This window comes from Aythya fuligula, chromosome 8 (genome assembly GCF_009819795.1).
Source record: "Aythya fuligula isolate bAytFul2 chromosome 8, bAytFul2.pri, whole genome shotgun sequence".
Lineage (NCBI taxonomy): Eukaryota > Metazoa > Chordata > Aves > Anseriformes > Anatidae > Aythya > Aythya fuligula.
In genome coordinates, this window is record NC_045566.1 from 6,684,651 (window position 1) to 6,756,739 (window position 72,089).

General features: G+C 43.0%; 2 protein-coding genes across 2 annotated transcripts in view; both read right to left on the minus strand.

The window, feature by feature from the left end:
- Window positions 1-303: 303 nt before the first annotated feature.
- On the minus strand, window positions 304-32,750 carry RNF11 (ring finger protein 11). The gene is made up of 3 exons (XM_032192082.1): window positions 32,588-32,750; window positions 4,327-4,496; window positions 304-3,771 (listed from the first exon to the last, which is right to left on the minus strand). Exons 1-3 carry the CDS (start codon window positions 32,708-32,710, stop codon window positions 3,600-3,602), a joined length of 465 nt encoding a protein of 154 aa, XP_032047973.1. The 5' UTR covers window positions 32,711-32,750; the 3' UTR covers window positions 304-3,599.
- Window positions 32,751-71,736: 38,986 nt separating this feature from the next.
- The window catches only part of CDKN2C (cyclin dependent kinase inhibitor 2C), a 4,594-nt gene continuing 4,241 nt past the window's right edge, over window positions 71,737-72,089 (minus strand). The window contains exon 3 of the mRNA XM_032192469.1: window positions 71,737-72,089. This exon is cut by the window's right edge and continues 110 nt beyond it. Within this exon, the coding sequence (XP_032048360.1) occupies window positions 71,828-72,089 (262 nt within the window). The 3' untranslated portion in view covers window positions 71,737-71,827.

Consider the following 72,089-nt stretch of genomic DNA (forward strand, 5'->3'; position numbering starts at 1 on the left):
TGTTTTTTATTTAACTGCCAGTCCAACGCAGAAGTACTTTCATCTTTACCACCATTGCACAAGGACAGGAAATGTCGAAGTCTTGAAACTGTGGCAACTTAAGTTCAGGTATTTCATAATGCTTTAGCCTGGAAGTGTACACTTCTACCACTGCAAAGAGAGGCCTGTCAGATTTCCAAACACATAATTGCTTTCAGTCTTGTGAAGTTGCAAGGTAGTAGGAACTTTGAAAATTTTATGTGGTTAGAGCCTTTCCACAACTCCACCTCTTCACCAAGAAATTCCCTGCACTTTTTTTTTTTTGTCTGGGTACAAACTTTCTGTTTGTCTCTCTGATTTACCTCATGAACTGGCAGAAGGTAGTCAGTATTACCCTGTCTTTAGACATAAAATGATTAAAACGATAATTCCAGTAGCATGCAAGAACTTCTAAGCATAAAGGTCTTTATGAAATGGAGTATCTTTTGCCTCAGATTTGTGAGGATTTTGTTTTCTTTCCTACTGTAAGCTGTAAATATAGCCCAATGATTTCCCTGCTGTGCATGCACCTCGGATGGTGGCCATGCCCTTTATCCCCACCTGCTCCATCTCTGTGACAGGTCATGGTCCTTGACTGGGACTGCGGGTCGCAGCAAGGCTGCGGTGTCTGGCAATGACAACAGGTGGATGGGTTTTCCAGGTCTGTGTCTCTTGCATTGTTGCCTGAGATTGCAGGGGCTTCACCTTGCTGATGCACGCAGGTATTCCTTGGGCTGTGCCAGGGTTGTTCTGCCAGGTACTGGTCTAAAGTATGGCCACTTTTCACTGCAGTGCACACCTCCAATAGGGTGCTTTAAAGCAACATTTTTCTAGTTCACTTTATGCAACTACAGTCTCGATTACTTGAACATAGGGGCTAGGAGAGTATTTTTTTTCTTGACATTGTTTTGCAAACATTTAGCTCTGGGCCTGTCCACCTTGAAACATGCAGCACTGTCAGAGGAGTGGCTGCAGGCAAACAGGGCCAGAAGAGCAAGAGCCAGCCCAGGGCTGCAGCAGACTCTGCATAGGAAGCAGCAGTGCTGCAAATGAACTAATATGTTTAAAGTTCAAGTAATTTATTGGACACCTCTGGGACAGGAGGCAAATATTAATTCCACCATCTGTAAGATGAGGATAAGACACAGATCTGGTTTCATAACTGTAGCTAAAATTCAATTTACATGTTATTTTGCATTGAATTCAGATAAATTACTTCGAATTAAGAATCATCCAGAACAGCATTGCACCTAACAACTTGAAAAAAATCATTTGATTTATTTGTTATATTTACACATTTGTTTTTAAGCTAAGATTTGATGTGTTGGTTTTTTTTGGAATGTTCTTGTGTAATCAACTCTAGTTTTAGCCCTTCACACCTTTTCATTATTTAACAAACATTTTAATAAAAGTAATTTTTTCCCTTAGCCCAGTAAGTATATCAGTGCTAAAAGTTCAAACTATACAAAGTGCCTAAAAAAGCATTCAGGTCAGTAACCAGTCAATATTTCTTTCAAATCTTCCTTAATCAAGTCTAGTAATAAATAAAGACTAATACCCATGTGACAATGATGCTTTTTAAAATTGTTCATTTGCCAGTTTTAACAAGATAAAAGAAACTAATACGTAATGTGGACATTGTTTTACGCTGAAAAAAAAAATTGAAACCCCAAAACAAAAACAAACACCCCAAAACAGACAAAAGACACAACAGAACACACATGGAATGATGAAAAGGAACAATTATTTCGCACTGAAAAATATTGCACAACTTCAGGTCTGTCTGCCCAGATTTTGCTCCACGTAATTAGGTATGTATGAATTAAGCACAAAATTGTGTCCAGATAGATCTATAGCAATTTGAGTGAATCTAGAACTGTAGATTGCTTTGACTTGCTTCTGACTGCAACTTGGAATTCTTCTCTACGTGAGCAGGTTGCTGTCAGCTACAGGTTTGATAAATAAATCAACGTGTTGATTCTATATTTTGCTGACCAACCCTTCAAAAGTTATTGGTGACATGCACAATTCTTCTATATGGTAAATACACAAAGTCATCAAAGTACTTGGGTCTTTAAACACAACTTGTTATATCGAGTCCTCAAACCATGTATGAAAAACAATCAAGAACATTCCCCGATTTGTTGTGGTTAACTTGAGACTGCATCTCATTTTGCAAGACCAAGACTTCTCAATGTTATCAGTGTTGCGTTTGAAGGTATAAACGTCACTGCAGGGTACAGTAAGGAAAAAAAAACAAACATGCTAAGTGAATAAAAGGCCTTTACAGCTACAATCTTTGCTAGCCCATCTCTTAACAAGCACATACTTTTTGCTGCAGAAATAAGCTAATGGTGTCATTCTGGCTATAGCAGTACTATTTTCCCCCTCAACTGCTACTACGACAGTCTGTGTTTATATAAACTTTGCGCTATATGCAGAGCAAGTTTTTTCTCATATCTGATTCTTATCTGCTTGGTGGACTGATGTGTCAGCCAGCAGGGCTTAAAAGATACATTTAATACAGGAGACTGAGATACAGTATGTTTATTCTTAACTTCTGATAACCTAAGAACTACAATAACAAGAGATGCAGTATCCATTTCCCGTGATTAAAAACAACCATTTTTAGGGAGAAAAAAGTAGAGTAAGTGATCAATGCTAGTGCTACATTAGTTCCAAATATCTTTTTCCAATTATGGTAGCTTAACTATTTATTGTCCATCCGTCCCCACTTTTAACTTGATCAAGTTAAAAAGTAGACATGCAAGTGTAAGGACTGTTTCATCGAAACCGAAGCAAGTTATAAAAACCATAATAGCATAATTTAATTTGTAGGACCAGTTTTGTATCTTCATATCCAGCATCACTTGCAGAAAAGGGATAATGCATCTCAGTTTGCTTACAAGCTAGGAGATCACTTTGAAGTCTGCATATTCCTAACTGCAAACAAAATATAGCACTTTTAACAGGTTATAAATAAACTGGTTTTCAAGCATAGAGCCAGCCCAACAATAACAATACACTATTAAAAAGACCTAAGGCAATGAATTCCATCTCCAATGGAAAGAAAAAAAAAAGAAAAAAGAAGAACTGTGCAAACAAGCTTAAAACTATTTCTTTGTGCCAGTGTTATAAAATGTAGATTTTAATAAAGCCTTGACCCAAATGCCAGGACTTGTGAAAAGAATCAAAACAAAAAAAAAGTTACTTTATTTAGGAAAAAAAAATACTCTTATCTTACTGCTAATAAAATTGGATACACGCAGTTTAAACATTTACATTGCTGTAACACTTTACAATTCCTATATATGGGTGTAAGAACAAACATTAAAAGACAATGGTGGGTCAAGGCTTTACATTAAAAATAACAACCTACTTTTTCTATAGTCTCTAAAATACTATGTTTTTTTTCCCAATATTTGCAGCCATTCAGGAATATTTTTAATGTATTTATTAGGAAATGTATATTTTGTGCATGATCTTAATTCCTAATTCCTGGCTCTTTGGGCTGAATGACAAAAGGATCAAACCCATTAAAGTGGATGGCCTCCTCGAAGGTTCAGTGGAGAAACCCTGGCTCAGTTAGTCTCATAGGATGAAAGCAGTGCTGCATCCACTGGCTCCATGCAGGATGGGCAGGTAAAGGATCTCATCAACCAGTCATCTATACAGTCCAGGTGGTAAATGTGCATGCACGGCAGAAATCGGATAGGGTCCCCATAAACAAAGTCCATCATACAAATGACACATCTGGGGAAACAAAAATTGTTAACACATTTAAGCTGCTGTTGCCGTACCACGTTGGGAGGAAAAGCAGTGTAAGATCTACTGGGTATGTCTACGTGAAACAAGCTTTGACTACTTGTAGATACAGCGAGGATTTCTTAGTTACGTCAGTGCTGGCTCCACCAAGCGCTGCGTCTCTTGGTGTTCTCTTTGCACAGCGTGCCCACGACTGCAGTGTTAGCAGAAGGCAGGAAGCCTGCAGGCATGGAGGGGACAGCTCAGCAGACTGCGTAAAATTAGTAATGGGAAAAGGGAGTCACAAAGGTGAGGAAGAAGCAACGTGGAACTACTTCCCAATGAAGAGAGGATAAAGGGGATGGTGAAAAAGACATGCATTGTATGGACGAGAGAAAGTAGATTTAATTCGTAGCAGGAAAGCAAAGAAGGATGAAGCAAAGAGGCTTCTGCATGGCCCTTTTTTCAGAAAGCTGTGTCAAATTACACCCAGATCAGGTTTCCTATGGCAATATCATAAACCAATGCAACACCCAAATTATTTGTTAGTTTTCTGTAACTTACTCTCTGATCTTCTTCTCGGAGCCGTCTCTCCCAGGATCATAGACTCCTTTAGGTAGATGCTGAATAAGGCCTATCCTCTGCGCTATTCTGATTTGTTCTTCTTCTGTCAGCTGTGTTGCTAGCCGAGTCTGGCTAGGGGTCGGATGATAAACAGGAACAGGGACTTGCTCCTAAAATTAAAATAGTTCAATTAAAAAAAGGCTTTCCTGGTATTTCCTAGCACACAGACAATGTACTTAACTTTTCTTCTCAGTCCTACAAGTGATTCTGTGATCTCCCACTCCTACTTTACAATTTTGGGGCTATAATTATAGACATAATGGGATGAAGGATTGAGGCCAGCATCTTGGGCAAGCAGCTGTTTGTGGTTGTTCTCTGCAGAAGCTTTTTGTCTCCGTGAGTCATTCACAGATGAAATATGTGCACAAACTCCACCTGAGAGCAGGCACATAAATCTTACAGGCACCTGGTGAACTGGCAGCTACTGAATCAAACAGCATAATGGCTTTAAGTTGCAAGTGGAAGAAGCCCCGATACTTGTACCAAAAAGTAGTTTTGCTGTTACATTTAGGAAGAATTATTTGCAAAGAAGAGGACAGCCGAGTCCGAGAGCTTCAGAGAGGAATGCTTTATGACTTCTGTGATAACAAAAATAACGTGAGCTATTCTAGGCCACCCAAACTCCAATCCAGAACTGCAGACTTGAATTCTTGCACGTTTAAAAAATGTTACCTGGACAATAAAAATAATTGCTTAAGTAAATAATTGATGTTCTACATTTTCTCTTATATGTTTATATAATTTTACAAGTTCTCCCAAACTGGACTTCAGCTGATGTATGTTCAGAACACTCCTTTCCCAAGCAAAAACTACGCGGTGTGCAGGTATTCTGCATTCCTTCCTCTGCCACGGTCTCAGAAGCTTCTTTGATCATGAAGGAGCTTTACAGCAGACATTTTCACATTTACATTAACACCTTGCCTCGCTTTTAAAGCATTTTTTGAAAGTAAATACTAGTTCTGAACAGGACATACTCCTAGGATAATACTGACCAGTAACCATAAGCCTACTGTTAAGAGAGACAACTTCTTGCAATAAGTCTATTTAACGGTGCTTCTTAAACAGCAGAAAAAAATCGACTTATAAACAGAGGAGCTGGACGGGCTGTCCCCTCGTGCTGCCCCTGCACCTGGCTGCTGCCAAAGGTGTGACATGGGACACGTGGACACAGCACCCAGATGGATTCCTCCAGCACACAGCCAGCTTAGAGGGACACCAGCACCAACCTGCTGGCACCACCACCTGCCTGCTCCTGAGCTAAGGTGACTTCTGCTGCTGCAAATCGTGGCGAGCAGGAGCGCAGCTGGGGGCAAGGCTCCAGGATGGCTGCAGGAGGCTCAGAGCCGCTTGCTGGCCAGAGCCGGCGATGCCTGGCAGTAGAAGCCCTCACTTAGAAGAAACACCAGAAATAAAAGTTTCCCTGGCAATGCTTTTAACACAGTGCCTACTGCTTGCAGCTCACCGATGGGGTAGAATTCAGCCCTCTCCTAATTCAACTACACCAGGGTTTCCCCCCTGTGATCTCCTCACAGAGGGCTTCCGAGAAGGTTTGGAGAGTGCTGATAGAGCCACGCTTCCAAAGAAAAAACGCCAGTGGTTCACAAAGTTTGATTAATTTCCTGACTGCTCTAGACTGCATTTCACAGAATCACAGATTTCTTTCAGAGCAGCTGCCTTCTAATGGTTTAAATTATCTGAAGTATTCTCTAATCACTGCTTGGCTAGAGAAAATCACCAGCTGAAGCTAAGGATGACCTGTCAGATATAACAGTACCCACGAAATGGCTCTGCAGCCTGTGACGCCAAGGAAATGAAGCAGTTTTTCTCCTTCCCAAATGCTGCACACCCTCTGCACTGAAGACAACAGCCTGAGGCAGGGCCCTGTCCTGGTCTTACACTGCAAGACCCCACAAACTATCAATAACTTTTTATTTTCAAGGCGCTGCTATACCTCTATGGAAGCACGATAATTAAATCAATAGGAGAGGAGGACATTACTGCTGGCTCCTTCATTTGTCACGGAGGAAGATGCATGAAACGCTTCACACCGGGAGACGGAGGCACCCCCCTCCCTGTCTGCAGAACAAGAGCAGAATAACAAGCACCACGCGCTGCCCAGGGCCGTGCAGGGGCAGACAAGGGGAAGGTTGGGGTAACGCAGCTCCCCTCAGTATGGCCACAGCTGCAGGTTTTTTTCACAGAAACGTAAGGAAGGCAAAAACAGGAGAAGGAAAAGAGATCAGGAAACTCAAAAACATCTGACAGCAGCAGGAACACCGACCTGCAGGTGAATGGTCCTTCAGGGCAGCAAACCCACCAGCTCAGCATGACACATGCAGCACAAGGAAATCGCAGCTAAACGAGGATCTGTCACAAGGTAAAAGCCGTCACATCTGGGACAGCTCTGAAATGAGCAATCAGGCCTAACAGGCGGCTGGTGGCTGCTTCAGGTTAAGTTTTGGGCAGCGAATGAGTGTAAAAGGCAGAAAATGAGCATGACTTTAAGCACAGGAAGGCCAATCAAGGCAGAGACGCCTTTCCCTTGCTCGGGTCAGTTACAGGCGCTCGCTGTCAGCAGGCCCCTCACCTGGGGGCCTCTCGGGCACCACTTCAGGGCCCCTCTCCCCGGGTGACTTCTGCCCACAGAGAGGAGCAGAGCACGGGGCTGGCAGTGCACAGACCCCTGTTCCCTCCAGATGCCAAACCCACAAACGCTCTCCCCAGTTCTGGCACTGTTTGCAGTGCCCGTCCCTTGGGCCTCCTGGTTCAGGCTCCCTCGGAGCAGAGCTGCTGCCTGCCCCATGTCTGATAGCCACGTCTCACACACCCAGGGGAGGCAGGAATTTATTATGGTTGTCAGCTGTGAGCCCCTGCAAGTTCACACAGCAGACAGGAATCTCTTGTCAGATGGGTGAGGCTGGGTGCAAACCATGCTGTCTTCCAGCACGAAGCCTTCCTACTTGGGAATGTGAGAACCCGGGAGGCGGAGGGCTGCCGAGCTGCTGTGAAAATGCATAAATCGTGGTGCTGTAAATAAAAACGAGTGACCGCTCAACACCCGTGATCCCCTGCACTTCCTTAACGTCTGACGGCACTCTCATCTCCTCTGGTTGCTGCAAAAAGCCTGGAGGAAAGACACCACAGAGATGTAAGAGCACGGCCCCGCAGAGGGAACACAGCAATGACCGCTTCACGCCTGGCCTCTCCCCGCGACAGACACAGACGAGGCGTGCCTGTACCTGCCTTGTTCTGAGAGCACCCCAGACTGTTTATTCACAGCAATACTCGCCCTTGGCAAATCTCCTGCGGTTTTTATCAGCCCAGGTCAGCACGAGGTCCCGCGCAACCCAGCGGGGATGTTCCGGGGTAATGAGCTGGGGATTTAAGGCTTCGCTCAATCAAATTACATTTGTGGCTACAGGCCCTCTGACATGCATATACACAGAAAAGATCGTATTACCCATGTAATTATTATTACAGTCCAAAGACGAGCAGGGATTTATTGCTCTTCTGTCTCACTTTTCCCTTATCTCCCGTGGAAAATGTTTTTGCAGACAAAATTATGAAACACTGGCTTTCTAGCCAAAGTCTCTGTTATTTATCATCGGATAAAGACGTCAGGCGTTTCGAAGGGAGATGAAATTTCAATCTAACTATTCCTCTTTGAGAAAAAAGAAAAAAAAGGAATGATAAAGAAGGCCAAAACAATCAAATCTACATGTTAGTGTCAGCCAAAGAAGTAAAAATCACTCCCTGGCACTCACCAATGACTACATCCATACGGGGAAAATAATGATGAAACACCTCAGATGGCCACGGTCCCAGGGATGCACCCGCTGCTTCTGCCTTGTTCAAAGGCAGATGCTGTCAGCACACCTCCCCCTGGCTTCCTGTGCATACAAAACCTAATTCCTGATCGTCCCTCGTGTTTATTTGGCCCTCAGATGACAGCATAAATTCAGACTCAGGACTACAGTGGTGTTTGTATCTCCACTCCACCCTGGCTCCTCCTCCCCCAGGGGTAAGGGGGGCCGTACAGGGCATCTGGAGGTCTGCGTGTTTCACTTCTCATGAAAATAAACGATTCCACACTTTGCTTGAAAGGCCCAGACACTGTTCCTGCATGTGGATTCCCAAGCGTGCTTTGGTTCTTGCATAGAAAATGAGGTTTCATTCAGCACAATTTTTTGTTTGAGGTCTTCTCATCTATGCAACTTATCCTGGTTATTTATGCTGCTGTAAAACAGCTTTTATTTTGTTTTACAGCACTCTCATCTTGTTCTTGCCAGTGTAATGAATCTGTAATACTCTGAAAGCAGGTCAGTGGTAGATCAGAAACTCTTAATCCCTGGATAAAGATTATTTTAAGATCCCTCTACGCCACATATCAGCAGTGTGCTATCACGGCTTTTGTTTGTTTGTTGTTTTTAATAATTGCACCAACATGCACGACTCACCCTTTCAGGAAGGGCAAAGGTGAGACAAATAATTGCTCACATTTCATAGCTCCAGAAGTTAAAGCCTCACTGCCGTCCCTGACAGCCTGCCCACTGCCACCCGTTTTCCACGACTGACCAGTTTGCTTCATTTCCATCTTTATATTTTCTTCCTCCAATGCTCTCGGTGTGTGTCACCCTGAAGTGCTTATTTGCACTTTTACACCAGCACATCTGTTCAGCACAGGAGACAAACTTCCTCCTACCTACGCTTATCTGAAGTCTTTTTTACACTTCCCCAATACCGGTAGGTGCAGCACTCACGCTCCTTGTGGCTGCTGCTAATTAATTAACACAAGTCTAGCAGTTCAAATTGAATTTCCCCAATCGCTCCCACAGCTCCTTTTTGAAATCCCTTCACTGTGCAAACGCCTGTCTCGAATCGTGGTGTCTGAAGGCAGCTGCTTCGCGTTACGGCTGCACCAGGGCCACGTCTGTTCCACTGCTCATGTCCTCGGCCACCGACGGCGAAGCCATGCGGCAGCTCTGTGCCCGCTGCGCTCACCTGCTGCGTGTCCCACCCTGGACGTGAGATGCAGAGAGCCTGAACAACCCAACCTAGGCATAAACAGCTGCAGTTTACAGATGTAAAGGCAGGAGGTGAGAAAAAATAAATAAATCTTGGTTTTTCTGTCGCTCGCAAAATCCCCAGTGAATTTCATGAAACGTTCTCCTCCTGCTACTTTATTACTCATAAGAAACTAACTGGGATAATGGTCCAGAGGCCTTTTCTGGAAATGCCATTCTGATCTGGGTGAAAAGACTCAAACTCCATCTGTATGTTAATACACACTCTGAAATAATATCCTCCCCCAAGACATATTACTGTAAAACCACTCGCCGCTATAATGTGCATTATACTGCAGCTACAGCTTACTTTAATAATCCTTCGAATATTACGAGCAGGCTGCCAACTATAAAAGCCTTTTTCTGCCATACAGAAGAGAACAGTTCATTTATAAAGCTAAATACCAGCTGCTATAAAACATCATGTAATGAAATCGTTACCCAATCTTTTATATTCCTGCTTCCAGGTAGCCAGTCAGTATAAATAACTGCGATAGCTGAGCACTTACTCTAAAAAGTCCTTTTTGAAGCAGAATTCCCTCGTCACACCTCTGCCATTTGGAAGAGGCAGCTGGGACAGACAACCAGACCCAACACATGAGCACCCCAGAGCCGCCCTGGCTCCAGCTGGAACCTGAGCATGGGTTTGCCCAGCAGACCCGCTGCATGTAACAGTAACACAGCCAGAAAAGAGATCAGAAACGACATTAACACCATATTAAGCAGAACTGTAATTGAGGCTTTACCAAATTTGCAAAGGAGCCAAAGAGTGGTTCCCTTTGTTCGTGGGAGATGCGTGAAGATCCACGTAGCTCCCCCCTGCCAATGGCACCTCGCAAATGGGTTCATTGCCTGGTCTCCTAAACACACATCTGCCTTGGAAATAGTTACAATTTCTTGCATTTCTCCACAATTGCATCTCTTACAATTTCCCAAATTCCTTCCTAAAGAGATTAATTACACAATTTAAGTTTAAAAGTAAATTTGATTCATCTGGAACTTTAAGGCCAATAAAAGTCTATTTAATTTTAAAGAATTATTAAGGTATCTATCACTGCTTGCTAGAGAAAGTTTACTTTAACTGTTCGTGACCATTTTAAACAAAACCACCTTACTTTTATTTCCCTTTGTTTGATATGTTCCTTGGTAAAAACTGAGAGCACTGAAGGACAAAAGAAGACCACAATATAAAATGTTTCACATCTTAGTTTTGCGTTTATAGTTCAAGTAACACAATTATCACTGAAATATTAACTTAAACCACAGAATTGTCATGCAGAGCGAAACGTGCACTTGCCCATAGCAAGTAGGCGAGCAAAGCACAAAAGAAGAGCAAAACCCCTGGCATCTGGGATGTGCTCAGGTTTGTGCACGCTTCCCATCAGGGTGCTCCTGAGGAAGATGAATGAGTTGAATTCTGAACTGGGTGTTGTACACATGGGTGGTCATTGCTGTAGCAGACTAAGAAACTAGTCTGCAACAGAGGAAGGGAACAAAGTCCCTGTGTTGTTTCTCCAGCTAGGAAGCAGCACCTGGTTTAAGCCATTTCCTTCCAGAGTTCTTGGTGTAAGCCCTGGTGGTTCTGCAGCAATGAAGTAGCCTTACTTAAACTACTACTGCTAAAACTGCAAAAACAGCCCTCTGCCTTTTTTCCACAATTAACCCGCTGAAATGTCTGGGAAGTGCACCTGGGGAGTTCCAGCAGGCAAGCACCAGCAGTGGGTCCTGGCTGCTGGCTCTTCCACCCCGTCCTACCTCGAAGATGGAAATCGCCTGCTGCTCTGTAGTCACCTCGCCTGGAATCTGATTATCATCAATGCAAACCTAAATACAAGAGATTAGCAAGAAGGGGTGGTAGGGGAAAAGCAGTAATTAAAAAGCAGTAATTAATCCCTGGAAGCACAATCTCCTGACACAACCAGACAATTTTTACATTTCCAGGCTGTGCAGCAGGTTTCTCTGGCTCCAGGGCTGTATCCTTGGGCACGTTTCCACTGAACAAGTCTGCTCATCAGCTCCATGTCGGCTTCAGCTGTCCTTGCTCCCTTCTCCACTGACCCCACCAAGCTTCGGGGTGTGGATTTCTGCAGGCTAACACACACACCAGCACATCCTTACTAGTCTCAAGCCATTGAATTGCCCAAGAGAACTGACTCCATCTCCAGAAAGAGCTCCCAACAGCTCTGCTTGTGCCATCAGGCCACAACTAACGAGATAACAAAGTCCTCTCACTACAGCTCCCGGCGTGTTTATTTTAACAGGTTATTTTTATATGGGGAGGGGAAAGATCCACAAACAATTTACAAAGCTTCACGCATTTCTGTCAAGCTGTTGCAATGAGAGGAGCCAGGGAAGAACAGTTGTCCCCAAACGTTAAATTAGGGGCGCTCACAGACAGAACAGCCTCCTCGCACGCCCCAGGGGTGACACAGCAAGGCAGACAGCTGGGTAAGGAGAACACGGAGCAGACAGGGCCAGCAGTCATCCCTGCAGCTGGTGGTAAGAGAAGAGCACATGTACGCGAGTCATCCTACCCCATGAGCAAACCACAACATCTGCATTATTGGCACATGTTCTCTCCCACTTGCACCAAGTGGTTATCTCTGCAGAAACCCCTTCTTAGGTCTGGCAAGCAGAGACAGTTATTATAGCACCACCGCTGCCCTGTACACAGCACTTATGGTTCGAGCAAGATGGTTGCTGGAGAACTGAAGGGCAGGTTCAACAACAACAAAGCAACTGAAGTTTGGGGAAGAAGAAAAAACAGAGAAGCTTGGTCCTAGACAGCGGTGGGGAAAACACCTAAATCTCAGTGAGACCGACTCCTCTGCTTGAAGGGTCCAGAGTGAAGCTGCTGTGTCCTGCTGACTGCTGGGGAACCACCGTGACACGTCCCAGACACCGTGTCCCACGCACACCTACCCGAGCCACCCAGGGCTGTGACTCACTCGGGCTGCAGCAGACGAAAAAGCCCAAGCTCACGCGCCTCTGAGACGTGATCCTGGCCCAATCCCACCATCCTGTAGCCCCGAGGCACTGCTGTGCTCAGATGCTGTACACAAACCAGTATCACTGACTGCACCATCACTGGAGCGCCCGAAAAAGCTGGAAACCAGCAGCCCAGAGGAAAATGCACAAGTCTCCCTTTTAGGGACTCAGGCCAATTGTGAAATATTGACTCCAAACACTTAAGAAATAGCAAGAGCACTAAAATGTCTAAAATGTATCTTTGGCACAAATTGGTTAGGTCAGTTTGAAGGCAATTCTAAGAACAGAACTGGTATTTGGAGTACTTGAGGAACAAGGTAGCAAAATTACAGAAATCAGCCCTAATTAGCTGAGAGGGATGGCTGGGGAAAAAGACGGAAATAGAGAGTAAACAAAAATGCACATAAGTGAGAGACAAGCCATCCATCAGGGGAGGGCTGCTCAAGTGTAAACATATACAGGCTGCGCTTCTGTGTATAAATACAAGATGTGTGTGTATGTGTATATATATATATATATATATATATATATAATGTATATAAGTGCATAGTACAAGAGCCCTTCAAAACTAATAAACACATAATAACAGAAAAATATGAGTAAGATTGATATGTAGAAGTAGGAATGCATTTTAGCAGGAGTACAGGGTGCGCAGAACATCAGAGGCTCAGCGACATGCTGGGACGAAGGATCTCATCTCTGGGATCAGCATTATCACCCCCATGACACAGCAAGCATCTTCCCAGGGCAAAGAGGGCCACCCAGAAGACAAGTTAATGGCCTTGTCTAAAACAAGTTTCAACATACACCCAAACCATAGCATCAGATGCAAGTCCTCACACACCAGGCTCCTACAACAGGCCCGACAGACACAACAGCCGGAGCTGGGACAAGATCACCCTGCGTACAGCTGTCCCGGGGGTGCCAGTTCAGCTGATAAGAGGTTACACGGATGACGAAAACAAACAGATCAACAGCAGCTATCTCCGATCAGCTGCCTCCTGATGTATTATCCTACGCAATGACACTAAATACTTCCCTGTAGCTACCCAGTTACAAGCAAGTATCAAAAAGGAGGTCTGAAAGGGGGACACAGTAGATCTTTCTATAGATAAACACTCTGCTCCCCACCTTCCCAGTACAAAACAGGCAACGCAGCAGACTGCTTTTGGCAAACCCTGGCCGAGACCTTATCCTTACTCAGGGAACAGGCAAGAGCACAGCACCCAAGCTGCCCTAGTCCAGTAAAGTGGGGAGCGAACAAGACAAGATAAGCAAAACCAAAACTGTTGGAGACTTTTCCATTGGGCCTTGCAGCAAGCAAGAGTCCAGGACAGCAGGACTCTGTCACCTGGTGCAGAAAGGGTACAAACCCAATCGTCCTGCTAAGGTTAAATGACTTCAGAGAGAAGTGATAAAAATCCTCGTCCTAACACAGAAGAGCTTCAAGAGATGGACAGGGCTGGTGATGAGCTGGGTCTGGGTAGCCACAAAGCAAGAAAAACTGCAGCAGAGAGACTGCTGGCATGTGGCACCTGCTCTGAGACCTTGTCAGCCAGCAAAGCAGCCTGTGTCAGGAGGGTTTATTTCAAAACTCGGGAATCTGTGTTACACTTTACTTGATCATAACTTTGTACTCAATTTGAAATATTTTAATTATGTTTTTTAACAAAGCCATCTTCAATTACGAGTGCTTGCTCAAGCAGGAAGCTGCCACACCTTGGCAGTTCCATGGTACAGTCAGATCCGCAGCCCTTTTTATTCCCTCTTAATTGCATCTGAATTTCTAACACAAAGTGCACATCCCTAAGATCAATGTGCATGACTTGAAATCTCAGCCGAGGCAATGCAGCAGGGACCCGGACCATGCAGAGAATCCAGCAGCCTTCTCAGGCCAGTAAAAGGACACAGTCACTGCTGGGTTTTGCAATGGCTTAGCCATAGGGGTTGTTCAGCATGTTTCTGCAGTAGCTCGTTAGAAAGCCACAGATACGTGAAGCAGACATAATAACATACCAGCTGTACACCAGGGCACCTAAATGCAGTATGAGTCTCCCTGAAGAGCTGTCCCTGTGGTGTGCCAGTGTGGAGATGATGTCCCCACTGCCCACCGGATCCCTCCCTTCTACCCAATGCTGGCAGTGCGATTCCAGTGACTTCTTCTGCACTTGACTTCTGGTGTGCCCTGCGAGCTGTCATGTGAATGGGGTTTGGATCAGGTAGTGCTGCCAGCACCACCGGCTGCTGGGCTGTGCACAAAGGATTTCTTCGCTGGCGATGCCCACACGCAGCCCGGGTAACACGCTGTGAGGATGCTGTCACCTCTCCCAGGCACGCATCCACTTCCATGCCCCACTTCTGTGAGAATTAACACACACAAAAAAGGCGATTCGGCTATTTGTTTGGTGTCATTTGATAATAACAGTAATTATTTCAGCTCCGAGGTAATGAGCAGCAGGAGTAAATAGCCAGAGGCACTGCTCCAGGCTATCAGCTCATCTCTGCTGGTCAGTTATTAATGTTGAAGGAACGTCTCAGGCATTAACTATTATTGCTAAATCTGCTTTTGGTCATTGTTTTTTTGTTTTGTTTTTATACAGTGCTCTATCTAAAAGCAGGGAATGACTGGATGGAAACTAAGGCATACTAAAGCATTATGAAGTTCCCCTTCCCAGTGCAGTATTAGCAGTGAACACAAGGGCAATGTTTCTATTTTTTTCCGGCTCAGTCTTGTCCTCACAAGCAGTGACTCTGCATTTTTAGCTCGCAGGGCACAAATCCAAGAGTGATCTCATTCAACTGTCAAACCACTTCTAACAGAAAAAAGGTCTGTGCCAAGAACAGGTAGAAAAATCATAAATAGCTCTCTCAGGACTTGGTTATACAAGAGTAATATTTCCAGAATGTATTTTCCCTACTTATTTTAGAGTTTTCAATGCACAGAGACAGTTCAGTGAACATCTGCTCTCTCCCTAGTCTGTCCCCAGAAAACACCCGTCCATTTTACAGTTACCTATGAGGCACACATTCGCTCACTGGCGTAGTCAGGATGAGCTGCAGACGTTCAGCTTCACAGCTGAATAAGTTATGATGGCCATCAGAAACTGCATAAGCAACCTCCCCTCTAATGAAAATTTCTAGTTTGTCATTTCTTTAACCACTCTTCTTCGGATCTTGCCTGTGCTTGTTTTACACCAAGGCCAATTGTGCTCATTTCAGCGCAGGCCCTTTCACAGTGGGTGCTTTTGGGTGAGACCCGAGGGAAGCCCAAAGCAGCACGGAGCTTCACCTGGGGTCCGCATCAGGCTCCTGAGGGGCCATGGGGCTGCGATGCCTCATGTTGTCTGCCCTGACTGAGAGAAAAACCTGCCTGCAGCCAGCCTGCCCCCTGCTTCCACATGCTTTCACAGAACGTGGAAAGAGCTTTCCTGGCATTAGGACCAGCTATCTGAAGAAGACTTGAGGCCGCACCGCTACCACAGCCACGCAGCCTTGACGGGGCCAAGCCCACCGAGCGCTCTCCTCACCACCACAGGAGCAGGGACGTACAGCTCCATGCAGGCAGCTCCTGTGCTCCAAACAGCACCAAAATACCTGCTTTTGACCCATCCCTGTGCTTGCTCACACAAACGCACAACTGGAAGCTGCCAAATGCCACCCACAACAAGCCCTGGCCTGAGGCAGCCAAGCGAACACCAGGCCCGGGGACTCTGGTGGCAGCGAGGCGCGTGCTGAAGTGCCCTCCTGGGCCAGGGCCTGCTGCCACAGTGGCTTGAAGAATAGAAAAGCCATTGAAGTGGAGTGCTGTGAATACAGAGGGGTCATTTTTCTGAATATGGACTGCCTGATGGGAAGACAAAGGCCTGATTTACCCTGAAATACCCACATCCGAACAGCTGCAAGACTTGAGGACGCCCAGCACGGCCTGAGCTCCCCCACGTGCAGTCGGGGGCTCTCCGCGTTAGGTGGAATGCATCAGAAATCCCCAACAGCTGACAGGGTGCTAAATACGTTGCTTCAGGTTGGGGTTGAGAATGAAATCCCACTGAAATAAGGCGGCTACCTGTGCCAATTTAAAAGCATTCATTTCCCAAGATTGTTACGGGTGACTTTCAAATCCTCTGCTTTGGACACATGCACACACGACCTCCCCAGCCATGCACTGAAGCACAGCTCGCGCAGGGGAGGTACCCGCTGCTTTTGGGGCCACTAACAGACAGAAGTGAACACCGTACAACATGACACTACCCACACTGTTTCGAGTATTATGAAGATGTAAAGAAATACTTTCACTTACCTTATCCTCTTAATGTTTGATGTGGAATAACCATGCCCTGCTACAACCCACACAATCACTAAAAGACACTTTGCCAGTTTACACAAACCCCAGTCATGATAGAATACCAAAATGGAGTAACACCGAGGTACAGATGGAGAGCTCTGAGACAGTAAGTCTGGAGGTACTCAGTTTGTTATTGTGTCAAAAAAAAAAAAAAAAAAAAAGAGCTACAACAAAACAGCTATCAAGAAAACCCTGGGAGTTTTTTAGGTTTAATTTTTTGACTTTTAGTCTAGAACATGCCTTGTTACTTGGCTAACTACAGAGATAACTGTAGTAGCTAGAGAGGTTTAAACAGAAGAAAAAGGTGGAAAGCTTCTTGTTGGGATTCTAGCTGCATGAGAAGTACAGTCACTCAATTACTACAGAAATATTTTAGTTATCTTTCTAGATTACTTAAAACTCCTTTGCTAGGCTGCACCCTGTCAGCAATGCTCTCATGAAGCATTTCCAACCACAAATCCCTTTTCAACATTACCACAGAACTTGGGAGACCATGGCTTATTTTAATTTCAGGTTATTCCAAAAAACCCCAACAAAGCAGAAATTTTACCAGAGGCTTGTGTCTGAACACCGCTCTGTCCCGCTGGGGCTGGGTATACCGAATCCTGACACTAAGGAGGGAGAAGTCTGTGGCTGCATTTTTCTTCTTGAGCATTTAAATGAAGCAACAAAAACATACGTACCAAATACAGTAGGGACTTTGCTCTCCCCTGAAGCTCCCTGGATGGTTTCCAGAAGGACACCTATCTTAAATGCGTCTCTTTGGGAGAGGACAGTTGCACCACAAAGGTGGACGTGCTTCTGCACAGTCATCAGATTTCCCAAGTAATCTCTGAGCCAACAGACAAGGTAATAAAAGCAGTCTAAATGCTTTTTATCTGGGATACCACCTCTCCTACAGGCTAATCTCCACTACAGTGAAGAGACTAACAGAAATTGCTGCAGCTAACAGATTTTTGTTCTCTCAGTTGTTTTGCATCAGGCACCAGAGGCAGAAACAACGCGGGGAGATGGGCAGCTCTAGGAACTCCCTGGGGGCAGAAAGAGCTGGGCACAGCTCTGTCCAGGAGCCTGATGGTCTTCAAGGGAAATCTGCTGAAAGCCCAATGCAGCAATTTCAGACTGCCATAGCTGGTTAAAGAAACTTTCATTGCTCAGCTGAAGTTTTGTATAGAAATTAAGTCTTGAAATACCATATAGGCCTGGTCCTGACTTTGTATCAGTTCACACAATGCTGTGCTCCTGGTGATGTCTGGCATGATGTAAACTGGTTTAGTCTAGAGAGAGAGGGTAACGGCTGGGAGCACACTCAGGTGCTTGTCCCTTGGACCTCTGAGCTGCTTGTTCTGCAGGTTTAAACTAAATATTTTTATTACCTCCATTATCAAAATTCACTGCAAGATGTGGAGCAGTCAGTCATTGACCCTTCCATCACTTCAAACATGCCTTGCTTTAACCTTTTTTTTTTTTTTTTTTTTTTTTTAAATAAAAGTGCCAGTGACTCTGGATGAGATAGACTTTCTTTTTCAGGTAAACCAAGTTTCTTGAATATTATATCCACTGACAAACAAAATAAAAATAGAAGCATTAGCCTAGAAAAACAAAGGCAGAAAGGGATACACGACTGAGCTCCAAATAAACTAGGAGAGTAAACATCAGAAAAAGAAAAACAACTAAAGATCTGTTTGGTACAAAAATAACAGGTTCAAGCTGGCCATAAATATCTAGAAATGCAAAATAGCTTCTTGAGCCTTAGTTCTTGGCTGATCAAGAGGCTCCCTGCAGGAGTAGTAAGGGCAGAGCTTGATCAGCTTATTGCAAAAATTACATGTTGTCTGCAGAAAAGAACTTTGCTGGGAATATGTCTGACTACCCACCCTTCCCCTTATTCAGCCACCAGCCCAAGAGCTACTCAATATGCAAATTCTAGTACCATAACGAACAGGGCTGCTATCCAAATTAATGCAATCTATGATGTAGTGTAATAACTAGCAACAATACTCATCATATCTAACTCAACCCAATTTAAATAAAATAGAGAAGGCAGTGCTCATTAAATCTGAGCACTGCTTTGCTGAAGTTATTATAAATGCTTGCAGATGCTCTCATGAGTGACTCCACCTAGAAGTTTAAGACGCTAAGAAAAGAAAAGGTTTAAGAATGAGAACATACATTTTTGGAAAAATCATTTTGCATTACTAGCTCTGGAAATCAGGACAACTGCTGAGAAAAAGCCTTTGATTTTGTGATCTAGCTATAGACAGGGTCCTCCAGCGTACACTGAATTAGCCTCTTTCACAGCAATTACTCCGTTCGGTTCACCAGGGAGTTCCGACTCCTCTATTCACCCAGCCCAGCTGTAGAGGCCTGCATGGATTCTGCAGCTTTGGATACATTCAGGTTCAGCACTGCACATGGCAGGAGCCTGAAAGCACACCCAAGTCCTTCCTCCTCCCCAGGAAGAGCAGCAGACCTGGCCTGACCTCTGCTGGGGTTCTGCTGGCCCGCTGCTGGAAACCACCTGCAGCAGAAGCACGGCGGTTTGGGGGCAAACCCTGCTTCCTGCAGCACACTTGACAGGTCGAGGCAGGAGACAAAGAAGCTGGAGAAACCTGCTGACAGTGCACTAGCTGGAAGTCCTACCCCATGCGAAAATCTCCAGCCTCACAAACCTACTTGTGCTGCTTGAGCCCCATTCCTACAGCCCAGCACAGCCCAGCAGCCCTCTGCTCCCTGGCTACCAGCAGGGGAGGGCAGCCCTGTGGCCCCAGCCTCGGGTGGCCCATGGGCTGTTCCTGTGGGTCTCTAAGCCAAGAAGTACGCCTGACCTGACAGAGCTCATGAGATCCAAAAAAGCTGTGAAGTTGCTCTTTACCGCCTGTGTCCAGTGTTGCTAGCTCTCAGTTCAGAAAACTGAGGAGAAAGACACTGAGCAAGGAGGTGCGATCCCTGTGAGAGGACGGCAGAGCTGCAAACTTCACAAGAGTTGCTAACACTGCGTGAGCAGACGTGAGAAAAAGAAGCCTGATTTGCTTCTCAAATTTACTTCTTGAAACAGGGTTTTGTCCCTCAACTTGCTGTAAGTGCAACTGGCTTCGATAGGAAACCACCAGAGTCTCCTGAGGCACACCGAGCTCGAGTAAGAAGTCACAACATGTAAAACAGGACTGCTTCACTGAGACGGCTAGTTTAGCTTCTGCTGTTGTATAATCATATAATTTCTTAATTCTAACCGTTTTAGACAACAGGGAGGTTGTTTCATTAAAAGCCACATACCCTGGCAGTCCTCACATACATATGCACAAAGGTAATCAAACTCTTAACAGTACTGACAGGGCTTGCCAAGTTATATTCAGGCTTTGGAAACAATCCACGCAGCAATAACTGGAAGGCTTGTGTGAGGGAAGAGGCACAGCAGCACCCCACAATGCAAATGAATGATGTTACTGTAATCATTCGCGTCCCAAGGGAGATCACAGTCTGCTGCACAACATGAACAGGCTGTGAAAGTCTTCACCGATTCCTGTACTTACCAAATATACTCATGAACTGTTAGCTAATGTTAGTGAAGTTTCTTTTTAAAAAAAAAAAAAAAAAAAAAAAAAAAAAAAGGCAGCAAGGAAATGCACCTAAGCTCCTTTAACAGCAGTTGTGGCGGATAGCTTTATATTCTTTCATTCTGTTCTTTTTGTTTGCTTGCTTTTAAACAGGAAGATCACAATTAAGAACAGCATTAAGGTTTTGTCTACATTGGAGATTTGTCCCAAAGCAGCATAATCCCTGCAGCTGCAACCACTGCCCCTCTGAAGTCAGCAGTGGCAAACTTGCAGCGCATTTTATGCACAGACCGTTCCCAGATGCACTCGCTCTCCAAACTAATATCAGACTTCCATTCCACGCATGCTCTGGTATGCAGTTAACTCCAACTATATTCTATGGAGAAGCCCAAAATCCTGTACCATTTTGTGGAAATAGAACATAGCCGTCATCTCTAGACGTTTCCAGAGATGCCACAAAGTAAAACTGAACGTATAGACTGCAAGAAGTGCAGATAAATCCGACCTCCACCAGGATGTCAGTTTGGCCCACTAAAGCTGACAGAGGAAAATGAGAGAGAACTTGTCTCAGATGCCTTAATGGTGTGAGCTGACACACTGAGGGATCAGAGACGTACCAAAGCTACCAGAAAGGGACCGGGGAGCACATGGCTGTAAGAGGAAAGCAGGAGGGAAAGGTGAAACAATCCACTCTGGCAGCAGCAAGGAGTTAGACCTGACTTCCTAGCATCAGAAACACGGAAGCACGCCGTGTGGATGGATCCCAAGGCACACCGCGTTTCAGCCTCTATTTCAGCCCATGGTACGCTGAACACAGAGAGGGCTCCCGAGTCTTTTCCTTGGCCTCAGCTGCATTCGCTGCCCAGTACAGTCTGTCAGAGCCATTATTTTTAAGTGGTGGAACGGAATCCTGTATTAAATCAAGTTAAGTGAACGCAGATTCTCATCCCCCCACATGCCTGAGGTATACACACACACTACCATAGGGGCATATATGGTTTTAATTGGCGTTGGTCCCTGGTGTAGCCGAGGCCCCGGGACAGGAGTATTGGGTTTCATGACACAGCAGCACTTTCTTTAGAGACAAGGAAAGTACCCCTCTCTCCCAGAAATACTGTACAAGCCCAAACAGCTCAAGTTACTGACACACTAAATCAGATAAATTCCCCTCTATTTAAGAAAATGTCTTACCCTGACAAAGGGATAGATGAATTTCCCTCCATCTGCATACTCTGGCTGCTTGACTAGATGGAAACATTTGTCTGATCCCTCAACACCAACAACCTGTTTGGAAGCATCTGTTACATGGCTGTTACTACCACTTTCCCAGCTTTTGCTTCTCGATATGAAAACACCACCGCAGCAGCTCGAGTGCTTAGGGAAATCTCCAAGAAGAAAAACAGCCTGTGCCATCTGACTAGGGAGAAGCAGGCACTGACCCCGCGAGACCACAGTCTGAGTCCACTGCAGAAATTCTTGCCAGCACAAACGCTTGATCCAACTTGCTCCTTAATGAAGAGGTAATTGGTCATTACTCGTCCACAAGACACTAAGCAGACATAAAGCTGAAAGAAACAGACATTAAGTTCTTGATATTGCAGCTGGGAGTTTGAAAGTCTTACCTTGACTACAGTGGAATCTAGATAATGGTGTGTACATAAAATTTAATAGACAGCAAAAAAAAAATAAATAAGGATAACACACCCTTCTTTCCAACCTCAGCATAAAACTACAGCTCTTTTATCCTCAGTTTACCAGCTCAGAGTAGGTGACAGCTTTAGCCACATGAAGAGACCTTAGGAGAAACTATATATAGGGTGAAACGAACTTTTCTCCAGGAAGCTCTAAATCTAGGTCATCTTGCTTCTTCTGAGAGGTAACAAAAACAGGTTACTCACTGAACAAGAGGGAAGATTACAGTTTATAGAGGAAAACAAAAATTACTTGAAGAGTGAAGTTTTATTTTTGTGCAAGTGGATACTATATTTTCTTTCCTAAAAGATTCTTCTGGAGGATTCTGTAAAATAAAACTCCTCATATTTAACATGGTGTCTCTGCACAGCTCACTCCACCTCCTGCACGTCAATAAAGCCACAATATTTACAAAAGGAATGGGCATTCTTCGGTGAATTTATTTCCTAGTTTAGCCACACAGTAAATCAAACAAAACCTAACTTATTAAAAATTCCACAGTTTGCCTAAATTCAAACAGTGAAAAAAATCTCTTCTGGCACCTCACTTTTGGTTCTTGTAGATGAGTGGCTGGAAGGACTCTATAAAAAGCAGAGCTGCACCTGAGTTACCAGACGCACCCATTCCAGCAGACTACGTATCACAGCACTATGCCCAGCTGAAGGCAGGGTGGCAGAGCAATGGGGCAGCTCACTCGGGTTTTAGGCCTGAGGCCATCCCACCCGATCCAGCTGGCAGAGGGCACATGGCCACCACAGCCACTGGAGCTTCGACCATGCTGCATCCCCAGGCGCAGCTACCTAAGGTTTGCTTTGTGCCATTACCAGAGCAGGCTGACACGTTTCCTTGGCTCAGGACAGACCTTAAAGCAACACTACTTATGCAGTGCTTTTTCCTCTTTTCTAATTTGCAGACCTCTGAAGAAATCTGCAGCAGAGGTGCGTGGACCTTTATTCTCAACTTGATGACTACGGATAGGATTTTATGACTTCGCTGTTGTGAGCACTGTAACGCAGCTTATAGAGCCTCAGACATCCAGGGTCTCAGAGGTGAAAAATCATTAACCTAGAAAATAACTAATATTTAAAATAAGTATTTTTTCTTGAGATTTACAAATGATAATGTTTCCTTCCAAGAAGGTCAATATACTTCCAAGAACGCCACTCTTCACAAGACAATCCACGACTGCCTCAAGGTCCCCAAATGAAGATGTACCACTACAGAACCTCATGAAGCAGACACTAAAAGCAATGACTTAGTCATGTCTCATAACCTAAACTGAAGATAGACAGATGCAACTGCAATACCAACTGTAATACCTAAACAGAAAACAACCAAGAGAAATCCCCAAACATCAGAAACTGGTGAAGCAATTAAGCAAGTACTATTAGCATGCAAAAAATACAGTCTACAAGTGTTAAGATATTAATTTTGTCTCAGCTAAATCTGAATTTTCAGCATTTGTTTGCCAGTCTGAGCCTTTTATATAGTTTCCACTGAATTCAGCAGTTAACTGCTTTCTGTTAAGCAACAGTACAGACCAAACCAGTTTCACAGTTGGCTGTCTGTAGTCAAGCAGTTCTTACACCTGTTTGTTCAAAACCCAGGAGCAATCACTTCTCTCTCTGATCTTCAAATAAAATGCATTTATTCAGACAAAATAAATATTGGTCTTAATCTATACTGCAAAGTCAAACTGTCTGAATTACAATTTCAATGACTGTGTTAATAAAACGCTGTGATTAATGTTCAGCACGCAGAACAAGCTCTGTATCTGGGTTTAATTACAATGATGAATAAAAGTCAGACACAGAGGCATCATCCCCGAGTAGTCATGTGTTATACTGTCCTGTAGATATTGAAATGACGGAGTCCGATGCACTTTGATCTCTTAGATCCAAGTCTCCTGCAGCTCTAAAAGAGAAAGGGCAAGAGTGCCCAGCCTCATCTGATTCTGCGACATGCACACACTGAGTCACAAGGGATTTGTATCCCTACCTACCCAGGTGCACCTTAGAGGAATAAATAAAGGCAGATAAATATTGTTCCAATTCCTTCTGGTTAGAGCTTGTACAGAGTCATCAGAAGAGCCACACAAAGCGGTAGCAGTGAGGACCACAGAGAACCATACAGCACCTACAAGCTACTGTCCAAGTATGTGTATTTTATGTGCAGATATTTCTGGTTTATCATCTATTTGGCCATTTCTTTCTAAATCAGTTTTGCCATGACAAAACTTAGTATTCATGAAGCTGACAGTATCTGGCAAAGTTTTGGTGGTTTTAATCACGACTGCAGGAGAGGTGATTCCCACCCTTTGAAACAGCGCCGAACGGGTTTTTACTTACACTGGATATTCATGTGACTTGGTTGGATTTTTATTAGTCATAAAAAAGGCATTTCCTTGATGCTTCTAGGACTTCTCTTAGCAGTCCAAACTCTAATGGCACATGGGCTAAGCTCTGGAAAACTCAGCACTGTCAGCCAGCTGAGATTCATCTTTGAGGACGAGGTTGTCTCTGCAGATACTTGGCCTTTGAGTTCAGTGAACTGAGCACAGGGACTGCTTCTGAACTGCGCCTCCAGAAACACAAACTGCTCTGGGTGGGGAAAAAGCAGAAGGGAGGACATGGAGGCCTCTTCAGTGTCCAAAAACTACGATCACGGGAAACAAGTTTCATTACTGCAGAGATAATAGTCTGCACATGCATCGCTGCATGCTGGGGCTAAGGGAGGAACTGAATTTCCTGAGTCACAGTTTCTCCCATTCCTCCCACAGTTTCAGTCCTCCCTCAGGCACTTCAGGGCCTGAACTAAAGCAGTGGCTAAAGACAGGCAGGAGGAGAGGCTCAGAAATCAGACTAGCCTTTGGTACGGTTTCATGCGTATGTGCACGTGTGCAAAGCAGGGAGCGTGCGCGAGCTTTCTGATGGCTCAGCAGAAACGTCCAGTGCAATAAACCAGCTGGTTGTGATTTGGCTGACGCAACTGTGGTTGAAAGGAAGGCTCTTTTATCTTCTCCTCCAGTTGCTGCACGCATCTGTTGTTTGTCCATGTCACTGCTCGTGGATTGTGGCCCAGCAGCTTTTCTGCCACCGGCATTGTAACTTTCTTCTTCGTTGTCGAGAAACAAGAGTGGCCGACAGAGATTCCTGTGGAGGACTGGTAAATAAAGCAACCGTTCCTTGCAACTCCTTGGGCTCTTGGAAGTTGTTTCATTAGCTCATAGGAAAGTCATGGCCGCTTTGCTTTAGCCCATCCTGCAGACCATTATCTCTTCAAAACACAAAACTAGTTTATTTTCCGTGGTTCTGAAACCGAACTGCAGCTGTATGGCCAGCAGCATCTGCAGATCCCATCAGTGAACTGGCAGCACACACGGGAAACGCAACAGCTTCCTAAACACAAGGTGGTCCTGGATTTCGGGGAGGGCGGTGTTGTTTGTTTTGATTGGCGTGCCTCAAAGAATGCTGGATCTCCGCGGATAATGAAGATTCATTATCCTGATTAGGCAAGATTTTTTATTACCATCTCCACAGCCTGCTCATTCCTACTAATCGAGCATCTGGAACATGGGCTGCCAAATAAAAACTAAATTATCGGATTCCAGAACAGATTTTAGTAGACATCTATTGTCTTAACCAGATCTTCTGATAAAGCTCCCTCTCTACAGCAGCAGATTTGTTGTAAATTCCTGCAGAGGTTCATTTTGTAATGGAGGAATATTATTTTATTAAAATCAAATTATCACAGAACACTTTACAAACGTGAATTAAATTATTTTGCATGTCTGCACTAAAGATAAGCTTTATTGCTCCTCATTTTACAGATGAGGAAACTAAAGCACAGACCAGTTAAGTGATTTCCCAGAAGTTACAAACTGAACAGCAGGCTGAACTAAGAACGACTATGGCTTACGCTAGGGCTGCTCAAGTGATTTTATTATTGTTGAAATCCACAGTTTCACCCAGCAGGAAGCTACATGTGAACTCAGGTTTTGCCCACCAAGAAGCTCTACATCAACTCCCCTCTGCCGGGCCAGGTGGCTGCTGCATTTTCCTGCTGGTGGCAGCTGCCCCCTGAGGCTGGCAGAACAAGCTGAAGGATGGCGTCTTCTACAAAAACACATCCTACCTTCAGGAAGCACGACGTATCTCTCACTTCTGAGACTTTCACGGTGTCAGGGCAAATTTTTCTTGCAGTCTAAATCCAGACAGGAGCTTGCTTTGCCTTCCAGAGTCAAAGAGGCAAAGAACAGTGACTTGCCAGCTTTTTTCCCCTGAAGACGTTTTACTCTAACTCAGCCATGACATCCCTAAAAACCTGCTCATTTTGTAATTCCCTGGTCTCTTAGGAACTGTTTCATTAGCTCATAGAAAAGTCACGGTTGATTTGCTTTAGTCTATTCCGCAGCCCATTAACTCCTCAAAACATAAATACGTTTCTCCGTGTGTCCGTGGGGAGGCAACAGTAAGGACAGGCACTGCGACTGGCAGATACCAGCCCGTCCCTGGCAAGCAGTGTTATTTTTAGTTTCTTGCCCTTACATTCTGCAACCAGTTTGCCTAGAAACGTTAACAGGGTCTCTGACAGTGTTCATTAAGCCAAGCCTCTTTCCTTCATCAAAGTGATGAGCAGTGACACAGCAGACAGGGACAGACCTTGCCTAAGAGCTTGGTCCAGCTTGGACGTTCCTTGGGGAAACACGTGCAACGCAGCGACCAGCATCCCGTCAAATGGGGCTATAAACACATTATCTTCTTCTCTAAATTCCTCTTGCAAAACCTCCTGGCCAAATGGTTAGGGACAGATCCTTGCCGACTGCTGACTCAACTACAGTAGGCTAGAAATTGACTCCAATATTCATAATTAGGAAGTGTTAACACAGAACTCAAACGTCAGCATACACATCCCATTTCTTCTAGCCATGCCCAACGGGTATTTATAACTGACCGGAGTCTGAGATCTATTTTAAGCTGCAGAGAACTCCAATATTCAGCCAATGCTCATTAAAATATCCATTAAAAACAATTTTAAAATGCTACTTTCATTATTATTACACCAAAAAAAAAAAATTATCTAGCTTTGCAATACCAGCTGGTATCCTTTATCTTCAGATTTGCTCTTCTGCCCCTCCTCTCCTTATCCCTACCCCTCAGCTCCTTTCACTAGCAAGATGAGGACAGCAGCGCTCAGCCAGCCTGGCAGCCTACCTGAAACCACCGTGCATTAAGACTGGAAATACAGGTGCACAATTTTTTGTTTTAAATAAATACTGCCCAGAAAGGAGTTTACACTCACCACCCACGGAAAACTTTCTATCTAGTACTCATTAGTAGCAACAAAGTTATCTACACGACTTGCTAAATTCTTCAGACATGCACAGCGTATTGCTCAATAATGAAATGATCTTGAATGCTATTATGAACCACGGAGTTTATAATATATGTATTTCATTACTACACATATTTCATTTCTATTTCATACATATATTTCATGAATAAACTGAATATCCCTCTACAGATATTTAAAGCAAAACAGTTTGCTATTGCTTGCACATGCACACAATTTACCAGAACAGCCCCGTAAGATACCGAGGAATCCCAGGTTTTCCCAATGCAGCTGTCCAAGCTGTATCACAACAGTCTACCAGGACTGACTTCACCATTCAGTGCTTGGTCTTTCACAGTTAGAGATATTAATATAGCACTTGCTCATTTCTGAAAACAAGTTATGTAAGGCAGCCTAAGCAATCATATTCTTGAAAAAGAAGTAAACAACACAACACTGCCTTACTCTACCATTTCTCCTCCGTGCAGCAAATCCTAAGCTTCAGCTCCTCCATCGCAGCTGATGGCCACCTACACCCGCAGTGTCAAAAGGCACACGTCAACAAGCAGACACCCCCTGCGTGCACCCCCTTGAAGTTTCCACCAGAATGAGGAATTGGGGGATACAGCAGTATTTCGCCAACTAAATTGTAACTCATACACATATCTTTAGCAAGGTGTGGAGGACAAGCAGAGAAAATGATAAGACTGCATGTGCAATATTTAATATACACATTTCTCTTACATGAAATTTCTAGTTGGTTGGGTTTTGTTTTTTCCTCCATGGCTAGCGCTCATTATGCAGAGTTTTTCCATCACATCTTTCCTCCTTTTATGCTGTTCCGATATACACCAACAGTTCCAGTGCAATGTTGTACTTAAGTTATGATGAGAGAGTAATAAAAGCTTTGTTCTTTTGAGCAAAGTACACCCAATACATGCATCCACAGTGTCAAATTCCAGACAGAAATGGAGCAGACTACACTGAGAAAAGTTTCAGACTGAGCACTTCCCCAGGGTCTCAGAGGAACAACGCTGCAGGGCACCAGGCACTGGGAGGGGGGCACAGGGCACCTCAGGCACAGACCGCTGTGCCGCAGGACAGAGGGACCAGGACAAGAGCACAGCGCATGCAAGTGATGCTCATTTCACAGAGCAGGCCCACAGAGGATATTGCAGCAACCTCAATTTAGGGGAAGCCATGAGACAGCCTGAATTGTGCTTTCAAAACCTGCTGTCGCCAACAGCTTTTGAAAGATTATGGGCACACAGTGTTGGCTTAAGCTCGTGTTTCTGATCTCTCCTCTCATTTTGTGCCTACAACCTAATCAAGATCCAGGTCAAAAGGTTTTAAATGAATCCCTCAAATGAGAGAAAAAAAAACAAAAAACAAACAAACAAACAAAAAAAAAAAAAAACGCTGGAATATTTTATCTGGGCCTCCAAGACAACACAGTGCAGTACTGAGCACCAAAGTTAACTTTGGATCTCCTCAGATAAAGGGGTGAAACATTTTATCAGTCCATCTTCCCTATCAATGTTTCAAACATGCTTTTATGAGTTCAGTATCAATACCAAGAACTTACACTTATTTCTCATGCTTTTAGCTTATTAATTTAGCAAGTGTTACATATATATTTTTTTAAAAAATATAAAAATATTGCAGTGTATGTTGTCAACAGTAGTACCTTTTAGAAACTCGGGTAGAAAAAATGCATTCTGCACTTTACTGAACACATTCCAAAGCTCTATAAACTCTGAAATTGTTTTCTGCAGCTAAGGAACTATTTAAGAACAGAAATACGAGACAAGGATTAAGAGAAGTTGCACATCTGTTCTGCAAAATAAAATCTTTGGGAAGAACTGCTAGAAGTAAAGAGAAACTAGAAAAAAAAACAGTGAACTTCTGTGGAAAAAACAGAAGGCATATTGCCAACAGATGGCGAAGAAGTCAAACAGAAAAGAAAAACAAACTTGAAAGCACACGCAATTTTGAGGACTTGAGAAGAAACAAAACCAAAGCTAACTTGTTCCTAATCAGATTCACGGGTTAGAAATGGAGTTGCATGTGCTCAGCACTTAGAAAAACAGTTGTAATTCCAGGATTCTAAAATGGAGGCATCCAAAACCAGCCTCTGTCTGTGAAAATGCTGGTCAACTCTTAAAATAGTTTCCTTTTCCCCGCAACACATACAAACACACTCTTTTGTGTGTGTTTTAATTATTTCCCATGTTAGCCCTTAAGCTTGATGCTCTGGAAAATGGCTGATGTTCTCATGGACCTCTTTCTCATAAATCTGGATGGCTATTTAAAAAGATGTTTTCCCTCTGAAGCCTTCTTCCTGTAGCTTACAGTGCACTGACAGCAGACAGGTATATGCAGAGCCTCTGAATGGAAGGCATATTCCTCATTATGTCATTACAATGACAATCCAATTTTCAATCTAACTTCTGGAAGCAGAAATTTTATTTCTGAGTGATCTGATATCACTCAATCATAAAGTAAATTTGACATGCAATAATGAAGTGACTATTGGAAGCGCGTTTTGCTGTTAGAAGTTAACACCTGAAAAAATTATGGCTTAACTAGATTCCCATATGGATGCCCTCAGCACAAGCGTGCCAGGCAATTTAACATGTTTTAAGTGTCAGAATAACACAGACTTGAGTTAAAAGGGATGCACAAGTCCTTCTCTACTGTATCTTTACCTCTTCATCAGCAAGCTTCCTTCTCTTCACTTGCATACCTTGCAAGAGCTGTTCAGGAAGTTGGCACATCACTGCTGCAAACCCAAAGGAAGCAAACCAAAATACGTCTATTTCATGACTAAAGCTCCAGCAATTAGGTTTTAATCTTCCGGTTTCTTGCGCACTCTCCAATTGCCACAAACAAGTTTTCAAACCCACTTTGTCCTCTTCCTTGCCTTCCCTCCTCAGGTCTGTACGTTCTCATGTACACGTTAACTCTGGTTAAAACATTGTGAAATAAGTATTTATCACACATAAGGACAGAACTCCTACATTCCCATTTGTAACCCTGAATCCAAGCTGCCATTTGGAAGTTAAAATGAGATCATAAGCTACTGCAGCCACAACAGCAATAATGGAGCACAAGGAATCCCCCAAGTTCAGCATTTGGCCTGAACATTAGGCCTAATACAATTCAAAGTTATCAATCCCCTTAACCTTGAAGTGCATAAAATACTGCACAACATTGTAAGTAATGTCTTTTTTAAAGTCACAAATCACTGTGGTTTAAGACTTATGGAACAAGAACCTTCGAATTTTGACGAGGAGGCACAAAACGCCATGTTACAGTGAGGGTTTAGCAATTGGTAAGATTTGTGTATGGGGTTTTTGGATAGCGGTGCCATTCAGGACAGCCAAACACCTGTGTGCACATGACTTAATGCTAGACTGCTCTATTCAAATGCGGAAAGTTTGGGTATGAATGCACTTACTCAATAACAGAGGTCTGAAAGTTCACTGATTTTACTGTCTACAGTTTTCTCAGCCAACCATCCACACTTACGTACAAATTCTTTGTTTAAAAAACATAAAAAACCACAACACCAGCAGCTGAGGAAGATGTCTGCTTATCTACCACTGAAGGTGACGTGAGAAGGCCTGCAAAATGGGATTTCTCAACTCTCACAAGAGCTAACAGCTTTTTTTCTTTTGAAAGACTTTTCCAAGTCTTCCCAGAAATCGCAGACGCAAACGCAACAAAAATCAACATACCAAGTTGGCTGTCCACGCTGTAACAAAAACACGATGCATTCCTAAACAGAATGGACAATGAGGTTTAGCTTAGAACAACACGACCTTTAAAAATATTAATCTGCTGTCAAACACTTTATTGGTCAGACAGTTCAGAATTCAGAGAAAAATAACCCATCTTGGGAAATTCCTTCTAAATGTTAAGCTCCTGCACTTGTGCAAAGCAAACAGCTACGCGGTGCCAAGCAATACCAGCGCTGTCCCCCTGCATCACCGATGACTGCTACGCATGTGGCTCCTCTTGAGCACTTAAGGGACTTCCTATCAGAGCTGTAATTCTTGAGCTTGTAAAGCACTCGCAGATTACACGTCTACCCAGTTAAATACTTCCTGCAATTTTGTTAATTATACGTCAAGGTCTGCAACTACTGAACGACTCCCACCCTTGGCAATAAGGAGCTCTCAAGCCACCCTCCAGAATTTGTGTCTCAAGCAGTCATTTATTTTAGATTTCACTGATCTATCCCATTCCACCCTTTCAGATAGGAAGACACTTTTAAAACTCGAATAAAACGTGCAGCTATACTGTTGACATTCTTCCTTGTATTGTTTTTTTTTTTTTTTTTTTTTTTTTTTTTTTTTTTTTTAAGTGCCGTGTGGCCTTCAGAGGGCCTGTTTAAAGCCATATATGTTTTTATATACGGGGATGGAGATCACCAGGAGTGGATGAGTGCAACCACAAGTCCGGCTGCCTTTTTGGGGAGCCATCGCATTGAACAGAGGTCAAAAACAGGCTTCTGGTTACTACTGGCATTGGGATTCTGCATCGCTACCCTCTCCTGTGAGGGCTATGATACAGAAAACACCCAGCATTTTTCTCCCTGCCCGGTTACTCATCAAGATGTGCATTAACGTATCCTTTCCAGACAGAAAATCCAATGGGAAAACCATCCCTTCCAGGTCCCCCCCCCGGCAGCCGAAGGGAATAGGATCTACTGGATTACAAAAAGTTCCTCGCTACGGATCAGCCCCGGCTAAAAATAAGCGCGGAGCAGAGGCTGGAGTAAATAGAGCCAGACAAAGAGCAGCTCTCCTGCAAGTGCCTGTGGCCTCCCGTTCGCCAGCACCGAGAAACGAGCAGCACCAGCCAGTGATGTCACCGGGCAGGGACAACAAAGGAAGCGGCACTGCCCCAAATTCGGGGTCCTCGTTTCTGGAGCCGAAACCCGGAGCCGAAACCCGGAGCCTCCCCCCCCGCGGGGCCTCACCTCCCCCTCCGGGCCCGGCCCCGGCCCCTCAGCGATTAGGGCCGGGATCTCGCCGCCTCCCTCCCCCCCCCCAGCCTCGAGGCCGGCCCGAACAAAGCAGCGGCCCCCGGGGGGGCGGCTTCAGGGACCGGGAGCTCCTCAGCTCGCTGCCCGGCACCGGGACGAAGGCACCGAGGGGGCAGAGCCGGCCCCGCGGGGAGCCCGGCCCGGCCCCGGTCCGCCCCCCCCCCCCTCCCCGTACCTGATATGGCGGCGGCGGCTCCTGATCCGGCTCAGCCCCGTCCCCGTAGCTGGCCCTGTCCGACTGCGACTCGTGGAGCAGCGAGATGTCATCCGACGTGGGGGACTTGAGGCAGTTCCCCATCTTCCACCCCCTCCCACCCCCCGGCCCTCGGGAGCGGGGCTTCCCCTCCGCCTTCTCCGCCGGACCCCGCCGCCGGCGGCTGGGCGCCCTCAGCCTCCCCGCCGCAGCGCGCAGCCCGCAGCCGCCCCGCCGGGGAGGCTCATGCCAGCCCCGGCCCTAAGCGGCTTAGCGGCAGCCCGGCCGCCCTCCCTCCTTCCCCCGCACGCTCCGCAGCCGCCCCGACCCCCGGCTGGGCAGGGCAGGGCACGGCAGAGCTCGGCTCCCAGCCCCGGGGGGCCCCGGGAGCTGGGGGGCAGCGGGGGCTGAGCTGGGGTCCGCCCGCCGCCCGCCCCGCGGCAGCCCGGCGCTGTTGTGCTTCCTGGTCACCAGCTCGCTGCGCACTGGGCTTTGTCGCACGGCCCGCCCCGGCTCCTCCTCTCACTCCGCCCCGCCGGGCCGAGATGGCAGCCACAAGGCCCGGTTCTGTCCTCGAGCCCCTCCGGAGCACGGCCCGGCCCCGGCGGGATGAGGCGAGGCCGAGCTGGGGAGGGCTCCGGCCCGGCTGCCGCCTGCGGGGTTGGGGCTTCTGCCCTCCCCCAAAATGGAGGGTGCCGCCGTGCTCCACCTCCCGGGGCTCTGTGTGTGTTGTGTTTGCTTTCCGGGCGGCCAGGGAGGAAAAGGCCGCCCAGGCACCGTGAGGGGACAGCGGGGTGCCCGTCCTGGGCTTCTCCGGTGCAAGGCTGGAGGCTCAAGGGCCCGCCCCGGCCCCGGGTTCCTCAGGAGAGGTCCCCCGAAGATGGTGGCCTTTGTGCTGAGCGCCTGGAGTTGCTGGGAGGGCACGGGTTTAGAGCCCACAACTCCAAGTGTAGAAAGAAAAGCAAAAGGCATTCTGTTACTTCTGTGTCTCTGTGGTGGTGTTTTTTTGTGTTTCATCACCTTTTATGTGATGAGCAAGTATTAAGTATTAACCGCACATTTAACTCCTGTACTAAGAAAACACACAAACAAAAACACCTTTTGGATATAAATACCTGCAGACTCCAAGAGAGTAAATGCCCCCTCACGCTAACACAGACCAATGTAGAGGGGAAACTTTTTTCATTTACAGGACAACCCTTCAAATGTTCCCAGCCTTGTCAGTCCCAATGAGCAGCCATCTTAGGTCAAAGTATCTATAAACCAGTTGACCACAATGAAGTATTTGGCTCTACAACATTTACTTTAACATTCAAGAGGTCCTGTGGTGGCTGAAGAACTTGGAGCAGTGTTTCTGATGATTGTCCATGTGAGCTCCTCCGTGAAGATTTCCCTTCATTACCGTTCAGAAGTTTTGTTTAGCTGCTTACCACTGGATAACCTAAACACCTTCAGTGTAAAAGCTACAGCAATTGAGAAGTTATTACTGATGTTTATAGCGTTCAAAATGGTTTTAGACCTTTCTAAGAAACTAAGACTAGAAATGTTGCTGGAGACATAAGCATTGCTTGTGATAGAAAGGCTTTGCAATGGCCTGATGTAACTAATAATGACTGCTGTCATGATGCGGTCATTTGGGTGTTTATCATAAGAGTGAGTTCACTTGGTTTAATAGGAGAATTAGGAAGGCAAACAGTAGTTAGAGAGGAGCCGTTGCCTAACCCAAGAATGGTTTCAAGGTGAAAGCAATGTCAGAGCTGCCACTGCCAGAAACTTATACTGGATTTCCAGCCCTATTACAGAGATCGTCAGTTGTGCAGGGGCAACATCAGCAACAAGATTACTGGCAGCTAGGAAGGTGTCTGTTCACTGCCACTTCACACCTTACTCTTTCTGTGGAGCCCCTGTAGTCGCTGTGGCTGCATCCCCAGTGTGCCTTGCATTTCTGATCCTGCACAGTGGAGAGGTCCCGTGGCAGCACAGGGTGCCTCCCTTTGGGCTGGCATGCCAAGGTTTAGCTTTCTGCATGCAAATGTGGATCCCTGGTCTCATCCTGATACGTAGCCAGGACACAGCTGGGATATACTGTGGGGTCCCACAGAGTAGGTGTTGCCTGTATTTCCCTTGAGCCAGATCTGCAAAAGAACTATCACTAACTGCTACGCCCAGTTAAAACTTGCACCTAAGAAGGTACAGGATACCCTGAACTTGGGCTCCATTTAAGGAAGAGACTTGTCAAATGGCAAAAGAGGTCTGCTTTTTATGACAGACTCACAGAGACCAAAGAGGAAGCAAAAGTTCACGTTTGGCCTTGCAACACGAACAGCTCTGCACCTGTGAGAGCTTTGAACAACGAAGAACAACTACCAGCCACTGCTGAGTTCTTTGAAGTGGAGGTGGTTTAAGCCACTTGTTTTTCTGTGCCATTTACTCCTGTTACGTCAGGTAAGTGGTTAATAATGGCTTTGCACCACCAGGTCACAAGTTGAAAAGTGGTCCAGGAGATGAAGAATGGGAAAACTCTTCTGTTTATGAATGCAGAAGCATTGTCATTTCATATACATATGCCTGCTGTGGTGTGACTGTCAGGCTACTAGTTTTTCTACCACATTTTCTTGCAGTATGGGGACAAGAAAGCAGTCAAAGAGTTTTTCAAGGTAGAAGATGATTGTCCTTAGTGCTCAGTAACCATTTGACGGGAGCCTCTCTTTAGGGAACCCATGACCTGTTTTCACTGTTTCTGGGTATTAAGTTACAAAAAAAAAAAAAAAACAGATCTGGCAGGCTTCCCTCTGTGTGCTTTCTGTAGATAACTATTTTTAAGTACACAGGCTGCTTAGAAGGATCTGGTTTTGTGGGAATAGACACAGAAGTGACCCTTGTTCATACAGAATGGTAGAGGTGACTATAGACCAAATAGGTTTTGCACCCAAACAAATCATTTATGAGCTGTTCATGCTGTTTGTGTTCCACACAGAATTGGAAGCTCATAAGTAGGTTTTATATTGTCTATTTTTTCTGAGAAGATTTACAAGTACATTGGCCCTGTTCCTGCAGAACTGTAAGGCAATTAAACCAATGGCTGCAGTTCTGTTTTTTACTTCCTCCCATAGTTTGGGGAACAAGTAACTATCAGACTGGATACCGTAGTCTTAAAATGATCTCACAGATACAAGGAAGAGACATATATTAATTTAGGGCAGCACAGATATTGCTGGTAGAAAAGATGAACGCAAATATGAACATTTATATCAGACTGATACTAATACGGAACTGGTAACCTATGTCCGTAAACTTCTTCTTACCTGTAAACTTTTAAACTACTGGCTTTAATCAGTTGTCAAAGTGGAAGTCTGGAAGTCTTAGTCTTGCCAGTATACACGATTAATATTCTGATAAATTTTAGCATGGCAATGTCATACACAGGTCTGTGCTGACCACTTCAGTCTATTTGTCAGCTACAGTCTTCTAAGTGAAATGTATTTTTAAAAGGAAAATTGAAATTCATGCAAAATATTTTTAAAGGATTCAAACAACTAAATGTTTGTTTTATTTTAGTATTAGGGTTTTAGTATTAGGGGAGATGAGTTAGATGACACTGTATTCTTAAGACTTGTACAAGCTCACCAGAGATTATGAGCTATTTTGTCAAAAAATCTCTAAAATTCTTTTGGAGTTAAAAATCTAAAAAACATTGAAGACCTTACGAGTCTTTCTTCTTAAGAGTTTTTCTGCAAAACTGACGACATCATACTTTGCCTAATTTAGAGGCAAAAAACCCTCTGGTGACTTCATTTTACATGACCCATTGCTGTGTTATTTCTGGGCAACGATTTATATGTTTAATGCGTCATGCTCAACAAAAATTTTTGAAAGACCTTTTGTGTCCTCAGCAAGAAATACATTATTTGATTACTTTTTTTCCATCAGCCTTATCTTCCCAGCATTTATCATTTCTTATTATGTCTTATCTTTCTTCTGGATAAGAATCATATACAGAAGCCTAGTTCAGTTAAGTTCTGAGTAAAATTTTTCCATGCCATGGTACCCGAAGTTTCACAGATAGCACTGTTTGCTCAGGCAATGTTGGTGAATAGACAAGTTATTTTAGAACCTTTTCCTGGAAAAAAAAGGCCTTGTATACCTTTGGAGAATAGAAATAAATGACATTCTGCTGTTATGCATGTGAATCTTACTGTGGGAATGGACTAATCAATGAATTCATTCGCTTGGTTTTAAAGAACATGGCATTTCTAAACTGAATTATTGTTTTCAGTTTTGTTGACACTTTAGTAGAACCATAGGCATTTCTCGGTATACATTATATTTGTATATTGTTTTCCAAGAGAGACTGAATTGCAGCAAAATAATGCAATTACAAAACTAATATATGTCCCTTAAATCCATTTTTAATGCAGTATTTTGCTCATGTTTCTAAAAATAACTTAACCTTCTGCTTAAATTATCACAAATACTGCTTATCTCAATTTAAGCTAAGTCCTGGTAGGGCTGTGTTTTCCATTACTGGCATAAGTATGTTGCCTTCCATAATACCTGTTGTCCCCAAATCTGAAATGTTTTATCACCAAGGAATGTAATACTCCTTGTTCTGGGGCACCTACACTGTATGTCACAAAGAAGAATAAAGACATGTATTTTGGCATTAGAAAACAAAACAAAATGCAAAAATCAACCACAAAAACAACCAAAGCAATCATCACACAAAAGCAACCTCTTCAAACAAGTCCCCTGTCACCGAGCTTCATGGTAAATTTTGTGTAGGAGTCAATTTTCCTTTTTCTCAGTGTAACACATATTACCACAGGTTCAACTTCAAGAGTGATCAGAGACCTAGAAAACATGATCTAAGAGGAGAGGCTGAAAGAACTGGGGTTGTTTAGTCTAAAGGAAAGGAAAGTGTTAGGAAAAGTGATAATGATCTTCAAAAATGTAAAATGTTTTTTCAGAGAGAAGGAATAAATTGTTCTTCCTGTTCAGGGGATCTAGGGCAAGAGGTAATGGATGTAGAGATTTAAGGTAGACATTAAGAAATTATTTCAGACTGCAAAGGCAGTTTAGCGCTGGAAATTATTAGCTGGGAATCTCACTTCCTGAACGTTTTGAAAAGCAGGTTAGGCCAAACGTTTCAGGAATGGCTTTAGATGAAGTAGGTTATATACAGATAATTTCAAGAGGTTTCAGATTATTTTATATTTTGTCATTTGTCTCAGGTGATTTACACCAGATGTTTTATTGCTATGTTATTTTAATTTCCATTCTGCCCTATATCGCCAGAAAATGCCAGTACGAAAGCATGACAGTAGATGATAAAATTGGAGTAGAACAAGTCATGAAGTTCCCAAAAGCAAAATGTTACGGGATCACAGTCACTGCAGGGTGACTGTTCTGTTCGAACGGGGGTGTGAGACACCGATACCGCTGTGACAGGCCTCAGGAGGTTTGGTACTGGGCTGGCATTCAACGCGTAGTGGATGGTCAGTAACAGAAAATCTCTTTTGAATCTCAATTTAATTGAAGTGTTGGCCTTTCTTCACTATTTGCTGTGTGTAAATACTTTCTGAGTTGGCAAGCAGCAAGCTCTATCCAGAGATTGCTAATGGCCAGCGTGCTAGTCATCAGGTACCATCACTGTGGGTTCAGCAATATTCTGCCCACGATGTGGGGAAAAGATGGATATTTGGAGTAGCAGGTCCATAGCCAAAATTACCTCAACTAATGAAGAGTAATGCTGTTTGATATGATGTTGTTTCATCTGAAGTTGACTTGTATCTTGGAGACTTTTTGTTCCTTATGAAGCTTTCAATGGTCAGGTGGTATCCAAAATTTCTTTTTGAAACAGTATTGGGACTTTTGTCAGCTGAGTAGAATGTGCCTTCTGCTGCTTAACTTAATGCACCTCTTGTTCACATGATTGTAATTCTTCAAGTTTCTTCAATTTACACCATTTTTGCTGTGGCCTAAAATGTCCGTAGATAGCTTACCGTAGATAGCTATAGGTCTTCTGCAATAACAGAGTGATTAAATGACACGTGGAAAGATTCCTGAGAACCTCTGTAGTGCATCCTTCTGATACACAAATCTGTCCCAATGTCATCTATGGCTTTATCATTTCTTGTTTCTGAAAATTGTTTCCAGATACTGAATGACTTCTGTCAGTACTGTGTCCTAATCCCTTACAATTAAAAACAAAACCAAAACAAACAAACAAAGAAACAAAACACAACTGAAATCTAAGATTGCTACAGGTTAAACTATTACATATTCTGTCTGCATTGTAGCAGTGATTCTAGGTATCTGAAGACTGTTACCATGCTTTTTTATTTCAATCTTTCCCTATAGATCATGATTTCTAAATCTCCTATTCTTTATGTTCTCCTACGGACTCTTTCTTTGGTCTAGTTTTTCAGTAAGCATGACATCCAAAGCTGGTCAGAGCACTCCAGTTAAAACCTGAGCATTGAATAGAGAGAGCATTATTTAGTAAGTGCAAAAATGCCATTTATCAAACTTAGTGCACTTCCTTTCATAATATAATGTAATCGACTTCAGTTTGAGGTGCACTGTCACTCTTTATCCTTTTCAGTGTAATTCCTGCCTCCTCAGATCTTCTTATTTTCTATTTCTCCAGATGGTTATTCTGAAGGGTACTATTTGGCACTTCTGTTGCAGCTTTGGTCTGTGATGACTTATCTAGCTGAAGTGCAGAAGACAAGTTACTGAAACTGAACAGAAGGAATGTGAGCAGAAATCACTGAAGACTTCCTACAGAAAGTATTAGGTGATTGTGAGTGACTGCCTCTGGCACTGGGGAGGACTTAATCTTTGGAAAATTAACTTCACCATCTGGTCAGAAGTGTTTCCTCTTCTTAACATTCAATTTTACTTTTGGAATAGTCCTTTCTGCATGTGTGTGTACCCTCCTCTTGGAGGGAGAGCAGGCTGGAAATATGAACCAGAGTTTGGTTTTGCATGCACAAATACTTCTGTTGTTTGTCTCAATACTGTGCTTCCTGCAAAAATCTCTAGCAACTGCATCATGCAGAAAACAGGAATGATTATAAAGGAAATCTTCATGATTTCTCTAGTTCTATGAAAAGGGATATGAGAGGATGGCTGTACAGTCCCGGTTAGTCTGTCCTGCTTTTAGCGGTGTGGAGATTCCTCTAGAACATGAAAATCTCAGTTGTTTAAGGTTACTTACCTGACAACAGAGGAGGGAGGATCCTAGGACTTGTTTTTTAGCAGAACTAATCACATACTGATTAAATAAACACTTCACACAAGTGAAACAAGACAGCAAAAGGTAATGTAAGTCTGTTCCTGTTTTTGTTTGTTTGTTTGTTTTTGGTTTTGTTTTTAATTGTGTATAGGAATAAATTATTTTTCTTCTCATTTATTTTGAAGTGCCTGTCTACAGCTAGTTTTGTAACAACGAATTTTTACCCTCTCTCACTTTAGTTTATAGAAATTACAAACTCTACAGAGTGACTTCCTCTAACTTGTGTTGGAAGTGTTATCATCTTAACAGCAGCATCCTATATGTTAGGGTACATATTGACTATGTTCCATTGTCCCAGAACAACATACACTTCATTTGGTGTTTTGGACTGCATACGTTTCCATAAAAGCTCATGTAGAAGTAAATCACCATACAGAAGCTCTGAGGGACATAGGATGATTGTCACGGTGGATGTAGTGCTGCTGAGCCATTATCTGTACACCAGCATAATGCAAAGGTTAAGGAAAAGGTGACATCACTTGCTGCTGTTTTGATTTGTTGACGGAATGTTTTTACCCATGAAATGGGAAGTGGGGGCACAAATTTTAAATCCTGTGCCAGAATTTGAAAGCATGGTCTAAAGTGTTCCGGTCAAATGTGATACCATTCATAGGTTCTGCATCAGAATCTTAAATTTGGACACAGAGATCCCCGTTGTAGAAGCCCCATCTTGTGGACAACTGTGGTGGTTTTACCCAGCTGGGCTGCTGAGCTCCACCACAACCACTCTCTCACTCCTCCTCTTCAAAGGGAAAGGAGGAGAAAATACGATGGAAAGGGCTCAAGGGTTGATAAAAGGACAAGGAGATCACTCAACAATTATTGTCATGGGCTAAACAGACTCAGCATAGGGCGATTAATGTAGCCCTCTGCTATGCAAATCTTGCCATATAAATGCAATACAACAACCAGGCAGTGACTGAGGATATTTTGGAAGTCTTTGAAACATACAAACGTCATTCATGTGTAGAAATCAATATATGTTTGCTTTTCAAAGACTGTTTCAACTGGTAAGAAATAGTGAATTACAGAGAGAAGATAGATAGGGATGGAGACAAGAACATTGTCTCCATCTGCTAAATCACTAATAAGCATGAATCTGGCCTTGAATTCCCCAGATGGTTTTCTGTAGCATTTGTGTAGTACAAATGAGTCTTCAGGTGATACAATTGTGTAAGAGCAGAAAAATATTCTTGGAAAAAATTGTTCAGACAGAAAGAATAGCAAAGTATGCATGGAAATTGAATCTGGAAACTGTGGGAGTATCCTTAAAGAGATGCTTGTTTTCAGCACAAAGTAATGGAAATGGGCTAGCAACTCAGACTTGATGAGCCAACATACTTGGTAGGAAGACTATTAGGAGGGTGAAAAGAACATGAAAACAAGCCTGTCATATACATGTAAACTATTTTCAGATGTAACTGTGGCTAATATACCATGCTATATATATGCATAGTATATTCTATTACACAGAATAAATTATGTATGTAATTAGAGTATAGTTTTGTCATTTTGGAGAAGGTAGGTTCTTATATGATAGTTTTCCATTTAATAATAATAAAGACTAATAAAATAGCCAGAAAGCATAGTGACATCTAGGGAAAGTTTGGCAGAAGTGCCTCCATGCTAAAACATCTACAGTTCCATGCTTTACTTCTTAGATTGTTATGTGACAGACTTATTCTCCATGCACAAAAGAATAATGTGTTGAGTAACATAACCTCTTGAGAAACAAGCATAGTGAATATGAGGAAATGATCTTTTATTTTAAGATTTTAGAATCATCCCAGTAGGAGTTTTGAACGGGGACAGTAGAAAAGAGCTGCTCTTCACTGCATTTACAGGTTAGGAGCAGTAATTCGCTATGTGCCTGTGTCAAAACTACACGTTAAAAGACACCCTACATTTCTAACATGTCAAAGTGAGTGTAAATCTGCCACTTTACAGTTCAGTTTAAAATAACTATTAATTTCATGTTGAATCTAAACTAAAAAGTTAGGTTTTCATTCATTAGACCAAGAATTTCATAATAACACAACTTGTTCCTAACATAAACAGATTTTAAAAAGTGACTGTGCTTAATAAATTGACTGATAAAACTGTAAACAAACACTACTGACAAATTATAAAGAAAACTTCATGGAAATGCCCGTGATTTAAAAACACATTTATTGATTTTGAGGAATTCCTGACTGACCCTTTTTGTTTCTCATAAGAACCCAAAGCCTTTTTTAAGTTCTACATTTTGGTGAGGGGCATCTTGAGGAATCATCCAAGCCAGGGCAAAAACTTTGTGAAAAATGCACGGTTTCAATTTTGATCTCAGGCTGCTCCTTAAAGACAGGAATATTAGGACTTCAGGAATATACAGAACTAAAATTGTTGTCTGAAAGCAAATTCTGCTGGAAACCAGCAAGTGCAATAAAACCAAAAATCCTTCGTAGCGTGGAGTGAAGCCACAGAAGGAATACAGGGTGTTTTTCTTCCTCAAGAGACTGAAAGGGAACAGCAGATGCCAGTTCACCCCTCCCAAGAAGAGCATTTGAAGTAGGAACACCTACTTATAATTCCCTGCACTTAAATAATGAAGCACGAACAATTCAGCAAGAGAAGTACAGACAGATATTAGTATGCATGCAATCTAGAGATGAAGCTGTAGCTCAGGAAAAATGAGTATGTAAAGCATGTAATAAAAGGGGTTTGGAAAGCAGGAGTTTATTCAAGGATGTTCAGGAGGGAATGGCTGTTCAGAATCTCTGCTCCAACAAGTAAATTCATTGTAGTTCAGGGTAAGGACAACCACTGGCATAAAACACAGACTATTACCTTATTCTAGGGAAAAGGCTCTTGAGAAATCCAATGTTGATAAAAGAAGAAGTCTTAGGAGGAGTAAAAGACAAGGGCAAGCATTCAGTGATACTTTTCATTTTAAATTGTATTAGAAATTATAATTGCTTGTTTATGCCTATGTAAGAAGGAAGGAAATTAATGATGTGGCTCCATCAAGACACTAAAGAGTAAACTGTTGTACATTTCCCAGCTAGTATGATCAGCTGCAGTGTATCATAAACAGGAGGTTAATTACTGGAAGTTGCAGAGTAATGTGCATTTCTTGTTGTACTAACAGATTTTATCAAGAAAATACAGCAGGATTGTAAACTCAAAGAAGTGTAAATTGGGAGAAATATACTGGCAGAAGGGATGTGTATAGAATTAATTTGAAAGGGAATTAAGAGGAGTGATTTGTGAATTATTACTTCTTGAAGATGGGTATAATGATCCATAAATTAATGCAGATGTAGATCTTATTAAAATAAAGGAAGTAAATCTTCATCCTTATCTCTTTATTTTACCACACACATTTCTGTGAATGTTTTATTTGGTTCCCTCTAGCCATTCTACTGTTTTTAATCTTAGCATATTAAATTTTTATTGATATATGATGTGATGTGGTGTGGTGTGTTGGTATGTTACCACAAATTAGATGTATGCAGTTGAACTCTGAGCTCTTGTGTTCATAATCTATGAAAGTATTCTATTAATTCTGTGTCTGCAGTGACCTTTCAGTTCCAATTTTTGTATGTAATTTTAGCATAGTACTTTACATCTGATTTTCAACAATGTCGGTTTTTGCAGCTGGGTGACTTAAGAGTTGTTTCAAGCATTCGATTGCCATTTCTGTTTGATTCTTGTTTGCTGCCTGTCATACACTTTTTTTTTTTTTTAAACCAAATTATTAACATTTTATCAATAGTTTTATTTAACGTATTAATGTATATATTCTTATATTCTTGAAAAGACTAATAAATAGACCATTAATCTTTTCTTAAAGTTCTTTTTAAAAAGGAGTTTCAGCCTGTCAGTCACAATTTCAGAACACACTTCTGGTTTGACAAGATTTCAAGTCATGTGTTTGGATGAAGTAAGGCACTTAAACCTTATCTTTTAATAGGTGGCAAGTTAAAATACCAACTCAATCAGAGTTTTGTTATAGGGTAAGTAGGTGTTATGTGTCTTATGTTTCTTTTTCAACATGTTGAGGGGCAGAAATGGAGAGGAAAAGGAAGAGGGAGGGGAAATTCATACCTGTAAGGTAAAACGTCCAGAAGATAACCTTCATAGGAGTATGGATCAACAGTATAAAATGTCTTAGTAATTTAAAAAACTGCACTGAAACCACAGATACTTTAGCTGACAAGTCTACCTTGTAATATGTCCAGCATTCTGGAAAAAAGCGAATATACTGTCCATATTGCACATGGACAAGACTTAGCTTAAGCAAGGAAGGTATCATTTAAAATTAATGTCTCATGCGGAGCTCCAAGGAACTGAGGTAAGGGACTGTTGTATGGCTCAGTGCTGTGTTGCTGGGCATTGAAAGGATTGCCTTCCGCAGGGAACCCTGGTACTGATTAACCAGAATATGAGAAGGGATTTTCCTTTAGCTTCTGAAGGCAAATATTTTAGAGGAGGAGAATCTTATGTATCTGCAAACAGAAATGGTTATGTCGTCAGAACTCTGGAGAAGTGGGTGGCAAACTTCACAGCACTTCAGTTTTCCCTCTTTTCCCAACCAGGAAAATAATGAAGCTGGGAGATTTGCAACCCCAAATCTGCCCACATATGTGGAAGCTGGTTGATTTATCTTCTTTAAAAAACAAGCATCTTCTTTCACCGGTTTTCCCATTTCATCTTAGGCTCCCTACAGCCTATAAGTGGATTCTCCTTTGTAATCAAAGGGGAGGAAAGCTTGCGTTCTACCTGTTTATAAACTCACCAGAGCAAATTCTTCATGCCAAAGCTCACTTTTTTTTTTTTTTTTTTACAAGACAGTGTTGTGGTTTTGCAATTACCATCTGTAGGATACAATGCTGTAGGAGCTATTAAAGAGCGATATTGATGTTATGTTAATATTTTACCAGAAGAGTAGGAACAGTTAGTTACTTACATGCATGTCTGATATCAGCCTCTTACCTGGCTCTGCACCTTACTGTCTCTGCCTCATGTGCCTCCCTCTTCCAGCACTGTCCCTTTCTCCAGAGCCATGTCGTGTTAACCCCACTGCCATTTGTCACCACCACGGTGTCCATTTCCTCAGAGACAGGTCCTGTTCATGAACAGATCAGGGAGTTAGGGAGAGGGAAAGGCCCCTGTCATCACCAAAGACATCTTCAAACTCTTCTGCCCCCCATCCAAAATGTTTAATAATTTGGCAGTTCCTGATGGTAAGACACTTATTCTGGTATTAGTGTCGGGAATGTTTTAAAATATCAGCCATTAATCACTATCACAGCTTCTAATTCTGGGTTTCTGTTTCAAATCTTCCCCAGTTCAATCAGAACCAAAGTTAATGCCCACTGGCTGATCTCCAGTGCATGCCTGCACAGAACAACTGTTGCCTTTAGCTGGTGGGGAGATCAAGGCTTGAACTGACGAAAGACATCTGTATCTTGGAAAACAAATTAATGTTTATGTTTTAATTTATAAGTTCCTGGCTCTTTTATAGTTCCTGTTTTTCAAGTAATATCTCTTTGGAACCCTAGCTGATGGAGAGTCAAAATGGAAAGGGCCCATGAGAGAATTATCACAACGCAACATCTGGTCTGCATTGGAAAAAGCTGAGAAAGATATTCAACATCTCTGAGACTAAGAGGCAGTTACAAGGCACTTTAAAGTCAGTCCATGAAATATTGTGCAGGTTGTGGCCACCTGGGCCAATCTAATGTTGTTTTGGGAAGAGCTACTCTGCTTCCTAGCATCTGAATTTTAATCTCACTTCAGCGTGGATGTGGGAGAGCTGGGAGTAATATGAGAGGTGTTTGCTTTTCATAATGTTAATCTGATTCCCAGCATTGTCCTAATTATATCGTGTTTTTTGCCGTTCTCTCAATTTCCTTTTGAGCAAGTTAGCTGAAGAGTTAAAAGGCTTTCCAGTTGGCATAGCTTTATAGGCCTTTTTAGCAACAAAAAGGACAGAAAAGACCCTGATTCTCTGCATCTTCAGAAGAATATTTTGTTTTCTTTTTAAAATTTGACTCCAGAAAGTAAAAGGACACTAAGTAGACCGCATTTTGGTTGATGTGTTGGTGTGTCACTTGTGGCAAGGAGTTCTGCTGTACCCAATTGTTGCTGTTTTCTGCACTAGCAGACTGTGAGAAATGCAAAGAAATCACAGACCAAGCCGGGCAGTGAGCGTACCAGTGAATCCAGAGGGAACACACTCTGTCCACCACAAGAAACTTCGGTCCTTTAAGTCATCATAGCTCATGCAGAACAGAAACAATTTGACATGTATAACAAGAAACACTGAGAATTGTTTGCCAAACAAAGACATATACTGCAGATGGAAGAGCTGATGAAATTTGTTTATAGTTGAGGAACTACATGTAGATTTTTCAAGAAGAAGGTTGCGCTCTTTCTTGCCAAGACAAACAAATCTGATAGAACATCTCATTGCTCTAGGCTGCCTGAGGACCCACTGGAAAGTCCATGGATCTTTTTCTACAGAAAAATTGCGTGTTGTCAATACCTAAGTGTATTGTCCACAGTTGCACTGTGGCAGCTGCAGAGGAAGTGGAAGGTTCTAGGGAATACATGAGGGAGAACTGGATTTTTGGCTCCTGAAAGAGTATGGAGTGCTTTTGGAAACTGTGAAAGAGGTTACGAGCTGAATGTTATAGCTACAGAGGGTTATCTGTGAGTTAAACATAACAGTAATTAATGTGGTGTCCTTAGACCTCAGTACTAGCTATTTCCATCATACAGAATTGCAGTTTTCCAGGATGCCTGCATTCCTACAAAGATCCCCAGACTTGCACTGTTACAAGTTTTCAGTTGTACCATTAGAAATATACTGTGCCCAGATGTTTTTACAAGGCAGTATACAGTTGTCACAAACAACTATTTATACTGGGCCAATTATTTAGGAAAAATGTAACAAGAGTGTAAATGCAATCCCTGATATGGACATAAAAGGTTTATTAGCAGAATAATACAGTTTTTACTTTCCTGACTTGTAATAGGTCCTGGAAATAGAAAACTAATCATGTCCTTAAAATTCTGTTGTATCTGTAAAAATATGTCTTGGAAAAGGGCCAGCAGCATTCTGGGCTGCATTAGGAAAAGCATTGCCAGCAGGGCAAGGGAGGAGATTATTCCCATTTGCTCAGCACTGGTGAGACCGCAGTGGGAGTGCTATGTCCAGTTCTGGGCTCTCCACGATAAGAAGGACATGGCATACTCGACTGGGTGCTGGGAAGGGACATGAAGGGGATTCAGGGACTGGAGCATCTGTCTTGTGGTTGCCCAAAGAGGTTGTGGAGTCAGCGTGCTTGGAGATGTTCAAAATCCAACCAAGCAAGGTCCTGAGCAACCTGCTCTGGTTGATCCTGCACTGAGAAGAGGGGTTGGACCAGGTGGTTTGCTCTGTTAATTCTTACTGTGTCCTTTAATCTAGAAATGAATATTTGGTGCTTTATGTTACAGAATTCATTTGATGTTTTATTACAGGTTTTCCTTCCTTACTAATACTGATATTAATAAATCACAGTGTATTTTGACACATAACTTTAGTGATAGGTACATACTGTGTCTCAAGGAATTGAGAATATCACAGTTTGAGGAAGGTAAAATATATAATTACTATGGCACTTTCTATAGACAACTTGCAACTATTCTTATAGCAGCATCAGATTAAGAACAAGGCTGAAATTGAAAAATGGCTTGCATTTTTATTAAACAAAAGATTTATAAGGGAAGATATTTTCTAGCTCAGCTGAATAGTGAAAAAAAAATTTACATGTGGTTTTTCATCAAGTAAATGCTGAGGAGCTAACTTGCACTGTTGCAAATTACCAGCTCCTCCTTTCAAAAGCACTTTGTCTTTCATATCACCTCTAAGAAAGAGAAAAACCTTTGGGGAAAAAAAAAAATATTTGGAAATCAAGAAATTAAATAACATTACCCAAGGAAGTAGGGAAATAAATAGATTATAAAACTTTTTATTATTATTATTTTTATTTTGTACTTCTTCAAGTGAAACAGTAGTATAACATCTGTTTCTTTCTTATCAATACATAGTCACATCAGGTTTTGTAGAACAATATTTAAATGCATCAGTAACACCTCTGATAATTAACAGAACACATCAAGTTTTGCAATAGATGAACCCATCTTGAAAACACAAAATAAAGTCTTCAGACTTACATGAAGGTCAAATACACATAGTGAAAAGTGCACATCTGCTATTGCCACTTCTTCTTGCCTTACTGCTTTTACAGCATACCTCCTCTGATTGTAATAGTCGCTGTTTGGGATGTTGGTTTTTTTGGTGGGGAGAGTATTCTTTTAAATTGGCACCTCCAGCAGCAGTGCCTCCTTCTGCTGTTTTCCTTTTATGAATTTATACCCTCTGATATCTATCCGAGCCTGGCATAGCTCCAAGTCACCCATTTCTCAGTAATACAGGAAATTAAATCTAATGTCTAATAAGCACAGAGGCTTATGCAACCTCTGTTAGCTGAACTAATACTAAGCATCTTAATAATACTCACTTGTCTTTTGATGGTTAGGGAGCTGTGCACTTTGTTGTGCTGCAGACCAACTACATTCTGCATTTGGGTGAGGGGCAGCTAGAATTTACCCATTGTTTCCTGGACACTTTCTGAATGTTACCTTGATATTCTGCTCGTGTTGAGGGACGTGCTGGAACCTTCATGTCTAGGGTTTGTCCCATTGTCTGTTAATACCCCCACAGTTCTGTTCATGTGGGTACGGTGTTTAAATATACAGAAATCTGACCTTAAGCCATACCGATTAGCTCCATCATTTCAGGGGCATGTCACCTACATATATCAGTTTAATATGTGGATTTATACTGAATAATTTCAAACAGTTATAGCCCTATGAAACTGCTTCTGTCTAGTTTCTGTAATACACAAAGTGACACAGGGTCACAGATACTATGGAAATTGGTTTTGCAGCTGATATGCTAATTCAGCAAGAAATTCTTGCAGAAAGCCAAAGAAAATTATTTTAATATAGTGCCATGCTAGTTGGTTGACTTTCAGGAAAGAGATGATTAAAACATTCAAGGGAGTTCCAAGTCTCTGGAGAAAATACCATTATGGAAATACAAGGTTATTTTTACCACGCAGCTTATAACTTCCTTATTAAAAGGAAATCAAGGAACTGAATATGATAAACACAAAATAACATTTTCACCTCTTGAGGAAGATGAGAAATACTGCCATAAACTGAGTTCAGTATAACACTAGACTTGCAATAAATATAAATCAGATTATTTTCAGCCAACAGATTCTTCAGGGGCATGTCAATGCCTTAGCTGTCCTCCTCATCCCTCTTCTTCCAAGCCTATGCAACAGTGGGTGGGAGCAGTGATTATTGACCTCCTTTACTGAGGATACGCAATTGTAGGGATATAGGTTTGGAAATTCACGTAGCATATCCCCAGGCCCCAACAACCCACCACTCCAGGGTAGGGTCTGCAAACTCCATTGCACATGAGTTTGCTTCCCTGTCTGGCTGTTCTGCAGATTTTCTGCACTTAGTTTCTTCCCATTGTCATTTGGTTTCATTTTCTCAAATGCTAGACCAATTCTTCTGAGAGTTACCTTAGATGTCAGGCAAGCATCCCCACACATATTTGCTAACTACGTGTATTTATTCAGTTCAATGAGCTCTGATGTTGTCACCCCATTTCAGTTAGAATGGCAGTGGGCTGTTGTAGAGCAGCCTGTGAAGCTGCCAGCCAAAAACTTAGTTTCCTGTTTATTCCTATTACTATCATGATGAATGGGGAATAGTTTGTGAATGCACAAAAATCCAGAAGAAAGAACCTTCTGCAAACTTCTTTTTAAAAAAGATACTATCTAAAAAAGAAAAAAAAAAAAAAAAGTTAACTGAGACAAGTTTTCTCATCTGGAGGCTGCAGGGTTTCTGTGCCTGGCTTTAATAGTTACATATTTATCAGAAAGTTAAAACTAGAAACAGAAATGCTCTGCCAGGTAACCTAACTGCAGCAGCCTTCATATACTACTCAGGAGAGTTTGCGGAGGGACTGTGGTATGGTCAGTGTTAGTCCAAGGGCCTGTAGTGTTAGCCTGCAGAGATCTGAAGGAGAGCCGTGAAATGAAGGGTCTGCACCCTGATACAATGCCCAGGCCACAGGAGCTGCTCAGCCCCAGCAGGGTTTATGCACCTGAGAGCCTAAGGCAGAGTTCAGCAAAGCCCATGGACAAATGGGAGGAACTTGGTCCAAGCTGTCATCTTCCCCTCCATCACCTTCGTTTTGTGATACTGTAAATAAGAAGTTCTATACAGCTGCTTTTTGACGAGATAGGGATAGAAAATGTAATTCAGTGATTAACATGATGCTTCCAAAGTTTATTCCTATAGGCATACACAAGATGGATATATGTCGCTCACTGCATAAAAACCTCCTTCTGTTTGAAACTCTGGGACCTCTGTTCTTTACTGATTTCTACATGTAGCAGATAGACATAACAGTAACACTTATCTCAAGTGTAAAAGGTATTTTCTGGAAATCTAATGGGCAACAGAGTGGAATTTCTTTTTATTTTTTTGTCTTTTTTTTTTTTTTTTTTTTTGAGCAAGCAATCATTTAAAAGGTATATGACTTAATTTCTGCCATTGATTGTTTTCTTGTGGCTTAGCTTGGTCACTAATCTGAATGCCTACTTTACATTTACAGAGCAGGACCTGAGGTTTTCTCCATGTCTTCAGTATTATTGTTCTGATTTTGCAAGTCTTGTTGCTTGGGATACTTGTACAAGTAGTGTCTGTTTGCACAGCAACACCAGAATGAAGGTTAAGACGCTGCTATTTAATCAAGAGGGAACAAAAATAGTTTTGAAAGCTACCACTCTTCTTGGCTGATGCTCAGAAAAGTTGGTGAAAAGGGCAAAGAAGTCAACTGAGTACATTAAGGCCGACATTTTTTATATATTTTATTTCATAGCTGGATTTTTAGGAATCAAATTTCTAATTTATTTTACTCTGCTTTAGCAAAACGTGATTTTTCTTTTCCAAATGATTGTTCTGTTTTAGATGCTGTTGTTGACACTAATCAACTTTTCATTTCATCTAGTAATGTCCACAAGGTGGTGCCACAGCTAAAAAATTAGCAATAAATAAAATTAATATAATTTGATAATTCTACCTGAGCATCATTAAAGAATGAATAAGCATTTCATAAGCAAAACATCACCTGCATTTCTAATAACATTACAGATTTGTACATTAAAAAAAAAAAAAATCATTAGTGCATAAACGTACAAAAATGAGGAGACAGCTCAGGATCGAGTAGACAAAATAATGAAAAATGAAGAATTAGATCCTCATACAGATCCTGTATGTGTCCTAGCAGGACTACCAGTGCTCACACCGTGCCCCACAGAGGAGGCTGTATTACTTCCAGTACAGATGTAGAATTCAGCTCTGTCAGCCTTATCAGGTGCAGCCTGGCCTCTGCAGGGTCCCGTCACTACTTTTCCCAATGCTTTAAGGTTTTGGAGGACTTGCTGCACAGATCCGCAGTGAGCTGGGTCAGCTCAGTTCAGGCACCCAACTTAGTACATCATCTTCTGTCGAGGAGCACAAGGAGATCCATGCTCACAGTGCTTAAGCAGTATCATAGTAGTCAACCTGAATGTGGACAAGCAGCATCACTCTTCCTCAGCTCTGGCCAAGACAGCTTCCACGTAGTCACCCTGGTGTGTCTACAGCACATTGTAGCCAAATTTTATTGTATTTTTTACCCCACAGCCAGAATAGGCAGGGTCCCTGTTCTGTTATATAATAATGTACAGTTGGCATATGATTCAGAAGGGGTAGAAAGTGTAGACAGAGGGACCTAGTATGAGTGCAGCTGGATTAGTGTACACAGGCAAAATTAATAGTAGTCTTTTTTTTTTTTTTTTCTTCAGCTATAGTCAGAAAGGCAACCATCCCAAACTGTGTTACACCAAGAGGTAACTGAGTACATGTGATGAAGTTTCTGAGCATCTTTCTACACAAGATCAGACCAGAGAAAAAAAAAGACAGTAACATGGAGCATACTATGACTATAAACATTAAATCCCCAATATGGGGGGACAATAAAACTTACATGAAAAAGTCTTCTCTGTGACTGTGAATGGCTGCACAGTTTTATAGAAGACTCACACGTCCCAGGGAACCTTGCCCATTCCTGCCAGTGTTTGCATGCTCAGTTCTTCACCAGCCTTGGCCGTGCTGCCTCCTGCACCCCTGCATGACCTCTGCAACATAGGTGTGCACACCAGCAGCATAAATGTTCTCGATGCACTTCTGTAATGGATAGATTAAGTTTGAGCCATTTGTACATGACATTATTTTGTATTAAAAACACTAAGAAAAAAGGATAATTTAAAAATATTTTTCAAACAAGCACAGCATTGATTGACATTTACTGCTTACATCTCTTTGGTGTGATACAGCTGTATCAGAAAGAGTAATTTTTTTTTTTCACAATATTTTTTCTAAGAATTGCTTTATTTTTATTATAATATAAAATTCTTGTGGCTTGTAAGACTCAAAGGAAATGATATATACCCAGTAATATGGTCTGTCTCCCAGCATAAAGCAGCGTGAGAGTTAAAGCATTTGTGAGCCTAGCTTTAAAGGTGTCAGATGGCACAAATGCCTTTTTTTCTTTATGAATCATATTTTTAAATTCTATTTTAAGGTGATTTTGAGTGTCTTAAAAATTTGTATTGGATTTAACATCTGTTTGGACAAGTCAGAATTGGAGAACTTACTGAATGTACAAATCCACTGAACAGGTCAACTGGTTTTAATTTCTGAGTCAGTCCAGTGACAGTGACATTCAGTCAGCAAATTCTTGTAAGATTGCTCTCGGATTGCACACAGCAATGTGTGTTGCAATTAAGATGACATTTTCCTGTTTAAGTTTAGAGAGTGATTTTATTCTGGCTGAAAAATGATTTCTGAATATGTATATTTTCAGATGCTTACCTGTAGATGCATACACACAGAGGAAATGATGCTTTATTCTAGAGGAAATAGCAGAGCATCTGGAATTATATATTTAAATTTCCACTGTATGTAAAAATTAGATATCCATCCACTATTTTAGTAATTTAACCAACTAATTGAAATCCTGAACATTTGTGCTTGTGTTTTATGTTTGCAATGATTTTGCATTCTTATTGGAAATCCCATAATTATTTTTAAAATACCAAAATAATTTTTCCACTGTCAGGATTTTTCTATCTTCCCATTTAGGTGATCATGAATAAATCAAGGTTTAGCTTTGTATCTTTATATCTGTACCTATAGTTATATTTAGATACCATTGCATATTTGTAGGAGGGACTTCAGCGTGCAAGCTCAGGAGTCACTCTGAGCACGGCTCAGAAATCATCCTGCAGATGCAGTGTTCACCGGAAACAATTTAGAATGGCAGTGGTATCCTGCAGGATGTGTGCAACTCGTTCGGCTATGTGTTGATTTACACAGGACTATATTATAGGTTATACATTCTGGTAATTGTGGTATTATTACTGCTAGGCTATATCTAAGTACAGGAAATACATATAAGCACGTTTGAAGTGATAACATCCACTTCTGTTTAAAAAGCCATTTTTTATTCCTGATGAAAAATGCATACCTAATGCAGCATTTGCGAGAGAAAACAGACAATATCTTAGTACTTAGCAAGACTTTTAGGAAAAATCTATTGATTATAGTAGGCCCATAACCAGAATTTACAAATATATGCACATGAACTTTTATTCTTAATGTCTTTAGAAATGATTTTATAAGTGTGGGCTTGATCCCAGATCAGTAAGGTGATACTACATTTCCATCTGAAAACAAGAGACAGAGCAGTATAAATCCTCACTCTGTCACCAAAACCACAGTGCTACATTTCTATCAAAGAGGATGAGTAATAATGATTCTAGCTTTGTAGAAGGTTTGGAGAAGCTAATAATTTCATCTCACTGATACAGCGGAAGGCATTTGTATATACTACAAGAAAAAATTCATATTAAAATTTCCTCCTTAAAACATCACCCATCTCTCCATACACATAAGAAAGCCCCTCTCACCCCCCAAGCAATTTATGTGTGCCTGTTTATCAAACATCAGGATCCAGGAGCAGGCGCGCTCTCCATCCAGCAGCCCCAGCCTCCTGCTGTGGTTCAGGAACAGGTTTGCTCCAACCGTGACTTGGAGAAACCCTGCTCCTGGCAGGAGATGTGGTGCTCAGGGCCTGCCAGACCCCTCCCAGAACATCTCTCACCATTTCCCTGTAACAATGTGGGCTTCAGACCTGCGTATCTACCTGGGGAAAGGCTGTGGTTCTGTCTAAAAGGCGGTGGCTCTGTCTAAAACAGGGAGGGAATATCCATCAGCTTTTGTAAACCAACCTCTGCTCATCAGACAAGACTGACAAAACATAACCACCATATTAACCATACCATGCCTATTTTTGACTGATTCATCAGGGAAAATATATTAAAATTAATGCAGTTTTCCCCTTGTTTCTCCAAACAACAGAAAATTATCAGGGGAGAGAAAATAAGACGAAGTCTTAACTTTAAACAATAATTAGAGGTGAGGATGTGATGTCCTCCCAAAAGGCCTTCCAGCAAAACATTTTTTTTTTTTTTTTTTTTACTATTATGGAAGATTTTTGCCTATATTAATAAATTAGAAATGTAATGGCAGAACTGTGAAATAAATTAATAAATCAAAAATATAAACCCTCCAGGCCATACCTAAATCTATATCCATACTACTGCATGATACAAATTGTACTGCAGAGTAAAATCACAATTAGAGTTGATGCTATTTGATACTTTTCCTATTTGTAATCCTGTACTGTGTAATATTGCTACAGATCAATAATATAATGCTATATTGCACAAATTGATTTGTTGAAATGAGAGTTATGAGTGAGGTTCTGGCAGACGCTGCAAAATACAATAAAGGATTGTCCTGTTATCATGTCTAATGGTGATGTGATATATGCATACCTAAAATAGGCCCCAAACTGATGATTTGCTTCAATATTTCATTATATATTGTTTTCATTATATATAACTCAATATTAAGAATGTATTTGTCTTATGAATGTGTAAATGATACTGGTCTGAAATTTTGGTGCTGTCAAACTAGCACTGAACAGAACTTTAGTTTTGTTAAATCTCAAACTAGACAGATTTTGAAATAATAAGATGGGTGATGCATCTATATTAGTAATAATATGCCTTTGCTTTTTGGACATTTCATTATAATATTGTTTTGGAAGAGTTACCTAGTTATGTAAGTCTTGATTTACAAGAAAATTTGAAGATACATTTAATTTTAACTGTGGTCTTCAGTATTTTCCTGTACAGGAATCTCTCTTCTTAGTTTAAACTTGTAATATCCTGTTTAACAAAGGAGCAGCTTCAATAATACTTGGAGTACTCACTGTTCTTCAAGTTTGTTAAGTTTGTTGCTGGGATCAGGGCTTTAAAAGCAAAGGTCAGATAAATTTCCCTTCTTGGAACACACTCAGAAACGAGCTGCAATGTTTATTTTTTCTTTATAAGTCTACTTATTAAATAGTTAAATGACCAATGATAACTTTATCTTTAATACAATTAAATGTATTTGTATGGGTCATGGAAAAGAACAAATGTATGGATTCTGTTGAACAGCACATCTAATGTAGCTGCAGCATGTGTGAACCTTTCTGTACCACATGCAGATTTTTCCTTTCATTAAGCAGTAAGAGACATTGCATGCAAAAATAATTTCACAACTTAGAAAAGGCATTCTGATGTCCATCTCTCTATTTCACATGGGAAATATATTTCCTCACTCTCGTACATGATACCAAAACCACTGTGTCCTTCCTTAGTCATCACTATGGAGGATCAATTGCAATGTCCATATACATTCCAAGCACTGCACGCTGTATAATATGTAATTAGCTGAAGATATCCAAAGGAAATTGTGTTTTATAACATCACAATTGGACAAGTATGTCTCCTGTAGTAATCAGCAGCAAGAATGTGATTTTACTTCAGTGGACTACAATAGAATCTAATCTTAAAATAACAGTTCATAACACTTTCCAATAACAATGTTATGTTTCAGACATAATGAAGTTACTTTAGTTAAATTTTGTTGGAGTTTAGAACTTGTCAGTAAATGCTTAGTGGAAATGTATGTTTTAACTGAAGTCCACTAATGAGTCCTCATCATTAAAATCTTGAGAGATCTACTGCTTGGGAGGATCTGGGCTGAGCCCCAGAGTGGTGAGGACTGCTGGGCAATTAGAAGCTTCCTCACCTTCTCCAAGTAGTGTGGCATTACTCAAACACCTAGGGCTTTGTTTGTGGTTTAAATTTCCAAAAGATAAAAGTTTCTTAAGCATTAGAAGTCACAGAATTTACAGACCAGACTGTATCATTCCTCTAGTATTATTACATCTTTAATAAAGCTGTAAGAAGCTTTGACAGCCAGCCTGACAGATACACTCTTTCATGTTTTGGGTAAATAATCACTAGTGCCTGGCATCTACTTTACAGGTTATGTCTGAATACATTTGCAAACAGTTCTTTTAGGTGACACAATGAAGTGGGCAGCATAAACTTAGAAAACTGTGCATAGCACTTTGTCAGCGTGCCAGAACAAACTTGTAGGGATTCCTAAAGTTTAATTTCAATTAATTGCCACAATGCTGAAATCCATTTATTCTACACTAAGGCACATTTTAGTCCCAAACACTGTCAGCTAGTATCAGTGCAGGCCAACTGACCTTTCTTCCTACACAGAAGCCCCCCTTGATGCAGGCCAGGTCGACCTCTTGTCTCTGGGCCTGGTCAGCCAAGGCAGGTAGGCCGCAGTCAGCCTGGGCCTCCCTTGCATTTGGTTGCATGGCAGAAGGCCAACCTCAATTGGCATGTCTGTTTTTCCACAAAATAAAATCATTATAGGCAATGAGATGAAAAAGTGAAAACCCCTCAAAGTTCTTAAATTACATCTACTCTTGAAAAGGAGCAGTATTGATCAGATACTCAGGGAGGCAAGAAAGCCCAGTGGATTGAGAAATCTGGGGTATTTCCCAAACTCTCCTGCCTTGTAAATGACCTTGAGCTGTCTTCTCTGTGCTTCAGTCTCCCCATCTTTACGAGGAGGTTAATAATTCTCCATAATGATTTTAGGTGTACTGAAGGAAGGCACTGTATGAAGGCTAGGCATTGCTTGCGTTAGCCTGAGATGGATCCATGTGTGGTTAAAGATGGCCGTGATCTGGTCAGTGCCCAGTGTGTTCCAGAAAATCTGGGAAAAAAAATGAGAAACTTTGGTTGTTAGACTCTTTGCTTTCTATTGTCTCTCAAAACACATTTCCATGTTAAAGGTCTTTCCTATCTTTCAGACCATTACAAAATATCTCCAGAACATTTCATGTTATTTAGTTGCTGTATTAATACTCACAGTTCGTGTTAAAGTTACTGGGAATTGTGCTTGCCAAGTGTCTCTCAGGATCAGTTAAATGATAACATAAATAATGTATTTTTTAAAAATAATTTTAAAAATTGTAATATTATACTTAAATATTTGGGTAAAATTAGTATCATTTAGTTTGTTATAAGATACTTCCATTGGACTTGTAGCTGGAGTTTAAGACATTTTGATTGAAACTCAAAAAAAAGTTTTTTTATTTTTAATTATATCTTGATTTTACATGCTTTGTATTAATATACAGCTACAAACTCTGTGTACAAAAAGAACAGTCTACTTGCAAAACTGTTGAATGCTTTGACCTCAAGGGCATAGAAACTGTTGACTCATTGTTTTTACTGCATATAATATTAGTCCTTTGTCACATTCAGGGGATGACATCATCTTCTTCATTGTTAGCAGCAGGTTTGAATAATAGAAAAAGTGCAGCATTAGTTGTCTGCTGTACTTGCCCTTAATAAATGAATGGGTATCTGGTCCCGAGATTCAGATTAATATTTCTGGGTAGCATTCAGAAGGAGTTTGTGCCCAGCCCCTGCACGGAGTTTTGTTCCTGCCTGCATGCACACCCTGTGCAGGCCAGGCGAGCTGGCAGGCAGCACAGAGCCTGCAAAGGGGGTGTCACTGGTGGTGACACTGGCTGCTCAATGGGACAAGGACAGACAAGAGAGGAAGAGGCTGCAGGAAGAGCAGAAGGGAGACTTTCTTCAGGGTCAGTTTAGTAGAAAGAATAGGAAGAATCGCTGAATTTCTGGGAATCATATTTCTCTGTAATCTAAAATTATGAAAGGTAATTCTCTGAAAACTAGTCATCTCTAGGACATGCTAAGAAAATGGGAGCTGATTATCTTCACAATACACCAGGATAAATATGTTATCCATTCCAAATTTGTATTCATATCTATTAGTTGTCTACATCTTATTCTCAAAGAGTAACTCCTTATTAGAGATGTTTGCTTATGCCTGCCTGTTTCCTGGAAGAATGAGATGATTATAGATAGCAATCAGGCTAATAGCGGTGTTATTTGGGTAATTCACCTCCTTCTCCTCTAGGATTCTGCTGAATTCTTTTATGGTGAGAAAAATTTTAAGTGATGCTTCCTGAACAATAAATATTCCCAGTAAAAGAGAGTTCACTCTAGGAGAGATTTCTTGAGAGACTGATAAACATGCCAAATCCTAATCTCTCCCCATTTTCTATTGCCCTTAACTCCTTAGTCCAAAGAAAAAAAAAAAAAAAAAAAAAAAAAAAAGTATTGTACTAAAATATTATACCTGTGTGGTCACAAAATAATTTTGTGCTAAACAAAATTTCTTCCTGTGATGACAGCCTGGATCAAACTGGACTTTGAAAAGGTGAAATACCCCCAGCTGCAAGACAATGTCAGAAGGCAGCAGGCTGGTAAAGTTGGAGGCAATGGGTTAAGGATCCTGGATTGCCTAATGGCAGAGTGAACTCAGACAAGGGGTATGTACTTGGAAATGCTACTAGAATGCCAGAGCTTGGAAAAAAAAAAAAAAAAAAAAAAAAAAAAAGAGAGAGAGAGGAAAAAAAAATGGTTAAGGATTAAATTCAGACCCACTGACTTGAATGTAATAGGGACTTAATGTATTTGGTCTTTTTGCAACAGGCTACACTATCATGCAGATAGTGATAGCTGCCTTGCAAGTAGATGGCTTAGGTTTAGGCAGGTGTATCTATCTCAAACATATTCCAAATTTCAGACTTATCTATTATGAAAAGTTCAAAATGTTAATTCTTCTTTAAATGTGCTTTTGCAATATGAAATCTGACTTTTCTCAGTCTTCTGTTCCAGCCTATAGTTCCTCTTCAGTCAGTGTTTTCAAAAGATCTCAAGTGGCATGAATTTTGGTGAGGCTAAATCACTTGGTATTCTCTTATTCTGCTTAGAAGAGGCTTGGCTTGGACAAAAGCAATACTGCCAGTCAGTTCCCCTTATCCCTTTAAAATTATGGACCACCTCTATAGAACTTGGTCTCTTTTTTATGTCATGTTCTGACAACTTCTCTAAGCTAAACAGGTTTCTGTGGCCAAATTAAATGCTTGGGAAATAGACTATACAATTAATTTGCAATAGAAAGGTGTATTAGCATCATTTTTCTCCTCTCAAGGGAAATGATGATTCAAGCAAAAGAAAAGGTTAACACAGTAAAGATATTCTGAAAACATCCTGTTAACGGTCCTAAACTGGGACGGTATCGTGTGTTGTGCATAATCAGCCAACAGTGTAAAATTCAAGTTTATTCCTATGATAAAAATACAGCCTTAAGTGCTACAGAATAATCTCTGCCTTTCTGAAAAGTTGATAAAAATATGGCGTGGGAGAGCTTTCCTTTGATTTTCATAGGTGGTATCAAATCTGCTTAATTTATGAATATAATAATAGGATTTATTCATTTATACATTTCAGCGACATGAAAAGAATATGGGTATGTGAACAAAAGGCAAACTGCAAGCAAAATAACTGCAAACTTTTTAAAAGGAAGGAAATATTTTATTATATGAATATGTAAATAAGGTTTCCCATGTTTGTGTAGGGACAGAAAAGACTTCAGGTTTTAAATCCAGATAAAATGCAAGCTTTCATATACAAATCTATTAGAAATGTTGACCTTGAACAAATTCAGTGATAGCAAATATCATATGCACAATAAGTCCATATGGTATATCCAATAATACTCAAAAATGTTCAAAAATGACTGACTGAAGTAAAGCATGAAAAAGAAGAAAAAAATGAAACAAGAGTTTGCAATTCTCAATTTACCCTAAAATGCTTTTTCCTCAGAGTGGATGAAATCTGATTCTTAAATGAAAATGCTTATATGAAAATAGTCATAAAATAGGAAAGAAGATGTAGAATGTTATTTGCTTCAGTTCATGTACAGTAATCAGGCTGGACGATGAGAGAGTCTGCCTGTAATTCAGAGCATTATTGAATAGTATGCATGAGCAGTGTTCCTCCCCACGTAAACAACTGGAGCTTTGCATGTGTAGCAGTGTAGAAAAACAAGTGTTGACTTATTCACAGCTTACTTTCTGACTCTGGATTCCCAGAAATATAACAACATCTAGAAGCAAATGAGCATGTAGATTATTCAAGCAGCTTTTCTTTCATTTTATGGCCTTGATATCTTTAAACAATTATATTGGTCATTTTGAAAAGCAGAACTTTTCTCTCAGCTCTAATGCTCACTTCCTTACTTTTCTTCCAATACAGATTTTTGATATGAATTTAGTTTTCCCTATTTCATTTTCCTTCAGACTGTCATTTCAAATGTTTCTTAGTATTTTTTCAAACAGGTTCTCTACCAGAGGCCAACTTGTTCTCCTGCTTTTGTTATTTCTGCATTTTTCTGAGATATGTTGACTATAGTATAGTTTTTTTCATATCTCTAATATGGATTATGTAATTCGATAATTCTGCAGAACAGTAATGAGAGAAAACAAAACAGATTTTTTATCTGATTCTGCCTGGACTAGCACACAAGCTTTCATGCATTTTCACAGAAAATAGAACAGAGTGGAACAAGTGATGCTCCTGACTGTATAGCTTAGAAAATATTTTAAAGATATCTCAGGAAAGCCAGACCCAATGCTGAGAGTGGAGCTCTCCTGATCTTTAAAAAAAGTCATATGTTGCTCTCCCATGGTCATATCTGACCATTCAGGTTCTCCTGGTACTTAATCTCTGATGAAATTAAAATACACAAATAAATAAATAAATAAAAACAGACACACTTATAAGTAGGAGGCAAAATATGGGCAGAATTTCACCCACCATAGTACTTCCTATCACTATCCTTGACTGACACAAGTGGGTGATGAAAACTGTCCTTAACTGTGCTTTGGGGTACATCCTGAGAGGTGACAGTGCAGGAAATTGTGACAGGGTGTTGTAGGGTTTGCCTGTGGCAGAAGAGGTGTATAAGCCTTCAGATGAGGGAATTTTGCTGTCTTTGAAGTATAAATTGAAACTAATGTTAATTATCATTCATTATCATACAATTATTCATTGTGGCAATGAAAGTGTAAAGGTTGTGGCAGAGCTTGTGCCTTTTAGTAGAGAAGTTAGGAAAAATAGATGACTTTTTGGGTACACAAGCAAGTAATGTTATTCTCCTTGTATGACACTCTTGCTGTAGGCAAAGGATGTTGTAGGTTTGTTTTGAACTTTACATAATCTAAGAAAACAATAGCACTATGAAAATCCAAAAGTTAACCTTTAACTCTTTTCCACCTCCTTTGTTAACTTCTCAGATTATCCTGCAGAGATGCAGTGGCTACACCTCTGGGAGAGCTCCTCCTGCTTTGAGAAAAAGTCTGAGGAAGATGTTCTTCAAAATAATTTACTGTTTAGTTTCCTCAGTATAGTACAAGCTAGATACAGCTCTTCTCACTCATCTCAGCACTTCACAGATGCCTCCTATTTATAAAAGGCATCTATTAACAAGTAAACCTTTCTGAAACACTTCTCAGTGCTCCAAAATAGCCAGTATTCTTCCTATTTATGTTATATACCCAAACTGATTTCTCTGTTTTGGTGCCTCCAGTGCAAAATTATTACATTGTCAGAAATAAATCAAGCCTAACATGTGGGGAAAAAAATGTGATTCCATCATATGTTTCATATTGTACCATTATGAAAATGGTATATTAAATTCAAATACTTCAATTGTACCATTAGATGGTGTCATTATGTGGCTTGCTAATTGATAGGTTTTTCAAATGAACATTGTAATTTTAGACTTCTTAGAAGTATCCACATGAAGAACTTCCAAACTTTAGAGAAGTAAACTGGGTGTTATGAAGGAAAAACATTTTCTGAGAATATTTCCTAATGTGTGTCACTGAAAAGCCATTACATAACGCTGTGTGCATTCCAGTACTTGGTGCAGTCTATTTTTAATACCTGGTATGAAAGAACTTCCTGCTACTTTTTCTCTTTGAAGACTGCTTCGTGGTTCATTAGATCATGCTGTCAGGCCAATTTTTCTGCTATCCCTAAATCTTGATAAACTGTATCAAAAGGAAGAAGATGTTGAGCATAAAATATCATTAAGAATGTTGGAATGATCCCAGAAGTAGGCATTGCAAATTTAGGCTTTGGTATTAAACCTTCAAAACTATCTAAACTTGTTAAACACCTGTGCTTCTAGGAAAAGCAAAAAACCACCAGTATGCCAAGCACAGCACCCAGAAAAAAAAAAAATCAACTTTTGTGTTTTTATAAAGCCAGATTAATCATATACATATTTAAAAATAGATAAGTTTTAATTTCATCATTTTCTCCATACAGTGGTATCACAGGCCACCATTTTGACCATAATTAATATAATCACAATCATTAACATAAAGTATTTTGCATAAATGCAACTGAACTCCTTCAAACACAGGCAATACAGCACCTTTACAAATGTTTTAACTGCGCAGAAAGTTTCAGCACGAGTCCAATTTTGCTATTAAAATCACAGAGAAACAGGAGTGACAGAGGTTAAGTGGCCAGAGGGGACCCCCATTTCATCTGGGCTGACTTCCTGCAAAACAAGGGCCACAGGACTTCCTGAATTAGCTTCTTTTCAAGCTAGAAGATATCTTTTAGGCAAACGTGCAGTCAAGTGACAGACAACTCATTTGATCTGCTGAAAGAATTTAAAAGCATTAACCTCACAGGTTAAAAAAATAATAATTTTACTTGCAAGTTAACAGGAGGCTCACTGTACATTAGAAAGGACTCCTGTGACTCTGCTACTCTCATATTTAACAGAAAAATGGACAATTTTAAAAGCAAAGGAGCATCCACTGCTAATTACTGCCCAGGTTTAATCCATTGGCACAAGTGAATTAGAGACAGGGTATCTAAGATCCCCAGAACAAACAGTAGGACTTTTCTTGTTGCTGATGTTCTCCCTCCAGAACTGATTCCTTTATCCCCTTCCCTCTGCTGTCTCCATCAAGTTTCATCTCCATGGGATACTTTTTGATCATTTCTTTCAAATTGTGAAATCTGACTGAGTTCTGCTTAATCCCACAGAGCTGCTACTGAAACAATCCATTACAGGTCACTTGAAAATCTCCCCCATTCAGGCCAGAGTCACAGAACTGCTCAGCTTCGTGCTGTCCTGTGCTTTATAAAAACATCTTGTTTTCAGTTGCTTGTAACTGTTTGGGATGATTTTTTTCAAGCCAAGCATCTGACCCAGGTTTAATTTTTGGCAGTTTCCAGCTAGACCACGGTGGCCATTTTCAAGGACAAGGCTAAAAATATTTTTGCCCTTGTTAAAGAATAATAATAACGATAAAGTTTTGGTATAGCCCATTTCTTCAGAAAAGGAATCTGAAAGGCAACACCATCACTGCCCTAGCTCCATGCATGCACCTTCTGAGCAGCAACTTGAAATTTGGCAGCACAACCGCCGTGGTTTCACAGAAGTGCATCCAAATGTAACAAAGCTCTGAGGCTCTGTAAGAATCTCGGCTCGCACGTGATCGGTTACGAATTGTTGGCTTTTGGCAGCTACGTCCTCCAAAGGGCGGCCTGCGCCGAGGGAGCTTGCCCAGGTTCGGCTGCGGGGAGCATGCAGCATGGCCTGTGGTGGAGAAAGGTCCTGGGCAAGTGGGTCAGCGTGGGCAGCAGGCGGGTGGGGAAGGAGCTTAACGAGTCTTCAAGACTGGGAACAAAGTGAAGATGAAAATATGATGAGATTCCGCTGGGCAGGGTGGAAGGGATGCGGTCGATAGGTGAGGAGGTTAATAAGCACAATGGAGAGAGAGATGCCAGGGAAAATAATTACGAAAAAGTAAGAGGGTGAGCCGAGGTGATGTACTGATGGAACTGAGAAAGCCAGGAGGTGAAAATAAAATGCAGAGTGCAAGAAGGCAGAAGCAGGGAATGGAGGTAGGGAAAATTGAGGTGTGGGAGAGCAAGAGCTGGTGATACCCTGAAAACTGCCAAGAGGGGAAAGGAAAAGGCAGGAGCCAGGCTGGAGGACGTTAGCCAAGAGTACTGAGGGGGGAGGAGTGTGAGAGCAGCATGAACCCCAAGCATAGGCTGAGGTTTTGAGTTAGACAGCAATGCAAATTGTGATTTATCTTGAATGGTATAAGAATAGGAACTGGGTATGACTAACTCCTATTGCAATCCACTTTTTTTTTTTTCTTGTTAAAAAGCTTCTTTGTTGAATATTCCGGAGCTCTTGAGGCAGAGCACCAGATTTAAGGTGACTGAATGTTACTCTGTTTACTTTTCAGACTTCCTCTGCCTTTGTTAACAAACATTCGAATGGCTTAAGTGCAACAAGCTTCTTTCTTAATCACAGTAAAAATGATTTCTGTAAAATACGTTTGAAAATCCTTACAGTGCTCTTAGACCCGTAGGTAGGGCTGCCAGCAATGTGTTTCCCTGTGCTTGTTGACCACCTAAGAGCACTTGCACCATCACTGCAGTAATTCGGCAGGCTTCCTCACAGGGGGGGCAGAGCTGCCTTTGCAAGGGTTTCTCCCAGCAGCCAGGAGCAGCCAGGGCTGGGGACGGCAGCAGCAAGAGGGGCTGGCTGGGGGGGGCCATGCACATCCCAGACCCCAGAACTGGAGGCCGCTGGGCCAGCAGGCAGGGGGGACCCGAGCGGGTGTGCTGTGCCCTGGTGCTGCCAGGACTGCAGAAACACAGTCAGCTGCACTCCTCTGTTGATAAAGCAGGGGGAAAGGGGTGGTATTTGGAAGAATTCAGTTCAGGGGTTGGGGTTTCTTTAGCAGAAACGGGCAGCCCTCTCCCCACAGCTGGCACGTTTGGGCTGCTCAGTGCCTTTCATCTGGAAGGCAAGCTGTGCAGAGCTCAGCTGCTTTCCTTTCCTTTCCTTTCGAGAATGAAAGTAGCAGCCCAGTCAGAAGATGAAGTTGCTGGTGTGTATCAGGTGGTAGGAAAAATTACTCAGAAACAGCAAATGGTCTGTCATGTATTTATTTTGATACAATCAGGAGTTGCTCGTGCTGATTTGCTGTGCGTTTATCTCTTTGTAATATTGATAGCTTCCAAACACAGATGAACTGCTAATAAACCACTGCTAGTGGTGTGATTACTTGGTTCCTCCTAAAAATTCTTGTCTGGGGGGTTAATGAGAGCGAGGAGCTGACATATTGACCCATCGCTTCTTGAAGCAGATCTCTGTTCAAATTTCTGACCTACGTCCCAGCTAAAAATGCATTCAATCTTTTCTTAATTTGTAATAGATACTTGTGTACATTACAAAACCATCTCGCAATTTGGCAAATTAAGTTGTCTGTGGTTAGCTCTGGAATTGCAGAGATATTGCAGTGCAGTGCAGCATTGCATAACAGGCTTTCACAGAATCTGCCCTACTCCAGCGAGTAACAGCAAACCTTATCTCTAATGAGCATCAGATTCATCCCATTTTTGGAGGAAAAAAAAAAAAAAGAATTAGTATCAAATATACGATGGGCATGTTATGCCTTGTGGCTGCAATGTTTTTTCAATTAACTTCTCTGAATATACCACAATGAAAAGTGTCAGCTTTTTGCCTCAGAGGCCTATAATTAGATTAAATGAATACAGTTAATTATCTACCACCTTCTTTACACAAAACAGTATGTTTCTATAAATTAAAGTGCTCGTACAGGAAGGAAATTGTTGTTCTCTTCAATACAAGCATACACTGCTAGACTGTGAACACTGTGACTACGTGGTGTAGCATAGCCTTTTGCCTATAGCTCTTATTTTACAGTAGCGAAAGCAAAATACATCTGAGAAATCCACAGACATCACACTACACACGTTGGTGCAAGGAGGTGGTATCAGTGTTCATCAACCAAACGTACTTTCCTCTTTAACAGATGTTTTCTACAATGTTGCCTTAGGGAGGTTAAGTGCAGCTTTGCCTGTGCACCTCCAGCTGCACCCCAAGGGACCAGAGGATCCCCAGGCACGGAGCTGCTTTTTCCAGCAGAGCCCTGCTCCTTTCGGGAGGTTTAGGAAGCCTACTCTGTAGGAAGGATCTGCAATTAACAGCCTGATTTGCAGGCCTGCTGCTGTTTTAGCCAGGGCAGGCTGAAACCTTCTCTGCCTGCTCTCCAGCGTTACTAAATATGAGCAAAAGCTCACGGTGTGCTAGCCTGCCTCCATCCCCACACGCCCCATGCAGCAGTGCAGGTGTTCGGGTGGTGCTGCAGCACCTCAGCGCCACCGCCCCTGGAGGAGAAAGCACCCTGCGGGGTCTGCCAGGGTGCATCCAAATCTCCCGATTTACATCAGAATGGATGTCAGTAACTTACGGCCTAAAAGGGATCCTCACTCCCCAAAAATTACACTTAGCCAGAGCAGGAGCCCTCATTCCAGCCTGCCATATACTCTGCATATAAATGGGATGTGCACCAAGTTGTACTGCATTAGGGTCAGACTCTGAACAGCTTCTGGATACTTTGTTTTCATACAGGATGTCGCTTTTTCTTGTGGCTTGTGCTGTACGAGTGTATTTTCATTTAAGTGTTCACCAGCTCTGTGCAGAACAGTGTCCATTAAAATGCTGCTGTGTTGATAGGAACCTCAATATTGTGGGGTGAGCAGGGCTGCAGTGCCACGCAAGGGCTGCCCCTTTCCTGCTCTCAGGGTGCAGCAGGAGAGAAAAACCATCCTGAGAGGCAGTGCCTGCTGAGGAAAGGCTTCCAGCAGGAGCTGGGAATCGACTTTAGCCTCTCAGTGGCTGCAGTGTGAAGCAAAATCTGTTTTCTCACACAGAATCAAGCATATTTTTTTTTTTGTTAAAAATGTTCCTAAATACTAGCGGCCCTCCTATTTACTGCTACAAATATCAGAAAGCAGTTACAGAGGAACAAAGAAACGCAACTGGAAGCATGGCTCAGTGGTCTTGCACTTCCCTGAGAAGCTGATTACACTTTTGGCTGATTCAGTCCCTTTCAGAGGGAATTTACCCTTTCTGCAGCCTGAGCTCAGCAGTGCTGCTGGTGCTGAGTGAGTGAAGGTGGGGTCCTGCAGGCATCGGACTGAATTCTGCCAGCAAGCTCCAGGTTTTGTCCTTTGGCCCCTCTGTGTCCCCTGTTTTGTGCCCCTCTGAAGCCATTTTAACCCCACTCCAAGAGCAGATAGACCTCGCTTGGGCTTTGGCAGGTGCCTGGCTGGTTCCCTGCTTCCCCTGTAGGATTAACCTCCAGGATGGTGCAAGGTCAAGGTTATCTGAAGTATCCACCGTACAACAGGTCTGCTCCTGGTAGTTTCCTCGCTTTGCCCAAAATATCTGATAATGTGCTTAAAGGTGATGCAAACAGTGAAAAACCAGTATAAAAAGGCCAGCAGGACCACTCAGCCCTGAGAAATGTCCCTGCTGATCTGCACTTGGTGTTTCTTCAGAAGGCAAGAAGCCATCTTACTGCTCGGTGCCATGGCAGAAGTTCTTTTTTTTTTTTTTTTCTTTCTCTCCTTTCCCCTGTAAAGGAGGGCTGCGGAGCCTTGGCACATCTGGCCATCAGCAGCGTGCGGCGCAGCTCCCATCCGCAGGCAATTTCCTTGCCCCTGCGACCCAGAAACCGAGCAGCGGGGGTGCCCCCCCCCCCCTTCCCCTTCCTTCTCCTGCCTATAATTTCAAAATGCAACAGGCGGCGAGAAAAAGCTCTCGCAGGGAGAGACACCTTGCTCCGGGGGTGTGCGGGGAGCCGAGGACGGGCAGCCCTGCAGCTCCTCTTCCAGCCCTGCTCCTCTTCCAACCCTGCTGCAGGGAGGCTGCGGGGGGAGATGCTGCTGTAGCCCCGGGGTGCCGGGGGGGGTCCGGCGGTGAGCAGGAGGCTGCAGCCAGCCCCCCCCTTCCTTCCCCCGGGCCGTGTCGCCGCTGTCCCCCCGGGCTGTGCGGGGCCCGGCGCTGTACTCACCGCGGCTCGGGGGCGGAGAGGCGTCGGGGCTGGTGCCGAGTCCTCGGGGAGAGGGAGGGAAAGGGGAAAAAGGAAAAAAAAAAAAAAAAACGAGGGAAGGGGAAATAAAAAATAAGGGGGTAGAAAGAAGTGAGAAAGAGGGGAAAATAAAAAGAAAAAAAAGGCCGGGGAGGAGCGGAGCGGCGGCGGGAAGGTGGCGGTGGCGGCGCCGGGCGCTGCGCTGCGGCCGCCCCAGGCCCCTGGCGGCGGGGGGGGGCCGGGGCGAAGCGGCGGCGGAGGAAACTAACTAAATAAAATCAGACTGTTATTTAAGGCGCGTAAATTTAAAAATATTTGGACAGGAAGAGAAAGGGGAAAGGAGCCGTAGAAGACAACCTAACGGTTTCGGAGCCGGGCGGGCCCCCCCCTTCCCTCCCCAGCCCGCCCCGGCGCGGCGCGGCCCCCGGGGCCGGCCCGAGCCGCCCCGCACCTCGGCGCCCGACCCCCGCCGCCCCGGGGAGCCCTGGGCCGACACCGACATTTTGAGAGCTTGTGCCCCGGGGCAGGCAGCGCCGGGACGGGCTGCGGCTCCTCGGGGACGGAGAGAGCCCTGCCCGGCTCAGCCCGCCCGCTCGCCTTCGTTTTCTGCCCGGCTTCCCCCCCCCCCCCCTTCGCGCCGCCACGCAGCCCCCAGAAATACAAGGGCAGTTTTCCCCTCTCGGGAAAAAAAAAAAAAAAAAGCCTTTTGGCTTTTTTATTTTATAAATTATTATTATTTTTTTGAATCCCCCGTGGCAATTTCACCGCGCTCAGCGGATCGTAACGTCTGCCTGTTCCCGGCTTGCCAGGTCCGTTCGGGGACAAGCCACCTTTCTGCCTCCCGAAAGCCCCCAAAAAGCGGCTCTTTTTTTTTTTTTTTTTTTTTTTTTTTTTTTTTTTGGCCGCTTTAACCCTTTCCGCCTGGCAGCCACGCAGCGCCTCTTGCTACGGGGCTGGCTCCTCGCCGCGCCGCTCCCCCGCCGTGCCCGGGGCTGGCCGCGGAGCCGGGGGCACCCCGGTGGCCCCGCACCTCGCCCGTCCCCGGGGACCGAGCGCTGCCTCCAGCATCCCCCGGGACCTGCCCAGCTCGGGGGGACCGCGCCGTCCCCCCCGGGATCCTCGGGAAGCGAAGGCCAAGTGCTCGTCCTCGCAGCCCCGAGCAGGGCACGGGGCTCTGTGCCCACTTTTGTGCCCAGCTCAGCTCGGATCCGGGCCGGTGCCCGGCGGTGCCCCCCCGCCGCCCGCCCTCTGGGTGCCCGCTGGGGTTTTGGCTGCTCGGGCACCCTGGCTGGGTGCTGCGCTGGGTGCTCCCAGTTCCTGGGCTTTGCTCCTGCCCGGGAAAGTCGCCTCTCTGTTGTTTTCCGCCCCGAGCGAAGCTCTCGGTAACATTTCGTTCCGTCTCCCACGCTGCCTTTTCGCATCTCCCGGTAACTCGGCGCCGGCGTTCCCGCAGCCCCCGCCGCTTTGCAGAGCCCGGCTCTTTGGGGATGGCCCCGGGGGGGTCCTGGGGCAGACCCCGGGCCCTCCTGCAGGGTGCTGCTGCCCACGAACAGAGCCGCTCACAGGCAGCAGGCAGCTGGAAAAGCGCTGGCTGCTTACCTTTAAACCGGCCGCAGCATGGCCGTGACTCACCCGCCGGAGCTATAGGCTTGCCCGGGATGTAAAGCAGCCCTGCTTCAAACGGGACCTTCTGGCACGCAATAAAAGCCGCTACTTCTGCCTAGGCGGGGCGGTTTTTTTTCTCGGGAAACCAGTTGTTTCCTCCAGCCACCGGTAAAACTTGGGCACGGCGTAAGTGGGAGGCTGGCGGAGCTCGGGACAGGTCTTGGATGGGCTTCCACCATGGCAGAGGTGAAGGAGAAGCCGGGCGGGGGCCCCTCGCCGCCCGGTGCTGGCCTCCGGCTGCGGGGGGCTGCGGGGGGCTGCGGGGCCCGGGAGCGGTGCGGGGCACGGCCCTGCCCGCACGGCCCTGGCCGGCAGAGGTAAGAAGGGACGCGCGCAGAGCTTTACGTTTCGCAGAGGTTTTTAATCAGAAAACACAGCAGCGTGACACAGAGTACGGCAACGGCGCGGACACTTGCAGGAAATTATTAATTTTTTTACTTAAAAACAACAGTGACTGATTCCGTGGGGCTAAAATATTTTTTTTTAAAAGAGAAAACGCAAACTAATATACGCTCTCTCCTCTTTTAAGTGCTGTTTTGTAGCTATCTACTCATTTTACGTTGATGTAAAAACTATTTTGTGCCATTAAAAATTAGATTATCCAAAATTACCACTTTCAACTGCCCATCTGTCGAGCACCTCTGTACCAACGTTAAGTTTCCTGCTACACTCCCCCGACAAGGCGCTGAGCATCCTCAGCTCCCCTTGCAGCCGGAGAGGGAAATGAGGTTTGGTCTTGTGAATACACTCAACTACATTGCAGGGAAACATTTTCAAGGGTTAAATTGTTTTTTAGGTACAAGGAATAATAGAACTCTACAAAGACCAAACGTGTTGCTTCCTCAGTTTCACCGTATTCAAATATTCATGTTTTGTGAGAGGCATCTACCATTGTTATTTTATTTTTTTCCCAGACAAAACAGAACAGCTGGTGGAAAGCAATCGTTTCTTAAGAGCATCTAGACTGGGCTCAGCTTATTAAGTGACCAGAAATCTTGTCGCGTTACAGCCTGCTGACACTCTTTGCTCTGACAATGGCTATCTGCTGGTTTGAAGCTAGGAAAACTGTATTCTCCAGTGCACACAGTGAACACAAAGCGCTAAGCTGAACTCTTTGAAACCTCTGGCAATGAAAAACGCCGCTCAGGTTGTTCCTGGTAACTAAACTGAAAAGCAGCTCGGTGCGAGTTTAAATACACAGAGGGGAGAAGTGGCATCTAGCTGGAGAGGTAAGCGCCCTACGTCTACAAGCTCCTGGTAAGGGCGAGCTGCAGGCAGCCCCCCCAGCTGCCAAGCGACACCCCCGGCCCACTGCGGGGCCCCGCGGGGCCCCAAATCTCGGCTCCCCGCTCCCCCCGGGGCTGCGGAGCCCGGAGGGGTGCAGGAGGGCCCTTAGCACGCCGAGAAGCAGGTGACAAGGTGGCTTTTGGATTAATAATGAGCTAAGGTAAATTGGGAGAAGCCGCTAGTGGGAAGCTACATAGGAGTGACCGACATATACATGGGGAGGGGAGGCAGAAATTGCCGGTGGGGCGGATTTCGACCATTTGAATCCTCAAAAAAAAAAAAAAAAAAAAAAAAAAGAAAGAAAAAAAAAAAAAAAGAAAAGAAAAAAGAAAAACCCACCTCGGCAATTTCTCCGGCTTTGCGCTATCCAAAAAAAAAAAAAAAAAAAGCCAAACTAGGAGGAAGGTGGGACCCGACGTTATTAAAAGGCGGGGAGGGGGAAGGGGAGAAGGAGGCAGGAGGCCGGCGGGCTCAGCGTCCGGGCGGGCCCCCCTCAGTCGGTGGCGGCGGGGGGGCGGCCGCCCTCCAGCAGCCGGAGCACGGCGCTGCGCTTGTAGAGCTTGGCCACGTCGTAGGCGGTGTCGCCCCGCTTGTTCTGGTGGCCCACCTTGCTGGCCGTGCTCTTCAGCAGGAACTCCACCACCGGCACGTGGCCCTCCTGCGCGGCCAGGTGCAGGGGCAGGTTGCCCTCGGCATCCTCGATGTTAACGTCGGCTTTAAACTCCAGCAGAGTCTGCAAAGTGTCCAGAAAACCC

Excerpts from the sequence above, each read along its gene's own strand:
- RNF11 (XM_032192082.1), bottom strand. The coding sequence starts at position 32,710 with ATGGGGAACTGCCTCAAGTCCCCCACGTCGGATGACATCTCGCTGCTC. Across the intron at positions 4,497-32,587 it reads AGCCGCCGCCGCCATATCAG|GAGCAAGTCCCTGTTCCTGT; the intron begins GTACGGGGAGGG and ends TTTTAATTTTAG. Across the intron at positions 3,772-4,326 it reads TCCGAGAAGAAGATCAGAGA|ATGTGTCATTTGTATGATGG; the intron begins GTAAGTTACAGA and ends TTGTTTCCCCAG.